The following is a 50,910-nucleotide window of genomic DNA, read 5'->3' on the forward strand; positions in this document are numbered from 1 at the left end:
CAGAGTCATAGCTCAGCCAGCATCCCTGGGGCAGGTGGCCCTGTCCACAGGGGTGGCCCAAGGCCCCAGCACGCCAAGCACGTGCTTGGGGCGGCAAGCTGTGGGGAGCACTCTGCCAGTCGCCAGGAGGGTGGCATGCCTGTGGAGGGTCCCCTGGTCCCACGCCTGTGGGAGGTCCACCGGAGCCAGGGGACTGGCAACCAGCAGAGTGCCCCCCACGGCATGCCGCCATCCTTGGGGCGGTGAAATGTCTAGAGCTGCCCTTGCCTGTCCATGGAAGTAATAGGAGATCATTGCCTGGGGAGAAGTCCATCCAAGTCCCGCCTACCTACTCTCCTTAGGCCCTGCTGCAGGCCAGGGGTTTGCCCACTCCAAGGCCAGAAAGGACCATCTCATCCAGTGGTTTTCAACCTTTTTTTCATTTGCAGATCCCCCTCCCCCCAAATTTTAAATGGAGGTGCAGACTCCTTTGGAGATCTTAGACGTAGTCTGTGCCCTCCCCACCCTCACAGGTCCACAGCCCACAAGTGGGGAACCACTGATATAATCTGGCCTCCTGTATTGTCCAGGCCAGAGAACTTTCCCCAAATAACTCCTAGAGCAGATCCTTTAGAAAAACAGGCAGTCTTGATGTAAAAATTGTCTGCTGTGGAGAATCCGCCAGGTCCACGGGTTAATTACTTTCACTGTTAAAAATATATCCCTTATTTCCTGTCTGGTTTTGTCTTGCGTCCAACTTCCAGCCATTAAGAACATATAAGAAAGGCCCTACTGGGTCAGACCAAAGGTCCCTCTAGCCCAGTATCCTGTCTACCAACTGTGGCCAGTGCCAGGTGCTTCAGAGGGAATGAACAGAACAGGGAATCATCAAGTGGTCCATCCCTGTTGCTCATTCCCAGCTTCTGGCAAACAGACTAGGGACACCATTCCTGCCCATCCTGGCTACTAACCATTAATGGATCTATCCTCCATGAATTTATCTAGTTCTTTTTTTAAGACCCGTTATGGTCTTGGGTCCCAGAGGGTCCCAATGTGACCCATACATAAAAGATTGTAAGCATTGGGGGCAAGAACTGTCTTTTAGTGTAGGTGGACAGTGTCTAGCACAATGTATCCCTGATGCCCCATAGGCCTTTCAGGTGCTACTATCATAGAAATAGTAATAAATCAAGGAGGTGACTGGAAAACTTTGGCCCTCGGTGGATAAGGGGTAAGAAACGACAGCTGGTCATGGTGTGGGATGTAGAAAAGACAACACACAGCAAAGGGAAAGACAAACCTGCCCTTGGGAGAGCATTATTGACAAGGACTTGGGATGATTTATTTTCTGTTTCATGAGGGTTTTTTAATTGGCTGTGTTTGTTTTAAAATTAATAAAGGGCCAGCGAGCCCCAGGGCAGAGATTAGTGATGGGAAGGGGGTTTGGAGCAGAGAACTGAAGTTAGGAGAGACAGGGTGGTTAGAGCATGTGGAAATGAAGGGGACAGTCTAGGCAATCCCTTCATTCCCCCCCATTTAATTCCTGTCATAGGCTACCAGATACCTTGTCTGTAATTTTTTTTAAGTAGTCATTTTTTTCTGTATTAGGGAGATGAAGGCCATATTAAAGGAAGTAGTTTTTCATCCAACACACAGTCAACCTTGAGAGGTTCATTCCCTCTGGGCCATCTGGCATTGGCCACTGTTGGAAGACCGGATACTGGGCTAGATGGACCTTTGGTCTGATCCTGTATGGCCGTTCTTATGTCTATAAAGAGAACTGGCTCCAGCGCAGTGGCTGAGAGATGCTTTTACTCAGCTTGGTTTGCTAATACAACAGTTACAGATGGAAATAAAATAAAAGAATAAAAAAGATCCATCAGCTGCGTGAAGTGAGGTGGGTGTTATGTGGGCATCCCAACCAGAGACCCCATGGAACCTGCTATGGCCTCAGCAATTGCTAAACAGGTTAATATGGGAGGTGCTCAGATATTGTGGTGTCGGGGGGCAGGATAAAACCCTAAGAGATAGAGCCTAGTGGGCCCAAGCCTCAAAGAGTACAGAGTGAATGCAGGCCAGACAGAGAAGCGCTTCTCCCATTGAAGTCAATGGGAGTTTTGCTGTTGACTGGAATGGAAGCATGGTTGGTTCATCCGGAACAGAGGGCACTGGCTTCCACAGGCTTTGGAGCAGGGCCGTAGAGAGGAGGACGCCTGCAGCCAGGGGAGGGGGCGATTCCCAGAGTGGATAGCTCAGATCAAGCTAGCACACTAAAAATAGCAGTGTGGCCATTGAAGCATGGGCAGCAGCTTGGGCTAGCCACCTGGGCTGGAGTGCAGCTTTCACTCAGGCTAGTAGCCACTCACTTTGCTGTGTAGACACAGACTAAACCACTGGAGTGCTGATAGTCCTCTAGTGCCTTCCCATGATTCCCCTGCATACCAAGAAGGACAGACAAGTTTTCCCACAATTTACTGGGAAAGAATCATAGGGTACATCGACACTGCTGGAATAAAACCTCAAACACCTGACAGCAGTGAGGCTCAGAGCCTGGGTCTGCAGACTCAGGCTTGGGGGTCTCACACGATACAGCACTAAAAATAGCCACATAAATGTTCCCGCTTGGCTTAGAGCTCAGGCTCTGAGACCCACTCTATCACCAGGCTTCAGAACCCAAGTGGGAACTTCTACCCAGTATATTTAGTGCTGTAACATGAGCCCTCTGAGTTTGCAGATCCGGGTTCTGAGGCTCACTGGCATGGGGTTGTTGGTTGGTTGGTTTGTTTGCAGTGGTGACATACCCACAGAAGGGCTCAGCCTCCTCCCGCACAAATAACCATGGGCTGTACCCCCAGAAGTCCTAGCGACATGCATGGGTGAGTGCAGCCCCAGTGCGGACACAGTAACCTGGGTAGGCTTTTGCAGTGTGGCTGCTCACACCCAGGCTAACCCAGTGCCCAGACCAGGAGCCAATCACTCAGGTCTTCTCTGCAGAGAAGACAGTCTCTCACAGTTTCCACAGAATTCCAAGTAGAAGAGGAGGAATAGAAGAGGCTTGGAGCAAAGGGAAATGGAAGAGTTGTCTTGCATGTAAGTGGTAAGTTAGGGTTGTCCTTGTGTACAAATTGAGTGCACTGAACCATCAAGGACTGACTGTGTTTTGACTAGTAGTGTAAAGACTTGTCTTATAATCTGAATTCTTCCTTTCATTCCCCCTACAATATGTTTGAATGACATTATATATATATATATAAACACACGCCTATTTATGGAGTGGGCTGAAGCTGCATTTGGTCTTGTTTTCCTTAGCTGGACTGATAACACTGCTCTACAGCCAAAATGCTTCTGAAATAAATGTAGTCCAACTTTACTAATTCTGCATCACTGAGAACGAAAATGATGCTTAAAATTGTTGATTGGCTCTAGTTTTCAAGATATGCTATTGGGTCAGTATATACGACCCGTGACTTGGGAATGGCGGAGGGTAAGTGACTTATAAAGGGACAGGATCTCAGTTTAAACTAGAAATGACTAAAATACATCTTTGACTAGATCTATGAATAAATCTATGACTGGGTTTGGACAGTACTTACTTTTTAGGCAAAACAATGAATGATGCAATCTGAAGCTGGTATTGCATCATACATGACATGAATTGCATCATGTTATTCCTAGAAGTCATGGATGATGCAATCATAAGGAAGCTTACATCACTCTGCTGAACAAATTGCCCTAGATCAGCTCTAGAAATTATACAGTGTCATGCTCTCTTATTTGTCAGTGTTGATTTTGCAAAGGGACACATTTCTGTTTAGCCAAAGTGAGCAGAGATGCCTCGTACTTGTGTGAACAGTGCAGATAACTTCTGCTATGTTTGTGGTGAAGTGACTTTTGCCTCACAAAAGCGCAGTATAACCACTATGGTTAAGAAAGCCTATCACCTTTATTTTGGCTGCAAAATTGGAGATCAGGACAAGAGGTGGGCCCCACACATATGCTGCAACACTTGTGCAACAAATCTTCACCAGTGGTTGAACAGGAAAAGGAAATCTATGCCTTTTGCAGTGCCAATGATTTGGAGAGAGCCAACAGATCATACCAGCAATTGTTACTTCTGCATGGTGCCTCCAGTTGGGAAAGGTGTGTCAAAGAAGAAAAAGTGGACTGTGCATTATCCAAACATTCTATCAGCTATACGCCCAGTACCCCACGGAGAAGGTCTGCCAGTTCCTGATGCACCAGAATCATTCTCACTTGAGTCAGATGAGGAAGAGGATGAAACTTCTGGTCCTGAACCATCAATGTCACAGGACCCACATTTTCTCCCATCCTCCTCCTCTGAACCACACCTCACAACACAAGGTGAACTGAATGACCTTGTCAGGGATTTGGAACCACCTAAGAGTAAGGCAGAGTTGTTGGGCTCCAGACTACAGCAGTGGAATCTCCTGGCAGGCTATCAGGGCAAATGGAGCCCATCAATGCTTGCAGACTATTGCTGGACAGTGATAAGAGATGCTCCATTTAATGAATACAAGAGACAAGCCAAGAAGCGCCGAGTAGACAGTGAATAGGACTAAACTATGTACATAATAGTTTTTTGCCTTTTGTTTCATAATAAATTTTATTTATATAACCCTTTTGCTGATTTTTAAAGTGTTTTACATAAACAGGACAGGTGAAATATTATCATGTAAAGCAACCATAAACACATGAAAAGACCTAAGTTTACAATTTATGATTAAAACTCTACTATCTACACAATATACATAGACATAAAATGTAAAAACTTAAATATCTTAGAAACAGTAGCCAATCAGTTGTTTTAATTGTCATATTTGAATTCAGCACATCAAAATACATAATAAATATCACATTTTATCTCTGAAGCAGACGACTTCTCAAAAATTGTAGACCAGTGTAACCCTACCTGCTGTGTCTTCCATTTGTTTGGGATACCACAGGTCGTCCTAGATGGGTTGTCATGGCAAGATGGCAATGAGCTGAGGCTCCAAGGTAGATGTTTTCTGGTGGCTCTGGGCTATAAAACTAGCCGCTGGCAATTCCAGCAGAACAGACTCCCACAAGTAACGGTGCTGGAACCAACTGTATTTCAAGTATTCACCAATGACCTCCTGAACACCATCTGCAGATGCTTCAAGAATGGCAAGGATAGGTGCCTTGCCTCAAGGGACCATGCCTTCCAAAATATTGAAGAAGGCCTGAATAGTAAGATGGCTACCATACGTGACCATTGCAAGAAATGGGGATTGCAACCAAGTACATCAAAGACTGGGTCAATGTGTTTCCACTTACACGATGCTCAGAGCCAACTGGAACGTAACATCATTTTGAATGGCCAGCAGTTGGACAAGGGCCAAAGTCAGTCAGGGTCAGCCTAGATTGCACACACGCATTCACTAAAGGAGCTCAAAACTGTTTCCTGAACAAACTGGGAGGGTTCACCTGGGGGCGTAACGTGCAAACAATGTATCGTTCGGGGTTCAGTCTCTGCTACTCAGCTGGCGAATACCATGCCCCAGGCTGGACAAACACTGCCCATACTAAACCAGTAAACAACCAGTTTAGTCGCATCATGATAATTATCACAGGTTCACGGAAGCCAACAAAACTTGTATGGTTACCAGTCCCAGCAAATATTCCTCCATCTAACATTTGGACTCAGAATGCAGCCAACAAACTGATCACCAAGATACAGCAAATGCCACCCTTGCTGCTGTTCAGGGCTATCTGGGATGCACCCTTCCACCAACTGAATAGCAACAATCCTACGTGAACAGTGCTGCCTACTCTCCATCCAGTTATCGTCAGCGCACTGTGGTGGGCAGAATGGGAGAGAGTTGCTGTCGCTACCAGGTACTCTCACATCATCACTAGGACAGCTGAATGGTTACCCGGATTTGGGCTCCCACACTGCCACTGGGGCCGGCTTAATAGGTTCAAGGGTGGCTTGGGAGCGTCTGGGGCCTCCAGGACAGTACACTGCATCTGTGGTGCTGGGATGTATGCTGCACACATGCTGGATGGTTGCTCTTTTCCTGTTGGGCTCCCTGAAAGTCTTCCCAAGCTGAACCCAGCTGACTGGTTCAGAGACAGTGCTTAATTTGTAATGAAAGAGGTGCTGGGACTCAAGCAGTTTTTTGACTTTCCTAACTGATGCAGCAAGCCCAGAGGTGTCGAGGCTATGAACTGCCAAGGCTAGAGGTGCCGGGTAGAACAATTTACACACTGCTCAAAGACCATTTAGCTGTGCATTGTTTTGTTTCGAAACCCAGCCTTGCTTATCTTGCACACATGCCAGCGCTATATAGACATGCCATAGCAAAAAAAAAAAAAAAAAAAAAAATCCCCCCAAATTTATATAAATTTCCTTCTTCCTTTTCTGGGGAAAAAACATTTTATAAAAATTGTTGCCAGCAAGTTATAAATTGGTCAATCTAGGATGGGATTTTCAAAGCCATGGAGGAGATTTGGATTCATTCATTCATCTTAATGGGAATCTGGTGTCCAAATCCCTTAGGCAGCTTTGAAATTTTTCAGCCCTAGCACACACCAAACGACACTATTACTTTGGGTCCATAGGGTAATAGGTGTGTCTGGAACTTTATACAGAGAACAAGGACACATTCCCTGCCCCAAAGAAATCATCCCAAGAAGGAGTATATGACATGATGCAAGGAGCAATGAAGAGTTTCCTTCTTCTTGAGGGTGGAGGGAAAGGACGAACATTGGAAAGTCAGCCCTGAATATGCAATAAATCTGATCTCTGAAGGGAGAGGGGAAAACAAAGGTCCTAATGCCAATCTCATCACAACGTAAATTACATCCGACCAGTCGGTAGTGAGCCAATCCAGACACAAAGCTAGTTAATAGGAAAGCTGCATGGGCTGTGCAGTAAGAGTCAATCACAGTGTAAATCTATGGAAAGCCCGTTCTATGAAACACCTACAAACACTGAGCCAAATTTATTCCTGGTGTAACCCCACAAAGGGTTAGCTGGAATGAATCTGGCCCTTTAGCAGTAAGCAAATCCAATCAATGGTGTCAGACTGATAAAAGCAGAAACACTCACAGCAAGCCAAGCTGATCCAATTAGAAGTCTATGAGAAATTGTGATTCAACAGGGTTTACAAGCTGAGTTCAGTGCAGCTGAATGCCTTGCTCTGTTGGAATGCCATATGAAGAGCCATTTCTGTATATGCTGTAATTATGCCTCTGTGGTAGATCCCTCTTGGATGGGAGGGTGAGTGGTTATGTTGACATAGAAACAAACATGCCCATGAATGTGACTGACTTGCATGGGAGGAGTGAGAGAATGCATGGGGACAGTTTGCCAAGAGAGACGGGCTCATTAATTATGAAGATCTTTTGACAGGGAACATTGAGGTTTCTAGTGGTTAGTGCAAGGGACTGAGAGGCACAATTTGTGTGCTCCATTCCTAGCTGTGCCACCTACTCAAATATACGGGCAAGTTTTTAAACTGCACTGTGCCTCAGTTTACCCACCAGCAGAATGCAAATACTTCTGCCCCAGGAGGGTATCTTCAGCCTTGTATTCATGTTCAGGAAGAAGCACCTGGAGTCCTTGGCTAAGAGGTGCTTAGCGCAATTGGCTACACATAAAACAGCCCACTTCCAGTTGCAATTGCTATCTTGTGGCAGTGGAAGGGAGTGTGTCCTTCCCCCCCACAAGTGACAGTGTTAGCTGCTGGTTGCCCTGCGTGCATTTCCCTTGAAGGGAAGTCAGGTGATACTTTGACGCTTTGTGGCCTCCCTCCAATGGGATTTAAAATAGCACAGCATTGGCCCAGGCCTCCAGGGATTCAATCAAATCCCTTTCTTCCGGGCACGCGTTCAGGTGCCCACAAGTCCAGCCATTACCTAAGAATATGCTTTTGAAATATAACAAAAATCACAAGGCATTTAAAATGGAATATGTGATGCTGGCACTGGCGAGAAGACAATTTACTAAGCCATGCGAAGGACATAAGAACATAAGAACGGCCGTACCGGGTCAGACCAAAGGTCCATCTAGCCCAGTATCTGTCTACCGACAGAGGCCAATGCCAGGTGCCCCAGAGGGAGTGAAGCTAACAGGCAATGATCAACTGATCTCTCTCCTGCCATCCATCTCCATCCTCTGATGAACAGAGGATAGGGACACCATTCTTTACCCTTCCTGGCTAATAGCCATTTATGGACTTAGCCACCATGAATTTATCCAGTTCCCTTTTAAACAATGTTATAGTCCCAGCCTTCACAACCTCCTCAGGCAAGGAGTTTCACAAGTTGACTGTGCGCTGTGTGAAGAAGAACTTCCTGTTATTTGTTTTAAACCTGCTGCCTATTAATTTCATTTGGTGACCCCTAGTTCTTGTATTATGGGAATAAGTAAATAACTTTTCCTTATCCACTTCCTCCACATCACTCATGATTTTATATACCTCTATCATATCCCCCCTTAGTCTCCTCTTTTCCAAGATGAAGAGGCCTAGCCTCTTTAATCTTTCCTCATATGGGACCCACTCCAAACCCCTAATCATTTTAGTTGCCCTTTTCTGAACCTTTTCTAGTGCTAGAATATCTTTTTTGAGGTGAGGAGACCACATCTGTACACAGTATTCGAGATGTGGGCGTACCATGGATTTATATAAGAGCAATAATATATTCTCATTCTTATTCTCTATCCCCTTTTTAATTATTCCTAACATCCTGTTTGCTTTTTTGACCGCCTCTGCGCACTGCGTGGACATCTTCAGAGAACTATCCACGATGACGCCAAGATCTTTTTCCTGACTCGTTGTAGCTAAATTAGCCCCCATCATATTGTATGTATAGTTGGGATTATTTTTTCCAATGTGCATTACTTTACATTTATCCACATTGAATTTCATTTGCCATTTTGTTGCCCAATCACTTAGTTTTGTGAGATCTTTTTGAAGTTCTTCACAATCTGCTTTGGTCTTAACTATCTTGAGTAGTTTAGTATCATCTGCAAACTTTGCACCTCACTGTTTATCCCTTTGTCCAGATCATTTATTAATAAATTGAATAGGATTGGTCTTAGGACTGACCCTTGGGGAACACCACTAGTTACCCCTCTCCATTCTGAGAATTTACCATTAATTCCTACCCTTTGTTCCCTGTCTTTTAACCAGTTCTCAATTCATGACAGGACCTTCCCTTTTATCCCATGACAGCTTAATTTACGTAACAGCCTTTGGTGAGGGACCTTGTCAAAGGCTTTCTGGAAATCTAAATACACTATGTCCACTGGATCCCCCTTGTCCACTAGTTTGTTGACCCCTTCAAAGAACTCTAATAGATTAGGAAGACACGATTTCCCTTTACAGAAACCATGTTGACTATTGCTCAACAGTTTATGTTTTTCTATGTGTCTGACAATTTTATTCTTAACTATTGTTTCGACTAATTTGCCTGGTACCAATGTTAGACTTACCGGTCTGTAATTGTCGGGATCACCTCTAGAGCCCTTTTTAAATATTGGCATTACATTAGCTAACTTCCACTCATTGGGTACCAAAGCCGATTTAAAGGACAGGTTACAAACCTTAGTTAATAGTTCCGCAACTTCACATTTGAGTTCTTTCAGAACTCTTGGGTGAATGCCATCTTGTCCCGGTGACTTGTTAAAGTTGAGTTTATCAATTAATTCCAAAACCTCCTCTAGTGACACTTCAGTCTGTGACAGTTCCTCAGATTTGTCACCTACAAAAGCCGGCTCAGGTTTGGGAATCTCCCTAACATCCTCAGCCGTGAAGACTGAAGCAAAGAATTCATTTAGTTTCTCCACAATGACTTTATCGTCTTTAAGCGCTCCTTTTGTATCTCGATCATCAAGGGGCCCCACTGGTTGTTTAGCAGGCTTCCTGCTTCTGATGTATTTAAAAAACATTTTGTTATTACCTTTGGAGTTTTTGGCAAGCCTTTCTTCAAACTCCTCTTTGGCTTTTCTTATTACACTCTTGCACTTAAGCTGGCAGTGTCTGTGCTCCTTTCTATTTGCCTCACTAGGATTTGACTTCCACTTTTTAAAGGAAGTCTTTATCTCTCACTGCTTCTTTTACATGGTTGTTAAGCCACGGTGACTCTTTTTTAGTTCTTTTACTGTGTTTCTTAATTTGGGGTATATATTGAAGTTGGGCCTCTATTGTGGTGTCTTTAAAAAGGGCCCATGCAACTTGCAGGGATTTCACTTTAGTCACTGTACCTTTTAACTTTTGTTTAACTAACCCCCTCATTTTTGTATAGTTCCCTCTTTGGAAATTAAATGCCACAGGGTCGGGCTGTTGAGGTGTTCTTACCCCCACAGGAATGTTGAATGCTATTGTATTATGGTCACTATTTCCAAGCGGTCCTGCTATAGTTACCTCTTGGACCAGCTCCTGCGCTCCACTCAGGATTAAACCTAGAGATACCTCTCCCCTTGTGTGTTCCCGTACCAGCTGCTCCATGAAGCAGTCATTTAAAGTATCGAGAAATTTTATCTCTGCATTTCGTCCTCAAGTGAAATGTTCCCAGGCAATATGGGGATAATTGAAATCCCCCACTATTATTGGATTCTTAATTTTGATAGCCTAATTTCCCTTAGCATTTCATCATCACTATTACTGTCCTGGTCAGGTGGTCAATAATAGATCCCTAATGTTATATTTTTATTAGAGCATGAAATTTCTATCCATAGGGATTCTATGGAACATGTGGATTTGCTTAAGATTTTTACTTCATTTGAATCTACATTTTCTTTCACATATAGTGCCACTCCTCCCCCTGCACGACCTGTTCTGTCCTTCCGATATATTTTGTACCCCGGAATGATTGTGTCGCATTGATTGCTCTCAGTCCACCAAGTTTCTGTGATGCCCATTATATCAATATCCTCCTTTATCACAAGGCACTCTAGTTCACCCATCTTATTATTTAGACTTCTAGCATTTGTGTACAAGCACTTCAAAAACTTGTCCCTGTTTATTTGTCTGCCCTTTTCTGATGTGCCAGATTCTTTTTTATGTGACTGTTTATCATCTGATCCGGCCCTTACATTATCCTCTTCTGTCCTCTGCTCCTGACTATAACCTGGAGATTCCCTATCATCAGACTCTCCCCTAAGAGAAGTCTGTGTCTGATCCACATGCTCCTCTGCAGCAGTCAGCTTTCCCCCATCTCCTAGTTTAAAAACTGCTCTACAACCTTTTTAATGTTTAGTGCCAGCAGTCTGGTTCCACTTTGGTTTAGGTGGAGCCCATCTCTCCTGTATAGGCTCCCCCCATCCCAAAAGTTTCCCCAGTTCCTAATGAATGTAAACCCCTCCTCTCTACACCATCGTCTCATCCACGCATTGAGACTCTGAAGCTCTGCCTGCCTACCTGGCCCTGCATATGGAGCTGGGAGCATTTCTGAGAATGCCACCACAGAGGTCCTGGATTTCAGTCTCTTCCCTAGCAGCCTAAATTTGGCTTCCAGGACATCTCTTCTACCCTTCCCTATGTCATTGGAACCTACATGTACCACGACCACTGGCTCCTCCCCAGCACTACACATAAGTCTGTCTAGATGCCTCGAGAGATCCACAACCTTCGCACCAGGCAGGCAAGTCACCATACGGTTCTCCCAGTCATCACAAACCAGCTATCTATGTTTCTAATGATCGAATCTCCCATTACTAACACCTGCCTTTTCCTAGCAACTGAAGTTCCCTCCCCCCGAGAGGTAACCTCAGTGCGAGAGGCAACCACAGCACCATCTGGAAGGAGGGTCCCAACTATGGGAAGGTTTCCCTCTGCTCCCATTGACTGCTCTGCTTCCCTGGGCCTTTCTTCCTCCTCAGCAGCACAGAGGCTGTCTGAGCAGAGGTGGGACAATTCTACAGTGTCCAGGAAAGCCTCATCAAATTACCTCTCTGCCTCCCTGAGCTCCTCCAGTTCCGCCACCCTGGCCTCCAAAGTCCGTACGTGGTCTCTGAGGGCCAGGAGCTCCTTGCACAGACTGCACACATACGCCACCCGCCCACAGGGCAGGTAATCCTACAAGCTACACTCAGTGCTATAAACTGGATAGCCCCCACTCTGCTGCTGGGCTTCTGCCTGCATTGTGTCCTAGTTAATAAAAGGGTGGTTTCAAAAAAAGGGGTTTTGGAATATGGTTTGGATTATAGGTTTTAAGGGGACTACAGGGGAACAGGTAGGATTGACAAGGGACCCCCCCTCCCTTCCCAACTCCCTTGCAAAACTCCCTTTAGCAGCCCCTGTTTGCAAGCTCCCTGGTCGCTTGTGCGCGGCTTTATAAAGCCCTGGCCTGAGTTAATGCCCCGCCTACTGATTAAGGCTCAGGCAATTACCAGAGGCTTCGAGCTTTCAAACCTTCCTTTGAAGCTCACGGCCTCCAACTGCCAGCCACAGTACACGTCCTTCAAACCACCAAACAAACAAACAGACTGACAAACACAAGCTCAGCACACAGCACACAGCAAGTAACCCCCAAACACAAACACACACACACTACAGACAGTCACTTACCACACAGATGCTGTATTTGCTCCTTCTTCACCTGGAGAACTCCCTGGCAAAACTCCCTGTTAGCAGCCCCTGGTCGCAAGCTCCCCGGTCGCTTGTGCGCGGCTTTAGGAGCGAGTTTAATGACCGTCTGCCGGCTGTATTTTAACAGCCATTGTCTCATGGGTGGAAATAAATACTCTTGTCAATCATGGTGTGATTCTTCCATACGGAGCACTAGGTAAGCAGGTATAGAACAAACATCTGTATTACCATAATGCATAATAATGCTCTCCACTTCTACAGCATCTTCCAGCAGAGGATCTCAGAGCTTTGTAGCAATGTGAATGAATTAAGCCTGACCTTGCTCTCTGGGAGGTAGGAATGAGATGTTCATTACCTGCCTATTTTGCCTCATCCTACTACCCCAGGGGAAATAATACATAGCTCCTAAATAGTTAATCCTTAAAACACCCTTGTGAAGTACATGGAAATCAGTGAGGCAAATTCATGCTGGTGTCATTTCACACGCATCACTGTTCTATAGATGGAGAAAGGGAGATGCAGAGAATGAGGCTCAGAGTAATTCAGAGCCAGGAGTTGCTGGCTCCCAATTTTGCCTTTGGCCATTAGCCCACACTGGTGTCTAAACATTTTCATAATATGTATAGGTGACAAAGCTAGAAGGGACCAAGGTGTTCATCTGGTCCAATCTCTTGTATGACACAGGCCATAGGACGTTACTAAGGCTTTGTCTACGCTACACAGCTTTTAGCGATAAGTCGTGCAGTGTAGCCTCTGTTTGTCGGTTCTCCTGCCAACAAAAAGCTTCTACCCCCAACGAGCAGGGTTAACAGTAAAACATTTGGCTTTCAGGGTGGGGGCGGTTAACACTTCTGAAAGCAGGGGCAGCTCCAGGCCCCAGCACGCCAAGTGCGTGCTTGGGGTGGCAAACAGCGGGAGGCGCTCTGCCGGTGCCAGGAGGGCGGCAGGCAGGCTGCCCTCGGTGGCTTGCCTGAGGAGGGTCCGCTGGTCCCGCGGTCCCTCCGCACACAAGCCATGGAAGACAGCTTGCCTGCCGCCCTCGTGGTGCCGGCAGAGTGCCCCCCGTAGCTTGCCACCCCGTGCTTGGGGAGGCAGAATTCCTAGAGCCGCCCATGTCTGAAAGACAAAAGTTTTGTCATTCAATTGCTAGTGTAGACATAGCCTGAATTAATCCCTGCTTGAACCAGAGGACTTCTGTTAGAAAAACCTCCAATCTTGATTTAAAAACAGCCAGTGATGGAGAATCCACCACAACCCTTGGTTAACTGTTCCCGTGGTTCAATACCTTCATGGTTAAAAAAGAGTGCCTCATTTCTCATCTAAATGTATCTCACTTCAGCTTCCAGCCATTGGTCTTGTTTGCTAGATTGAAGAGTCCTCTAATATCAATCCCTCCCACCCCAATGTAGTATTTACAGACTGATTAAGTCACCCCTTAACCTTCTCTTTGATAAGCTAAATAGATTGAACTCCTCAAGACTTTTGCTAGAAGGCAGGTTTCCAATCCTTCAATCATTCTCGTGTCTCTTCTCTGACCCCCTTTAACTTTTCAGCATCCTTCCTGCATAGATGCTGGTGTTGGGGATGCTGCCGCACCCCCTGGCTTGAAGTGGTTTCCATCATATACAGGGTGCACAGTTTGGTTCAATGGCTCTCAGCCAGGGCTGGCTCCAGGGTTTTTGCCGCCCCAAGCAGCAAAAAGAAAAAGAAAAAGAAAAAAAAAGCCGCGATTGTGCTCTGCAGCTCTACCGCCAAAGCTTCAGTCTTCGGCGGCAATTCGGCAGCTGGTCTTTTGCTCCGAGAGGGACCGAGGGACCCGCCACTGAATTGCTGCCGAAGACCCGGATGTGCCGCCCCTCACCGTTGGCCACCCCAAGCAGTTGCTTGCTGGGCTGGTGCCTGGAGCCAGCCCTGCTCTCAGCACCCCCATAATACAGACCGTTCCAGCACCTCTGCCTTCTTAAATTGTCAACACCAGAACTAGACCCAGGATTCCAGCAGCGGTCACACCAGTACAAAACACAGAGGTGAAATAACCTCTCTGCTCCTGCTTAACATTCCTGTTTATACATCCAGGGAGCACATGAGCCCTAGAGGCACAGAGATTCATCTGAATAGATTCTGTCCCTTTTCCTGAACATGCAGCATCTATGACAAGTGTTTTTGTGAGATGATACTGTACAGGGGGGGCAGTGGAAACCATCAAACTCATTGGAACAAGTACCTGTGCCTGAACAGTATTACAGACCATTGGGTTTTGCATCATGCCATAAACAAGCATGTAGTGCGGATACATCCCTCCCCTGAGAGTTAAAATGAGTTAGCACCTAGGCTATTGTTCCCTGACTGGTGCTACCTTGTGAATAACACAGTCTCAGAAGGTCTCAGTCTGATGATGGATTGCAATAATATCTCAGCACAGTGACCTGTTGCTCCACTGATATATTGCACCAACACAGCATCGGGGTGCTGTTATTTTATTGAAGGCTTTGTGGAATACGTTGGCTGAGCGAGATCTATGATGATGTATTAATGTGCAAGAGATGGTTGCTTGGCCCTAGGAGCAGAATGTAAGAATTATTGGCTAGGAGCCAGCCTGCACACTGCATGTAAGGGATGACTATACATGCTCCCATGGGCAGTGTAGTGAGGCAGTGTGGGTCCCCACCGCCTCAGAGAGAGAGGAGCCCCTCTGGACACCAGAGTTGGCGGAGCCAGGGAGCTCTGAGCCCACCTCCCCCAGAGGGTCAGGTGTGGCACAGGAAATTTAAAGGCCTGACCCCAGAGCTCACTGGGAGAGCAGCTGCTGGGGAGACCAGATGCCTCTGGCCGATCTCCCGGTTGGGAAGCCCAAGCGACCTGCAGTGGACCCAAGGGCTGGCCAGGCCTGTCCCAGGCCAGCTACCTGGAGGAGTGGCCAAGCCTGCCCCAGGCCAGCTAGATCAAGGAGTGGCCGAGCCTGCCCTGCACCAGCAATCCCGAGGAACCCATGGTGCTGGACACCACCCTGACCACGGTGACCAGATAGCAAGTGTAAAAAATTGGGACAGAGTGGGGGGTAATAGGTGCCTATATAAGATAAAGTCCCCAAAGTCAGGACTGTCCCTATAAAATTGGGACATCTGGTCACCCTAACCCTGACCCAGGTACCTCAAGAGGGGGAGTCCGGAAGTAACCCGGGGGCAGCTGACCCTCGTCTGACCAGAGCCCATGTCAGTGTGTTGTGGCCAGGATCCCCACTGACGCGGCAGCAGGTCCTCTGCCACTGCTAGGGCCCCAGGCTGGGATGCAGTGGAGTGGGAGGGCCTGCGCCTCGCCCCTCACCACTTAACTCACGGGTGGCATCTCCCCCTCTCCCTGGCCTTCTGACCCAGGGCCTGGGCTTGCTGTTATATACTGTTCTTGCTCAGTCCCTGCCTGAGGGCCTGGCGTCTGACTCACCCTTGCCCTGCCCTGACTTAGGGCCTGGGCTGATGACTAACTGTGTTGTTTCTGCCCTCACAAAGGCTGCGGAGGAAGACTCCTGCAGCAGGACGAATTCCCAACTAGAATCTTCCCGAACTTAGTGAGGCGGTGAAGGTCCCCGCCGCCCCAGAGAAAGACGAGCCCCAGCTAACCTCTCTACCGGCAGAGCTCTCACTGAAGTCAGTGGAAGTCTTGCCTAAAGTCAGGGCTGCAGGACTAGAAACCTGATACAATTTAGTGGCAGAGGGCCAGACCAGAGAAGTGCTGAACTCCGCCTGCAATCACTGGAAGCTGGTGCTTCTCAGTTTAAGCCCATGACCTAGGATTCCCCGCTTGCATCTCTGTTTTGTTTAAACTCATGGTCCTCAACATTCTTAAACCCCTGCAAAAATCACCAAGTGTTGATAAATTAGCGATGGGGCCAAACCAAAACGCCATGGCCCATGCTCTTTGTCTAGGGAGCGGAACTTCGCATCTCTGTGACGTGCAGATTCCAAAGCCTGGATGTGAATGCCCCCAAACTCCTGAAGACTGTAGAATCCGGGCTTTGTGAATGTGGCCCATCTCTTTGTAAGAGTGTGTCTACACTGCAGTCACAGGGTGTGACAGCAGCTCGCGGACACGTACCCCAAGTTAGTGTTAATCTAGCTAGTGCAGGTACCAATAGCAGCAGAGCTGTGGCAGCACGGGCTTCCATGTGGGCTGTACAAGCCAGTCCAGGACCCTGGTATTTACTTGGGTGGATAGCGCATCGCTGAGTACCCAAGTTAGTTAGATCAAGGCTAACTCAGGTCTGTCTACCCATGCTGCAGTCACAGACACCGCTGACTGCAATGTGGACGCACTCCAAACTCTTTGTACTGTGCCATTAAAAGCACAACATCACTTCCCCTCTAAATAGGACACAGACAAGTCACTGTTATCATCAGGAGCAAGGGGGACCCACAACAGCTGGACCCAGCAGGATCCTCCTCTCCTAGAACAACTTCTTGGAATTTTAGGAGAGAACCACCATGAAGCTAATCTGGCCTTTGGCCACCCTCATTCTTAATGTAATCACCTTAACGAAACCCCCAGGGTAAATCTCTGGGCCACACTGTGCTCTCATTTACTCCAGTGTTAATCTGGAGTCACACCATTGACTTCAAAGACATTATTAGGAATTTACACTAAGGTAACTGAGAACTACATCTGGCCCTGTGTCACTATCATTATTTTACCTTAGACCATTTAATGAGGTTTGGGAAATTCTAGAATATAACAGTTTATTATTTAAATTACAATTTTTTGCCCAAACTTGAGAACTGCAAAGAATAAGTTGAAAGGTCTTGGATTTTAACAAAGGGGGGGTGGAGGGAAAGATGCATTTATTTGACTGCAGGAAAAACATGCATTTTGTGATGAACTCTGCCAGGCAAACACTCATATTCTTGGCTGAAAATTGGTGGCCAGATTCTGATCTCCAACACGTTGGAGTTACTCTGGATTTACATCAATGTAAATGAGATCAGAATCTGGCCAAAGTATTTTTTAATGCTCAATGTCCATTCTATGCATGCGAAGGAGTGAGCTGTAGCCCATGAAAGCTTAAGCTGAAATAAATTAGTTTCTAAGGTGCCACAAGTACTCCTGTTCTTTTTACGGATACAGACTAATACGGCTGCTGCTCTGAAACCATTCTTACCCCCAGTGCATACCCAAGACGCAATAATGAAATGAACATTTATCATGGCAACAACTTCATTTTAACTCCCTCTCTATGAATGTTTCAAAGCTGCAGACATACTGCACGATGCAAAAGGCTCAATGAAATCAGAGACTAAATGACCAGAGGGTAAACAGAAATCACTTCAAATATACCATCAAAAAAAAGGAAATACTAAAGGAGCAGAGTTCAAAGCCCTTGGAGAGTCCAGATTTAAAGATCCTGTAAGGCTGTGAAAAAGCCCTTATGAAATATTTGTCCGGTAAATATGTTTAAAATGTCATCAGAACAATAATATTTAATAGGAACATGTGCTACTAGGTTTAATATCTGTTGATCAGTTCAAAATATATTTAGTATGTTAGTTTTGTTGGTAGGCTAAAGCTTGACATTATGAAACAAAATGTGATTTATAAAAGAAAAAGATTTTTTTGAAAACTGATCCTTTCTTGAAAATATTTTTGACAACCCAGAAAGGAAAAATGTGAGAAAAACAATTATAATACAAAGAAAGCTGCAGCCATCTGCTGGTTTTTGTACAAATAATTCCATTCCCTCCTCCTTATTCAGGAAAGCATTCCTAGCTCAGGACAGCACTTAAGGCCACAACAGGTAAGCAACAATTTAAAATAAATGTAACATACCCACTTAGGTGCAAAGAATGATCCAATGGCAGGATTGGAACCAATAGACTCATAGACTTTAAGGTCAGAAGGGACCATTATGATCATCTAGTCTGACCTCCTGCATAACGCAGACTACAGAATCTCACCCATCCACTTCAATAACAAACCCCTAACCTATGTTTAGGGGGAAACTGTATACCATTAGAGTTGGAATCAGTATTCCAAAAGATACTGCAAAGTCAGGAAAATGCACATAAAATGGGGAAAAAATGTTTTTCTTCCAAAAATGTTTGTCCCCCTTTGCCCCTTATTTAAAAATAATTGTTTAAGACATCTGCAAAAGAAATGGAAGAGGAGGGATCGTGCTCTCTTGTTTTAAGGGTCTGTGTATGAGGAGGGGAGCAGAGCTAGGTGGAAAATGGCTTTCCCATCCTTGGAAAGCTTTAGAGATTTCAAAAAATGTTCCAGTCCTGAATCGGGAGGAAAAGTTGCAATTTCAAAATTTTAGACAATCATTGGAAAAAAAATGTTGGTCAGATCAGTTGAAACATTTTGTTTCAATTCAATGTTAACAGAACTTCTTGTTGGAAAAAAAATGTTGAAATGGGACATTTCAACAATTTTAAAACTTTTTTCCACCCCCAAAAAAAGTTTGTAAACAGAAAATTTGTTTCACAGTCACTCCTTTCCCACCACAAGTTCAGTTTCAACAAATCGGCATTTTTTGGTGAGAAAATATTTTATCGAAAAAAATCCTTGACTGGTTCTAAAAGAGCGGGATTCTTGCTGGTTTTTACATTACAGTTCAGGTCTTGTCTACCACACGCCAGATTTTACAAAAAAAGAATTGTAAGTCCTGCTCCTTAGTCCCTATTTAGGCACCTAAAGTAGCCTGATTTTGGGAAAGGAGTGTCCATGTGCTCAGTGAGCTGAAAATCAGGCTTCTTGTTTAGATGCCTTAGTCTGGAGTTAGGCTCCAGTCCTGCATGTGATAGTGCAGAAGCAGATAACTGTACCCACATTACGCCCTATTAATGTCAATAGCATTACACTGGTGTAGATGAGGAGAATTAGGTCCCATGACTCCAGCCACTGCACACCACTGCTCTGTCTCTTCCCCAGTGGATCGGTCAGTCTCTCCCTCACTAACCATTGCACCTGCAAGCAGCAGTTTTCACGGAGCGAAGGTGAAGACTTTTTCACTTAGATCGTACAGTCCAGACGTCAGCAGTGATGGGACCGTATGAAAGCATAAAGGAAGGAAAAGGCCTCCCCAAAAGAGGAATGTAAAAGAAGGCAAGGCCAAGTTGGGATAATAAATCATTTAAAATCCATACAAAGCTGCTTTGGTGTTTGGGTGTCGGTTTCTTTTCCCTGCGTGAGTCTCTAGCCGCAGTCTGGATTCCCTTCCCTACGTAGGGGAAAGTGAGACCGTGCAAATGTACCTTTGCTAGCTCAAGTTCAATAAGTTAAACAAATACCAGCTGGATTGTAAATACACAACCTTGCAATGGCTGCAGTTAGGCAAATACAAACAGATCCAAAAGGTAAAAGGTAACTTCTTGTTTTTTCATACAAATACGCAATGCTGTTCCTGGCTCTGGTGCCAATAAGACGTTTTGAAGCAAATGGGAAACTCTTGAAGGCCATTCTGGGCTGGATCCTGGTCTTGGTCACTCCAGTGTAAGTGGAATTGAACTTCACTCGAGTGCAGATTTCTGGTGGATAGAGCGCTCTCTTCACTGTGGCTGACGTCGGCTGCTCTTGTCTCCATTCATTCTTTGTTGCTCTCAGCACAGGCATGAGAACCAGGCTTGGGTTTACTCTTGCGTGCCTGCCTCCCAGGCAGAAGTGCTCTGTGCGGCAATGCTGCTGCAGTTGTGAGGATTAGGACACTGAATTCTACCTCTTAAGGCAAGATTCCAAAACACCTGGAGTCCATGCTCCCGGGTCAGAGGGGCCATCCCTGAGGAACAAAGGTCAAGCGCTCCTTTTGATGGAATGAATACATCAAGTGCAAGTAACTAAACCAACTGCATGGAGGCTTGAGGTTCCCCATTGTCTGGATCTACGGGCTCCGGTGTTGGGGGGGAAGCACCACCACAGCCTAGAGGCTCCAGTAGGGGTGGGCACCAACTAAGTCTAGTGTCCTAGCTTGATGGACAGTAAATTCACACAGGCCTCCTGGCCCAAGGTGGGGAGTCTGCCATCCCAAGGGTGGGGTCACAGGGGGTAGGGGGACACGGGCCCACCTGCCTCCACCCCAGGCCCTAACAGTGGTGGAGGGGTCCGCCGCTGAGTCAGCAGGGATCCAGCTGCAACAGGCTGACCTAGAGTCAGTTAGCAAGGTAGCCGGCCAGTCGTCAGCTGCCCCTGGACCACTTCCTACCTCCCCGGCGTTTGGTACCTCTATAATCTGCAGGTCCCCTGGCTGGATACACAGTGGTAGAGAGTCCCAGCAACTCCTCTTCTGGCCCAATCTCCTCCATGGGCAGGGTGCTGCAGAGCTCAGGTTCTGCTCCCGGGTGTCACAGCGGAGTGGAGGCGTCCATCTCCTTCGCTGGATCCTGTTCAACTGAGCTGCCAACCCCTCCCCTTATACTTCCTGTCCCACCCTAGTACTTGCGGCAAAGGGAGCAAGGCGGGTTCGGCTCCACTCACCAGGGGAAGGTAGTGGTCCCTCGTTCTCCAGTCCGGAGGGAGACCACTCTGCCTCACTACACTGTCTCACAAGGGACACTTGAGAAGTATATTTCAAGAATCTTAAAGAATCCGAAGCAAATTGTCAGGATCTGGCCCTACACACACAGTGAACAGGGAGATTCAGAGGGAAGTGAATTTACCGACGGAGAGCAGTGTACACAACTCCGAAAAATAAGCATTAATGCTCAAAAACTCTTGCAGAACCAAAGCCAATAATCTTTTGATTGGACCCACTGTTAGTTTATGAACAGAACACCAAGGCAATGAAAAAGGATGCTACTTTGATCCCATTTTGATTGCTTCCATTCTGTAGAGCTATAAACCCGGAAGAAAAGTCAATTCTATTTGTGCCTCTCCAACAACTTCTTGTATTCCAGCTTTTATTTACTTGTGTATTTTGTTAAATACTTACCATTCACACACAAAACTTGACTTTTTGCCCAGAATTAAATTTAGTAATAAAAAATATCTCACGTGCCCATGGCATTCATGGATCTCCAAGTGCTTTCCGCAGATTAGCAAATAACGCTATTCTCCATTTTACAGATGGGGAAATGGAGGCAGAGAGCAGTTAATGGCGACATTTTCAAACTGGGATGCTAAAGAAGGATCAGCAAGTTGGGAAAAGGTGGTAAAAGAACCAGTTTTACACTCTCATTATACATGTAATACCAGTTCATCTATGGCATGGCGAGTTGCATTATTATTATTCCTTATTCTTTGCATTATGATAGTTCCCAGAGGCTCAACTGAGATCAGAACCTTATTGTGCTGGGTACAGTACAAAAAAATATAATGTGAGGCTGTCCCAGCCCCAAAGATCTTACAAACTAAATAGACAAAAGGGTGGGATGGGAAACCCAGGTCCTCTGACTCCTTGTGGAGTGACCTATCTGCAGGATGATGCTATCTATTAAGCTGCTGCAATTTGTCAGAGGCTTTGTTTATTTTCAGCACCCCTATTTCCTGCTGCAGCAAGGATCAAGCAGAACTACGTTTGCAAACTCATAGGTTTGCTAAGGTTTACAGATGTCCTTCCAGAGGTGGTCAATATCAAGTTACAGTAGAGCCACTGTTAGGTCTATGCACTAAGTGACCTTAAAAGAATGAAAACAACATCCAGGAGTTGTGTCTGCCGACATTTGATTCTGACTCCTGACCCCAGTTATCCTTCCCAGAAAGTGACTTGATAACCACTTTGCCCAAATGAAAACAGACTCGGGATAAATATTTAGAGATGCTGCCAGGTTGTGCTTGGAGAGAGTGAGGTAGTTGTGGAGTGCGCCAATTTCAACCCAGCAATGTTCACAGCCTGAGGGGAGTTAAAATAAGCCCAGTGAGAAAGTCGATGCTGTCAATAGCACCGCTGAGGTCTTTAGAAACAATCAGTTTTGCACCTGCATCTATTGGTGGTCTTAATATTTAGGTATTTATTTATTAGGGTTTTGGGAGAGGGAGGGGGTTGGTGGAAATTTCTTGCTTAATCCAGACATTTTGCCCAATTCTGTCTTTTTTTAATTGCGCCCAGCAGCTGCCACATTCCGGTGAAGCTGACTGAGTGGCACAGTTAGATGTGACGGAAGGATGGTCATGTGGCTGTGGGACTGAACCAGACCTGAACCCAGGGATTCGATTCCCAGTTTGCTAGAGATCGATTGCGTAACCTGGGTCAAGTCACATAGGGTAAAATGTTCACAACTGACACTGATGGGACTAGGCTCCTGAGCGCTTAGGTCACCTTTGGAAACGGCACTTCAGGCTTCTAAGTCACCGAGGTGCATCTAGACGGCAGTGTCTGGGCATAATTGCAGCTTGAGCAGACATACTCAGGCTAGTTTGAATCTAGCCAGCTCGAGGCCTAGCACAGTGGAGTTCCAGGAATCCGCGGGCACCAAAGTACATGCTGTCGCAGCTTCACTGCGCTGAGCTGGCAGCACAGACATACCCTTAGGCTCTTTGAAAGTGCCACAGACTCAAAATTTCATTCATGACCATTGAGTGCAGGTGCCTCAGATTTTGGTCACCCAACTTAAGACACCTCGGGGCTGATTTCTCCAGGAGGTTGATTGCCTGCAGCTCCCATCGGCTCCCATTGGTGCCGTGGGCCCTCAGCATCCCTGAAAAGGAGGCCAAAGGTATCTCCAGAGAGGTACTCAAAAACTGGGGCACCAGCACTCAATGGCCACTCTTGAAAACTTCAGCCTTAATGGTGCCGTGCCTCAGTTTCCTAGCTGGGGATAATGGTCCAGATCCACAAAAGGTATTTAGGCACCCAAGTCTCGGTTTTAGGTTCCACTGGGCCACACAAACCTCCTGATGGGCTGCCAGCTAATCTTGTAGACACCTAAACTCACTCTGTGCCTCAAATTTCAGGGTAAAAGTTGCCTATGTTTCCATCTCTGGCATGGGCACTGCTGCCTCCCCCTAAGCAACCCAGGCACCTATCTCCTGCCAAAGGCCTGGTGTGATGCACATACCAGGGGAAGATAGGCATTTGCCTACCTGTCCTGCCTGCCGGGCCTGATCCTGCAGGAATGCTCAGAGGCCATCTACCCGCTCAGGTCCCATTCAAAGAGGAGGGTTAGTGCATTCACCTAGGATGGGAGTGGCACCAGTTCAACTCCCATCTCTGCCTGCTGAGGAGAAGTGATTTGAATAGGAGCCTCCAGATCTCTAACCACTGAGCCATCTGAAGAGGGGGCTATTCCATTGTGGATAAATACGTAAATATCCGCTGGAGCACTGGACCCTGGGCCTTCCACCAGCCCAACCCACTGGACTAGAGAGTCATTCTCTTTCTTTCTGGCCCAATGACTCTAAATAGTTAATCCATCAAGGACCAGCTTCAGTGGGAGAGACCGAGGGACCCCACATCAGAATATCGCACAGCCCAGTGCTCAAAGCATACTCTTGGCGGGTGGGAGATCCCTGTTCACATCCTTGCTCTCTGCTGCCTGAGGAAGGAGTTGAACCTGGTTCTCTGACATCCCAGGCAGTGCTCTAATCACCAAGCGCAAAGTTTTAAGGTGGGCACCATCACTTCCCACCCCCTGCCTTACTCCTTCTCTTATGAAACGTGGATCCGGGCCAATGATACTTTCCTACCTTGGCAGGGGTATTGCACGCTCAATCGATTACTGCTCACCTAGGACGGTGATGGGGACCATACACATACTTAGACTGGAGACTTCTGTTCATACAGCATATTTGGGGAGCTGGTAGGATTTTCTAAATGCTGCATTCCTCCTCTCTGAAAATCAGATTCAATTTTGATCATCAGAAATGGGTAATCTATATAGCAAGCAAAACAAAAAACAAGACAAAACCAAACGATAATCAAAACAAGATCCTGGTAAAGACACTAGTAATAAGAACAATAATAAAAAAAACCCACTATGGAATCAAACCTGTAAAAATATCCAAAAGGTAGATTTGCAAGTTCTGAAACAATTTTCAAGGCTTTAAAGCTCAACTGTAAAAGGTCACCCCAGGGACTGCACTGTCCAACATAGACACTTTGAGCGGGGGGGAGGGGGGAAGAGAGGCAGGTAGAGGGGATGGGGGTAAATGAGATTTAAAAAACCAAAATCTATCTAGTCTTGAGTTACAATCAGGAAACAACCAAACTGAGAGGTTCATTGGTCCTGAATAGCATTTGGCTCTCATGTAACTTTAAAATTACTCTATTAATAGTAAAACACGGGCTGTTCGGGATTTTAAAAACATTAAACCAACCAGAGAGCGAAGCGCTCTAGGAACACAGGGTGCTAGCTGCCGTTCTAGCCAGTGCAATGATCCAGGTCGTCTGCTATCTTGTGGCCAATGGCGGCTGCTCCAGAGGAGGGTGAAATTCTCTGGGATCCAGCTGGGAACCAGCTTGTGCCCTGCAGCGTGAGGATGGAAGAGCCTTGTGGTTTTATCCGCAATGATCACATGGCAGATGCTGTTCTTATTCCCATTGCAGGGCTGATCCTTTCATTTTAGTCCAAGTGTTTCTCTTCTCTTGCATCTGCTGAGACAGCGAGTTGTACAGGTCAGCACTCCTGTGCATACACAAAATGCACTCTCCCAGACTACTACGGCCTTCACCTCTACTGGCCAAACTTGGGCACTGTCAGACTGCCCACACCCAGCAGGAAATACAAGGCACACATGTTCTGGCCTCCACCCCAAAGGGGAGTTCTGGAGCAGAGCTTAGGGCTCCAAGGGGGTGTGTTGCAATGACTCAATATGCTGCAGACAGAGGAGACAATTGCGATATGAACACACACGCCCCAGAATGCTGGCGCTTCAGCTCCAAAACGCACCGCATGCCACCTGAGCTAATGGAGAACCCCTCTAGACAAGAGTGTAGAAAAAACTTCTCTCCCCTCAGTAGAAAACAGTAGGCCGGCGGTTTTCAGCCTGTGGTCCATGGACCTCTGGGGGTCCATAGACTATGTCTAAGATTTCCAAAGGAGGCCGTGCCTCCATTTGAAATTTGTTAGGGGTCTGCAAATGAAAAAAGGTCGAAAATCACTGCAGCAGGCAATGTCGCTCCCCCACCCCGCACCAAGCCCATTGCAGCAATAGCACCTATGCACGCAGCTTATTGTACTGGGTGTTATCGTCACTCCAAAATTCTATTGCTTTAACTATCCCAGTATATTTAGTGTAATAGACCCTCGAGGGTGGATGCAGCTGTACAAGGGGAGCTTATTCCCACACACAAAGGGGCATAAATTATACCAGAATAAGGAACATTTAGACCAGGGTCAAAGTTAGAATCAGGCCTCACAATTTGTCAGACCACTCTGTTTATTAGCGCAGCGCTCCGCCAATAACATTCAGAATATGGGAGTGGCCATGCAAGGCCCAAACAGTCTTATTTATACAGATAAAAGAGCGGGAATTAGACAAAGGGACAAAGAAAGCGAAACAGTAAAATTCACCTGGGGCACAGCATGCATATCCTATTCCCTTACTAACTGTTATCGATCTAAGGCTAATATTTCACCAATTGCCCTTAAACGGTGCAACTGTTCTATGTTAATGTCTGTATTCCTGACACCTGGATTGCAACATTCCAACAATTTTGCTTAAAGATACAGACAACATTTCTTTAATCCTTTCTATTCTTACAATATAATTCATTCTACTTTCACAATCTCTCCTTTTGGTCAGGCGTATGCCATGACTAACGATTACTGGGTTCCACAAATTAACCGTTCCTTATCTCTTTGTTCATCAGCGATATTCAAAATCATCATATTAGCACTCTGTTTTGGGGCAGTCATCTGAGTGACACAATTCTGGATACAACAGGAAATTAACAAAGCATACAAAAATCACTAAGACTCCAAACAGGATAGTTAGGGCTCCCTGAAACAACCAGTTTCCTATGCCAGAGAAATTGAACAGGTTACTTAGCCACTTCCATAAAGAACTCGGCTCTTCATGAGGAAGATATGTGATTTGTTCTAAGTGGCTAGTGCGATCTATTACCTCATTGGTATTGTCAGGTATAAACAGACAACATTCTTTCCCAATGAGAGCACAAGTCCCTCCTTTGGCCATCAGCACTATGTCTAATGCTTGACGGTTTTGGAGGGCCACCTGTCGGATCACCCCTGTTTCTTTGGCCAGGGTTTTTAAACTTTCTCCGACTTCATTTGCCATTATTTCAACCACTGCTTGTAACCTTAGGAGTCTTTTTGCGTGGTGTATTACTCCCCCAAGTGGGATAAAGGAAGTGCCAATGGCCTCTTCCCAAGTTAAGGGGCTTATGTTATGTATATACCATTGGGCATCTAGTAAGTCCCTTCTTTTTTGCCTGAAATTACGGAGGCGTTCTCATGGGAGGGACTCTAGTACTCAGAATTGTGGGAAAAGTTGGGCGGGATAACAGATACCTGACCAGTTAGCTGGTAATACAGTATAAGCTTTGGTTCCACAAACCCAATGATGGCTTATTAAGGCCGGGCAGGGTCGAGTGCGTCCATTTGTTACATAGGTATCTGCAAATGAGGAGTAATATCCTCCAAAGGGCACAGGGTAATCCTCCTTACGAGGAGTGGTAGTGTTTGTATAGCATTGGAAGATTGTATTATTTTTACTAAGATTACTGTAGGGGGAACATGAGATTGATTTTTCTGTTTGATCCCAGGTTGAGAAAAAATTCATACCCCCATACCCAGCCCGCCACTCCTTAGTTTTGTTTGAATAATCCCATACACCATTTGCCACAATATGCTGAAGGCAACGGCTTTTTCCCAGATCCAGCCCTGTCCCATTACACACCCAACACCAATGACCTTTTCCCCCCACCACACTTATCCATTTAGATACATTTATTCTCACTGCTTCCCAAGTGTCATTGCTGTTCCATGTTTTGTTAAATGGACGAGGTCCTCCAGTGAGGTCTGGGGAATTCAGTGGGATAGCCAGGACAGGAACACCAGCTTGAGAGTGGGCTGGGATGTGGCTGCAGACTCAGCTTTTAGAAATATTAAGGGTCTGAGCTATCCACACTTGCTGCTGGATAAAAGAATTGCCATTGTGGGCTCCCCAGATCTTAAGATACCAGCAGCTGAGGAACAGGCGCCACCAGAGGTGCATGTTGGAGGCATGGCCCTTCTGGTTCTGACAACCTCAACTGAGGGAACTGCAGTCGCGGTTTTATGTCCACCAGGCAGCAGGCGCTAGGCTCACTACTGCTGCTTCTTGGGCCTTGCTTTAGGACGTCGTCTGCTTCTGGCAACCCTTACGAGAGCGTAGATTGTAAGGTATTGCAGGCTGTTCCTCTACGTCTTCTTCTGGAGTCAAAACTGACTCTGCGCAGTCCTGAGGTGTTGAATGATTTGCCGGGGAGGGCGTCTTCTTACACTGTGAAACATGTATCCACGCTGCGATGCCAGATAGCTTAACAGCTGTCTGGGTAGTAAGCAGTACCTGATGAGGACCCTTCCACCGAGGTTCCAAGGCGTGTTTTCGATGGTGATGCCGTACGTAGACCCAGTCACCTGGCTCAAGGTTGTGGCAGGCGTCAGAGGTGGGTTCCGTTGGCCAGGCGGCTCGAACCTGTGAATGGAAGTGACTTACAGCTTGCATTAATCCCTTGCAATATTGAAGGAGCGTACTGTCAGTCAAGTTCAAGTCTGGGACTGGAGTAATGGTAGCCACAGTTCACATAGGACGTCCCATAACATTTCAAAAGGACTCAGTTTATGCCTTTGGGATGGAGTGGATCGCATTTCCATAAGGGCTAGTGGTAAAGCTGCTGGCCAGCTTAACCCTGTGGAGTCACAAATCTTAGCAATTTTATTCTTAAGTACACCATTTCGCCTTTCCACAGCACCTGCACTTTGTGGGTGGTAGGGACAGTGCAGCAGGTGTGTGACATGTAATATATGATCCAGGTGTTGGACAATTTGTCCGGTAAAGTGTGTACCCCGGTCACTGGACAGAGTGGCAGAAATTCCCTTGGCAGGCATAATATGGTTTAACAAACATTTAGCAATGGACAGTGAGTCAGCCTTGCGACAAGGAAAGGCTTCAATCCAACCAGAAAATAAACATACCATAACCAAAATAAATTCAAATCGTTGACACCTAGGCATTTGTACAAAATCAAGTTGCCAATGCAAGAAGGGTGCTTGGGGCAAGCCCCGGAATCCCTGAGCCACTTTTACAGGTTTACCAATATTGTGGCTTTGGCAAGTGGTGCATGTGGCACAGTGGCGGGCTGCAAAAGAGCTGAAATGGGGAGCCCACCATCCCGCCTTAGTTAGAGCAGAGACCATCCCCTCCTTTCTGATATGCGAAACACCGTGTAGCAGGGCGGCCAGCGATGGGTAGAATGAAAAGGGGGCTACAAAGGCACCAGTGGGAGAACACCAAAGGGAATCAGGATGTAGAGAGCTACCCTGGGCAACCCAGGAGTCTTTTTCGGTTTCTGAGGCAGAGTCCTGGAGCAGGGTGAGGTCAGTGAGGGACGGCAGTGGTATAGAAACAGAGAGAGAACCTAGAAATGCAGGTTCTATGGCAGCAGCATGTTTAGCAGAGGCATCAGCAAATGTGTTACCCTTAGCAACATCAGTGTCTGTCATCGAGTGGCCAGGGCACTTAACAATAGCCAGGGCAGAGGGAAGTAAAACTGCATACAGGAGAGCAGCGATACAGGGGCCGTTCTTAATAGGGGTACCGGCAGATGTAAGGAAACCCCGAGCTTGCCAGAGGGTACCAAAGTCATGTACAACCCCAAAAGCATAGTGGGAGTCAGTGTAAATGGTGGCGGAGCGTCCCTCCGCCAAAAAGCAGGCACGGGCGAGGGCAACTAATTCAGCAACTTGTGCTGAGGTTACAGAAGGTAAAGGCGCAGCTTCTAGGGTTTCAGAGAGTGACACTACAGCGTATCCTGCAAGGAGATGACCTTGGTTGTCTCGAAAACAGGAACCATCAGTAAACAAAACAAGGTCAGAGTTAGGGAAAGGGACATCAGAAAGGTCAGAGCACGGGACGGTGATAGCAGAGACAGTGGCAAGGCAGTCGTGAGGATCACCGTCATTAGCCAAAGGAAGGAGAGTGGCAGGATTTAACTGAGAACAGCGCTTTATAGTGATATATGAGGTCGACAGCAGTAGAAGTTCATACCTGGTAAGGTGAGCGGAGGAGATGTGGCTTGTATTGTGTTATAACATCAGAGTTTCTACAGAGTGAGGGACCATGAGAGTAAGGGGGGAGCGAAGGACAAGGGATTCAGACATTTCGACTAAGCATGCTGCGGCAGCCACAGCATGCAGGCAGGGGGGGCAGGCCTTGGGCTACAGGGTCCAAAGTGGCAGAGAAATAAGCTGCTGGGCGGTTCTTGCCTCCGTGCACCTGAGTGAGAACTCCAAGTGCACATCCAGATTGTTCATGGCAGAAAAGGGTAAAAGGCTTAGAATAGTCTGGCAGCCCTAAAGCGGGGGCAGAAGCCAAACCTTGTTTGAGGGAAACAAAGGCAGAGTCTGCTTCAGGTGGCCATGGCACGGGATTAGGCACAGAGAGTCGAGTGAGTTCCTGTAGAGGTTTTGCAAGGGAGGCATATTGGGGAATCCATTGCCTGCAAAATCCAGCCATGCCCCAAAATTTTCGGATCTGGCGTGGAGTGCAAGGTCGGGGAAAGCTAAGGATAGCCTGGACGCGGGTGGGAGAAAGCGTACAGGAACCCAGGGAGAGGAGAAAACCAAGGTATGTGACAGAGGTTTGACAGAGCTGTAGTTTAGAGCGAGAAGCCTTGTGACCTTTGTTTGCTAGGGCAGAAAGGAGCACTAAAGAATCAGTTTCTGAGGCAGATAACGAGGGGGAACAGAGGAGCAGATCATCTACATATTGGACTAGAGTGGACCCAGATGGGAAAACAAGGGTCAGCTAGATCTCGGGCTAATGCCTGGGAGAAATAAGATGGACTTTCCGTATACCCCTGAGGGAGCGTGGTCCATGTATATTGCTGTCCCCTGTAGGAAAAGGCAAAGAGGTACTGGGAGTCAGGGTGAACCGGAACAGAAAAGAAAGTAGAACACAAATCAACAACAGTAAAATGAGTTGCAGCTGGTGGGATAGAAGCCAGGATGGTTGCTGGGTTTGGGACAACAGGAAAAGCGGGTATGACAATACGATTAATGGCTCGAAGGTCCTGAACAAATCACCATGATTTGCCATCAGCTTTTCGAATGGGGAGGATAGGAGTGTTACAGGGACTGGAACAGGGAACAATAATACTTTGCTCCTGCAGGGCAGTTATGTCCGGAGCAATGCCAGCCTCTGCCTCAGGGTGTAAAGGGTACTGGGATAGGCGAGGCAGGGGTTTGGAAGAATCAACAGTAATGTAGACAGGATCAGTATTTAAGCGGCCCACCTCAGAGGGATGGGTTGGCCACAGAGAGGATGGGACCTGCGAAATTAGGTGCTCAAGGGACGGAACCAGTGGGCAACAAGGGACCGGAGTAGAAAGGGATGTTTCAGACAGCAGGAAGGCTACAGAATCACTCAGGGAAGACTGGGGAATTCGTAAATAGACCCCATCCGGGGAACAGTATATGGTGCAGCCAAGCTTACATAACAGATCCCAACCCAAAAGGTTTACCGGAGTGGAATCAGAGAGAAGGAAGGCATGATCCGCAGAAAGGGGAACAACCTGGACCGGTAGAGTTTTTGAAAGGGGATAAGGAGTTGGGACTCCTGTAATGCCCACAGCAGACATGGTTTTTCCGGAGCGGGGAACCTCAGGCAGGTCGGTAGTACGAACTGCAGAGAGCGAAGCTCCCGTATCAACAAGGAACGGGCGAGAAAGATCATTGATAGTTAACACACACTCACCCATGGGAGTGAGAGGTAGTAAATGGGCTAAAATTTCCTGAGGTTTCCTGGTGTTCCGTCGTTGTGGGGCAAAGTAAGGCTGGGGGCTGACTGGCTGTGCTGGCAGGGGGTTTAACTGGTTGTTCACAGAGTTACCAGGCCGGCTTGGACACTCATTCTTCTAATGTCCCTGCTGTTTACAGTAATTACAAACATCCCCATAACCTGAAAATCCAGTTCCCTGTCCCCTCCCTCGACCACGTCCCCGTCCCTGGAATTTTCCTCGTCCCTGGTACTGTTTGCCCTGCCCTGAATAATGCTGTATTTGCAAGGCCATTAACTGCTGAGCTGATTGTTCTTCCTTTCCTTTTAAAGTACGTTGGCAGTGCTCTGCCACTGTTTGCAATTTGTCCACGGTTTCGGTCTCCCATCCAACACTTATTCATTTTAGCAGATTGCCAATAGCAGGCAGGAGGCCATTAACAAATGCACTAGCCAGGGTGCCCTGTCCATTTGTATCTGGTTGCTGTGTACCAGAATGTTGCAGAAAAATGTCAGTTAGCCGGCTGCGATAGTCGCCCGGGTTTTCTCCTTGTCGTTGCTTACAGCCATTCATGGCCATCCAGTTGGTTTTAGGAGTCCATACCCGAGGGATGGCTTCAAATAGATTTTTAGCTCGTTCCTTACACTTTTTTCGGTATTCAGCATTAGGATATTAGGACCAGTGTCTGGCAAAGTAGAGTGGCGGTCAGCAGTGAGCCAATCTGCTGCTGTGAGCCATTTTTCATGCTCACTAGGGGCTGTTACAAGTAGCTTGCACAGCTGCAGGAGGTCTGCCTCAGAGGGTTCATAGGTATCACACACTAACATAAATTCCTCTGCAAATTTGGTAGGATGTTCTCGGGGATTTGGAAAGCCTTTTACAATTGAAAGGAGCTCAGTGCGAGTCCAGGGTTTATAGCTCCAAGTGGGACCCCTGTCCTGGCCCCTAGTATGCAGGATTCGGAGGGGAGCCTGGATATTTTTAAGGCCCAAGCGTGAGCTTTTACGAGGCAGAGTGAGTCCAGAGGAATGGGCCTCGGCAGTACCAGATGATCCGGATGGGTCTGAACTGGAGATCTCTGGGAATCGTTCCTGATCTGGGAGATCTGGTAACAGTTGTTCCTGAGCTGGGGGTGTGGGTGGCCGTCTATTGATTTGATGCAAGGCTGCCAGGCCAATTAATGCGTCTTCTTCATCCTCGTCCCCGGAATCTAGCAAAGGGTTTTCTTCGTCTTTTCCCACCCGGAGACAGGAGTATGAAGGGGGGTCTGCTTGGAGAACAGGGTAAAGGGGAGCGCTCGGTCTAGTGGTGGGAGAGGAGGTTTCCAATAAAGCTTTTAACTTATCATTTGAATCTTTGAGAGAGGCAAGTTTCGATTCTGTCCATCTACAATTTGCCTCTTTCCACCACTGCATGAAACAATCGACCTCTCCTTTTGCCAATTTAGTTTTAGATTGGCCGAGTTTGTCTTTTAAGACATTTACTCGATCCTTGTCCCAAGATCCTAACAGTGGCCAGTGAGTTTTGGGATCTCCCTGAGTTAGCCTAGACCATTTTTCCAGAAACTTACAGGAGTCCAGACCCTTCCTAAAATATATAAAATGAGCGGGAGTTCCTTTAGGGAACTGCCCCGGCTTAGACGTCTGGTTACCCATACAGGAGGACTTCACACACCAATCACACAAGAAGGAAATTAGGGTTCGTCAGAGCGATGCCCAGTGCAACACACAAAAGGAGCCCACAGGCTACTGCCTCAATCGCCCTTGCTTTCACACTAAGGGTTTTACCCAAGGTGCAGTGCGGCTGCGATTGTGCAGATTTCACTCACTCAGACCGCAGGGAGAGGAACCCCTTGGTCGGCCGATCCCCGGACGGAGACAGCACCCAGACTCAAACGCTCCACAGGGAGGACGGATAGACACAGAGACAGGACAGACCTCAGTCCGGACAAAACACAGAAATAATTACCTGACTAGATTCCTGATGTCAGATCCAGGGATCCCTACCAGAACACAGTGGGAACCAACAGGTTTGATGGCGTAGACTTCACTGTGGTCGTGTGCCTTTCCGTTCTAGTGGAGGACCGCTTGGGCCAAGTGCCCAGGTGCCGGCTGCCACGGTTGTCCTACAAAAATGGTCAGGAATCACACAGACCCAGTGAAGACGGTTGCAATCTCGGTGGACCCTCCGAATTGTCAAAGTTAGAATCAGGACTCACAATTTGTCAGACCACTCTGTTTATTAGCGCAGCGCTCGCCAATAACATTCAGAATATGTGAGTGGCCATGCAAGGCCCAAACAGTCTTATTTATACAGATAAAAGAGCGGGAATTAGACAAAGGGACAAAGAAAGCAAAACAGTAAAATTCGCCTGGGGCACAGCATGCATATCCTATTTCCTTACTAACTGTTATCGATCTAAGGCTAATACTTCACCAATTGCCCTTAAACGGTGCAATTGTTCTATGTTAATGTCTGTATTCCTGACACCTGAATTGCAACATTCCAACAATTTTGCTTAAAGGTACAGAAAACATTTCTTTAATCCTTTTTATTCTTACAATATAATTCATTCTACTTTCATACCAGTATAGCTGTGTCCATACTAGGGGTTGTAGCGGTACAACTCCATTGGTAAAAATCACCTCTCACAGAGGTTGTTATACTGATACAAAATTCATATGTAGACCAAGCCAAAACGGGAGTAATATACACACCCAGGCAGAATACACCATGTGATTAAGCATATTTCATACTACAGATCCATAGCAGGAAATGCATCACATTGCAACCATACACTAACAGAGAGTGTGAAACAAAACCTAGGGCGGTGGTTCTCAACCTTTTGTACTAGTGACCCCTTTCAAATAGTAAGTCATTGAGTGTGACCCCACCCCCACCCCTTATAAATTAAAATAAATTAAAAACATTTTTAAAGATATATTTAACGCTATTATAAATGCTGGATGCAAAGCGGGATTTGGGGTAGAGGCTGACAGCTTGTGACCCCCCATGTAATAACCTCCTGAGGGGTCCCGACCTCCAGTTTGAGAACCCCTGACCTAGGGTAAGATGTAATCCCACCCACTGGGACAGCAGTCTCATAACAAGTGAATTATATATGTGTAGATTAAAAACTTGATAACCCTTTCCCAGCCCTGGCAAGCAAAGACATTTCAGATGTCTGAAGAATGCATGCATACAATTCCCTTTGACTCCGGGAGCCATTAGTTATGCCTGCCTTAAGGTTTAAAACAGACCCTCCTTGCCTGATGTAGAAACGTTAATGGATGCTGTTTTAGCACTGATCTTCCATATTGTATCATAGTTACTGTGACCAGAATACAGGGGTGAAAGTGAGATGGTACGGGCTGGTATGGCTGTACTGGTAAGAAGTGGCCACCGGTACCGGCCTGTGCACAGCCATTGTTAAAGTGACCAGACTGGCAGGGCCGCCGATGGTAGGGGTAAAAGGGGCAGCTGACCCAGGGCCCAGCAATTTAAAATGGCCCAGGGCTCCTGGCTGCTGCCACCATTACCACAGCAGCAGCTGGAGGCCCGGGCCATTTTAAATGGCCACTGGAGCCTTGGGTGGTGTGGGCCAGGCAGCGCAGATGGGCTGGCTGGGCAGGCTGATCCCCCAGTTCCTGCCCTTCCACCTGAGTCCCCGCCCTTCCAGGGACCTAAAGCCGGGCCCCATACCAATAAGTCATCTGTGCTATTTTCACCCCTGCCAGAATTCCAGGGCAGCCAGTTGAGGTTACTCAATTAGGGAAAACTGCAAAGAATGGGGCAGACAATCCGCAAAGCTGGTGGATATTCCAATACTTAGATTTACCAAGCCAGTACAAAATAGCTTCTTTATTACCTCACTGGTTACTCAGAAGTCAACAGCACAGTTCCCTTAAAGTAACCAGCCTCAGGCCTCCACCTAGGCACCCAAGTGAGATATGATGAGGATTAATGAAAATCTTATTCATCATACAAATAAGGTTCTACCAATCCAAAGGATCAGACACATTACCTGCCAAGTTAATGAATATTCCAGATCTTACCCAAATACATGCTTACAACCAATTCTTATTAACTAACCTAACATTTATTTAAAAAGAAAAGAGAGAGTATAGGTTAAAAGATCAATATACATACAGATTTAAGCACAATCTTGAGCTTCAGATTCATAGCAGAGATGGAGAGCTTTGTAGTTGCAAAGAGTTCTTTTAGAATTTAGTCCATAGATTATAGTCCAACATCCAATATCATATTCATGTGTTCCAGTTTAGGACTGGGATCTCAAATCTTGCAATCCAAACTCCCCTGATGAAGCTTAAGCAGATCTAAGATAAAAAGGATTGGGACCCAAACATCTTTATACAATTTCAGGCCTTCTTTGACAGGTTGGAGTCCCTTGGCAAACGATGGACACTCATTTCCTAAGCATCACCCACTAATTATTCACACAGATTAACATAAAACAACTGCCTGTTTTTCCATCATTCGCAGATGATTTGCTATATACTTCAAAGAGAGATGAACACAGTGATAGCCTATGTTTATAGTTCATTTAAATGTTAAGATGTTCTTTTGATCTCCGAAGTAACAGAATACCACACAGACAGGGGCTATTTGATTACATTGTTGATTTCTACCAATATACATGTAAATACACAAAACCACAAATATTATCTCCTCATATGTTTTGAAGGGTTGAATTTGAGCCATTTATCCTGTAGGATTCTTAACCCTTTCTGGTCATTCATTATAGTTACTGTAACCGACATAACACCAGGGCCAGCTTTAGGCCAATTCCCCCGATTCTCCAGAATCGGGCCCCTCACCTAAGAGGGCTCCATGCCTTAGGCGCCTTTTTAATTTTTTTTACATACCCGGCGGCGGTCTGGGTCTTCAGCAGCACTTCGGCGGCAGGGGGTCTGGAGCGAGTGAAGGACCCCCTGCTGCCGAAGTGCCACCAAAGACCCTGACCGCTGCCGGGTATTTGAATCAGGCCCTGCAGGTCCTAAAGCCGGCCCTGCATAACACAATGCATTAAGGACAGCTGTTGAACCTTATCACTGAACTTGTGTGCTTTGGGAGATTATTTTTGCTTTTTGTTTGAACACTTTTCTTTTTGTGGCTTGATAAGCTGACATCTCAAAGGGCATTGTTGGAACTTGCAAGGAAAGAGAATACCAGCTTCCTCTCTCTCGTCAATTGCTGCAATTCTACTTTGTGGTTATTTTCATTTCTGCATTGGCCAGGCACTTGTGTAAAGAAGAATGCTGTATTGTCAGAATGCCTCTCTTCAGCTAGAGCCAGACAAGTTCAAGGCAACATGAACATACACGGGAGACGAGATGGGGGAGGGATGCAAAGATCAAAACATTAATGATTTCAAAATAAAATGCTGACAGCCAATTGAAAATGCAACAACACATCCTTGCTGTGACTGTCGCTCATGCAACTTAAAAACTGGCATTGCAGTAAAGAGTTGCACAGACTTCCTACAAAGGGTATGGAGGGCATCCTTGGAAACTGCTCCCTGCATAATGCATTTGCTGTTTCCAGAAAAATAAAGTTTGCTGCAGCCCACCTGTCTCCAAAAGCAACTATTTATGGATGTAAAACACTCCTTGTTTAGGGTAGCTTCAGGAGAACAAATGTTGCTGTTAGAATCTGCACTAACAGCAAAGCAATTGGCAAGCTTTCTGGGATCTGAGGTTTGTGTATTTGCTTGAACTTCTTTAATTGCTGTAAAAAGCCTTGGAAAAAAAGTACTGTATCTATAACTTTCAGCTATAAAAGCCCATTTAAGAGCCAGGGAGAGAACTAGTATAAGATATTCTCTACACAAACCTCAGTCTTACATCAGGAGTTTCCAGTTAGATGCAGAACCATATAAAAATTTAACTTTCTTTTTTTTTTTTTTTTTTGGTAGCTGGCTATTAAAACCCACTTTTGAATCCCCTGTTTTAGGAGAGTCTTGGTTTTGGCAGGGAGCTGCAGTGCATGTGTGAGTGTATATAAGGGTGCTCTGGGACAGAGTTCTAGAGAGGGATTTTTCTATTTTTCCTCCTAAGCTAATTATGGTTTTGACCCACTTGCGGTAAGAAATATCCTAATTAAATCCCAGAGTGCAACATCTTCAGTATTCACCATGAAATCATTCAGCAAACAGAACTGCCTAGGATGACCCTGATGGGACCAAGGAGATGTCTCCTTGAGATCACAGAAAGTCCGAGACGATGTCTTGATTTTCAAGCCCAGCTTCTGTTTTTACAGGAGGACTTGTCACATCAGGCAGTTTTCCTCCCACCTTTAACTGGGCATGCAAATATTAGTGATTCAACATCTAAGAACTTGTCTACACAGTGAAATTGATTGGAACAACTACAGTATTGCAGAATAGCGACCCTGTGGACACTCTATTCTGGAATAAAAGTCACTTTGTTTCAGAATAATTAGTGTATTTCTAAAGCAGAGTAATTATTCTGGAATTAAAAAAAAATTGCTATTCTGGAATACAGTGGCCAAATGGGGAGCTATTCCAAAGTAACTCTGTTGGACAATTTTCCTGTGTAAACAAGTTTGTTAGGGCCAGGTCATGGGAAACTATACCTAGTGGTCAGAGCCAGAGTCCACAGTCAGGAGTCAGCTGGGTCAAGATACCAGAAGATCAGAAGCAGGAGACAAACCAGAGATCAGAACCACAAGTCAGAGGTTTGGATCAGGTCAGGCTAGGGGATCAGCAGCTGTTATTCAGAAAGCTTCCTGTTCCTGTTGCTTAAGTAGGGGGCAGCAGGCCAATCAGCTGCTCTGAGGCTCTGCCAATGGGATGTAGGGGTGGAGCCTCAAACTGGGGCTGGGCTTCCTGGGTCCTGGGCTAGCTATTGTCGGCAGGCTACCAGGTGGAGAGTTGCAGTGTGGCTGCTCCTGTAATCCCTGTGGCCCTGGGTTTGAGACCTGTAGTCAACACAAGTCCTCACTCTCTGGTCTGTAGGCACAGTCAAGGTAGCTAGACGTTCAACCATTACTAATTGCTGTTCATAGGTGTCTAACCCCCCTAGGCAGGTTTGAAAAATCCCAACTCTAAATGGTAGCATTTGTGCCCACAATTAAAATCTGATCCTGAAGGGTGCTAAGCACTCTCAAACACCCTATGACTTTGCTGGGAACTGAGGATACTCAGCCAACTGTAGGACTTGGCTATAACTGCGGGACAAAACAGTGCCCCCCAAAAACAGAGGCCACATATGAAATCAGCCCTGATGGTAACATCTGGCACATCAGAATAGCCCTATCTATTAAGGATGTGATTTCCAAGCCTCCAAGGGGATTCAGATGCACACATCCCATTAATTGCAATGGGGGCTGGGCATGTCAATCCCAAGTGTGGCTTTGTAAATCCCAGCCTAATTGTTTGTTCATTTTCACTCAAGCAACATAAAAGATTTACTCTCCACTTTACCCTGAAAAGCCTTTTTTCAACTCAGTAGAGCCTCACTTTTCTGAATCTCAATTACCCAGAAGTTCCTGTTTGAAACAGGGTCATGTACCCTAATGTCTCATCACATTGCCCAAACGTATCCAGCATCCCCCTGGCATGCAAGTAATAAAAGCTGTAATGTGCTCTTCTGCTACGAAGCAATGAGTCAAAGTCATTCCTGATATAGGGTCATTGAAAACGAATGGAGTGACAGAATCAGATATGAATTAAGACCACTGTGCTGTCCTACATACTGGTATGTGGTCTACAGAACTCACTAAGGCTGTGTACCACTAAGACTTTGGGACCAGGTATTATTTTGCTTGATTTAATTGCCAAAAGATGTTACTTTTTCACATGTGCTCTTATGGTAGAACCTTTGAACAAAAAGGTCTGTAACTGATGTGGCTATACCACGTCCTACTTTAAAGAAGGTATCAAACTGTGCTATTAAACAACAAAAACATTTCTCACTAGCTTTAAATGGTACATACATGACTCATTGCAACTAAGCAGCTCCACCTAGGAAAATGTTGACGCTAAAGCAGATCAAACACACACTGTTCTTAAACTGAAGTCATATTGTTTATAGCATCCTTCAGAGGCTGATTTATAATAAAGCATTAGCAGGGTTGGCAACTCTTGAAATTTGATCGTGGGTTTTGTGATACTTGCTGTTTTAAACCAAACTCAAAGCCCCCGCTTTCGGCATCATGTGACTATAACACACTCTCAGCTTTCATTAAAAAAGAAAGAGAAAAAGTTTCTAGCACTCGGGGTTAAATGCTTAAAAATGTGACTCCCCCCTAAATTCTCAGAAACCAGGAAGAAGATAAAAGGAACCCGAAACTGATTTTTTTTTTAATCTCATGATTTTTAAGGCAATCTGGTGCACTGGTGGGGGACTGACTCCTGATTTTGGAACACTTGGGGTTGGGGACGCTGCATTAACTAAACATTCAGGGGCAGATTCTCTGATGTGCCCAGGGTCTGCTGGGTCTGGAGCAGAAGAGGGTTCAGAGCTATTCCACACCAAGCCTGGGTTGTTTCTGCACTGACGAAGCTCCACCTGAGTAGCAATATTTATAGTGTTAGAGTATCCTGGTGACATAGTGGTTTAAACACCAGAAACTCCTTATCTAATTAGGTTCTTACATGGTTCTCTTCACCCTGGTATCTGAATACTACACTGTCTACATTACGGCGATCACTGTTGCTACCACTGGTGGCAGCACAATGGGAAATGTTAAGGAGAGAAAAGTCTAGCATAGACAATAGCCCAACATTTTCAAGACTGTCTAGTAATTTTAGATGCCTAGTTTAGATGCCTTCATGGGGGCTAATTTACACCCAAACACTGAGGCACCCACAAGCACTGGTCACTTCTGGTAATTCGGTTCTAATGTTTCTCCCTTTACTTTTTAGAGAACAGCTGTGACCCAGAGTAGCATATGTATTGTAACACGTCTTCTAGAGCTGGATGAAAATTGGAATTTCCATTCTATGAGAAACTCCAAGATTGTCACACTGGTTTCTGTCCCAAAACAGGCTAAAGAATCAAAATACAATATTTTTGGTGGGGGGGGGTTGGTTTTTTTGTTGTTTTTTTTAGAAGAAAAGTTCAAAAAAGTTTTAATTTGGAAAAGTCAACATGTTTCATTGCAAGTTAGTTCTGTGTTAAACTGCTTTTGCCTACGGTGCATCATGAGACATATAGCCCAGCCCATAGGAGAAATTGCGGGCAAAAAATATTTGATCTGCAACTCCCATGAGTCACCATAGGGACATGCAGTTTAATGCGGAACTGACTTGAAACAAAAATGTTTCGGTTCTGTTCAACAAACCAAAAATGTTCCAATTTGGGGTTGAACTGTCCCAAGCCAAATATTTCGTTCCAATTTTCCCCAGTAGAAGACATGAACATTTCAGCAAAATAAAGTATTAAGTATTCCCACAGAGCATTTCTGAGATGCGTCAAATTAATGGTCCTTAGTGTAGCGTCTTTGAGCAATAGAACCTCAGCAATTCACACCAATGATGGATAGAACCATTTCATGAGAGTATGGGGGGCAAACAATAACAAAGGCAAACTGAGACATCACAAGACAGACTCTGTCCATATAGTTTGACATGTGTGGTTTTGTTTAATTATCAGCAACCTTACTTTATAATATGAAAGCAAATGTATCACAACGTATTGTGAGAAAAATAAGGAATATGAGCCTTCACCTCAAATCGTTGCTTAGAAGAGGGAAGAGGCTGCCAGTTCTTGTGAGGATTAGTGGATTAGCAACGTTGCACTCTACAATAAATATTTGTACCATTCACTTTTTGTTGTAAACTTCAATAATGTATTATTTGTAATATGCTAGCAACAACGGGATTCAACTGAGAAAGAGGCTTCATTGTCCTGGGTGCTGCACAGGCCTCTCCCCCAAAAAGCTTCCATTGCAAGTAGACGAGACAGACAAAAGATGGGAGAAAGGAAGTATCACTGTTAGAGTTGGGTTGAAAACTGGTTTCGTGTGGCATGAAAATTTCTTATATTTTGAAAAAAATTTCCTGCCTGAATCAGGACAAAACGTCAAAATCTTGACCTTTTTTTCAATCTGAAAATCTGGCAGGAGGAGGGGAAATTGGATCAGGTCAGTCAAATCATAGTTTCAATCATTTTGAATCATTTCAATTTTGACCTTTTTAAATAAATTAATGTTTTTTACTATAAATTAACAAATTTCTAAACAAAAAGGCATTTTGAACTGAAAAAGTTAACTTTTTGTTTTGAAAACGTCGAAACAGGACATTCTGACCATTTCAAAACTTTATTCAAAGTGGGAAACTCATAAACAGTTTTGAATTGGTAGTTTCTGATGGGCTTGGAATTATACAACATGGGGTCCATTCTGCAAATGATATGCAAACCGAATTCCCATCTGAGATCAAAAGGATTGTACAGTTTGGGTTTATCTACATGGCCCTGGAATTCGGACTATAGGATGTGAATTGCAGTGCAAAGTAGCAGGCTGTGTTCCAACTGCCCCGTGCAGACACTGCTGGTGCAAACTAAAGCAGTTTGCACCAGCAGGGCCGCTTGCTCAGGGAAAACCTCTGGCAGTCCAGGCTGGTTTGTTTACCTGCCGTGTCTGCAGGTTTGGCCAATCGCGAATCCCACTGGCTGTGGTTCGCTGCTCCAGGCCAATGGGGGCTGCGGGAAGCAGAAGCCAGCACATCCCTCGGCCTGTGCCATTTCCAGCAGCTCCCATTGTGCTGGAGCAGCGAACCGCGGCCAGTGGAAGCCGCAATCGGCCGAACCAGTGGACGCAGCAGGTAAACTGACCGGCCCGGACCACCAGGGGCTTTTCCTGAACAAGTGGCGGACCGGCTTTGAGAAGCACTAAACTAAAGGGAACTTAGTTCATGTCAACATAGTCCTGTCTGAATGAGGACTAAGTTAATGCTAACTCTGTACCTTTTCATTCACACCAACAGCGTCTTCCCAGGGCAGTTAGAGTGCAACAATTTGATGCGCTCTGCAGTTCATGGCCCTGTAGTCCACACTGTGGCACAGCATGGACACAGCCTCAGGCCATGTCTACGCTACAAAATTAAATGGAGTTACGTCAGCATACAGCCATCACAGTAATTATATCACTTGTGTGTGTCTACACTTTGCTCCTTGAGTCAGCGGTGCACATCCTCACCAGAAGCACTTGTATGGATTGTACTGTCAGTGTGGGGCATTGTGGGATGGCTCCTGAAAGCCAGTAACTGTTGACGTAAGCAACGCAGTGTCTATACTGACACTGCATCGAGCTAACTACATCAACCGTGACTCCACGCCACTTGTGGAGGTGGAGTTATTAAGTCAGCGTAGAGATGTAGTTACGTCGTCAGGAGTGAAATTTAAGAGCAGACATTCCATAGTTATAGTGATGTAAGCTGCCTGGCATCAGCCTAAGTCTGTAGTATAGACCAGGCCTTAGTCTTGATAAGTGTGGTAGGAAGCAGGACTCTAAGAGCAGTTAATGGGGAAGGACAACACCTCAGCCTGCCCTAAGATAGTGTTATTAAACGTGGCACTGGTTGCTAGTCAAAGACTCATTGAGATGGCTTCAGAATTTTTAACAAAGCTTACCTTTCTCCAAATTATTCATTAGATATAGGAGTTAAATAGCTGCAAGATAAAGTTTTACACAGCAATTAAAAATTCCTTCCCCTTCTATTTGCTTTTGTGATGTCATTAGGGTGACCAGACAGCAAGTGTGAAAAATCGGGATGGGGGTAGGGGGTAATAGGAGCCTATGTAAGACAAAGCCCTGAATATCAGGATTGTTCCTATAAAACTGGGACATCTGGTTACCCTAGATGTCATCATATCACTACTTCTACACCATAGAGTCTTCCAAGCCTACACAGGACCTGCATTTCTAACACAGAAAAACAACAAAATTTAAAAAAATAAACCACCCCACAACCCAAAACTTTTCAGGTCTTGCTTATAACATGATAAAAAAGCACACACACACAAACAAAAATAAGCACACAAATCCATTTCCCCCCAACTTTGCAGTTCACCTCTAAAACATTGTGCTACATTCTTTGATGTTTTAGTCTAGAGAAGTCTTTCTCCTCAGAAGTATGTTAGCAACTGTAACATATCTAAAGATTGGCAGTCAAGAGTCAATGGTAAAACATTCACCTTTCCAAAAGTGTGTAACTTACAAAATGTTCAGTCAACAGAAGCATCCAAAAGTCTGCTGAAAGCCAGGTTTACCCTCTTTGTCTGGTCTCTGTGGTGCCACTTCCAGACAGTGTGTGGATATTGGTTTGATGCTCAAACGGGCTTATATTTGAGAAGATCCTGCTGCCTGCTGTAGCGTGAAAGGCCCTGTCTACATGACAGCCTGGGGATGTGGCCAAGCCCGGCTTTCAAGAGCACACTTTGACATGAGTTTGAGGTGATAAATTTTGGACAGTGAGCTTGAGCTGGGTGTGAAAGTGGCAAAACCTGTAGTACAATGCTGTTAACTTGAAACAGCTTTCCAAATCAATTCCTGAGAAACGTTTCTGGACACTGCCCAAGAAGGAGTGTACATGGGCCCAAAAGACACCCGGTAATTAAACAGGTGAGAGAAGATCGCTTACCCAGCTGTCTGGAATTTCTGAGAACCAGCAGCACCCAATCCATATCTTGCTGTCTGATGCAAGCATATATTTGGAGGGGCCCAGGAGCCTGAGTGCGTGGGTTACCTGGCTATGCAATCATTGACACTTGAACAATTACACTAAAAAAGCCTTTCGAGTTACCTCTTCCTCTGCGCATCCCATCTTCTCTGTGCTGTGTATTAGGCGGTAAGTGAGTTAGGGGCCAGCCTTCACTGAGAGCCCTGTACATTACAGGACCTTAACAAATAATATTAATTATTATTTACTATTTGTATTGTGGTAGAGCCCAGGAGTCCTAGTCATGGGCTGAGACCCGATGGTGCTAGGTTCTGTACAGAGACTGAACAGAAATTGGTCTATGCCTTAAAGAACTTGTATAAGGTCTGTCTGATAACTCCTGCCAAGTTTACCTCAGTGGCCTTTAGAAGTGAAACACACACAAACACACACACACACTCCATCCGGATCACAAAGGGAAGGGTTATAATAGTGGAGACTCCCAACCCAACCCAACCCAACCCCCACTGAAGTGATTCTTTCCATAAACTTCATACAACCTGGCATTGGCCACTGTTGGAAGACAGGATACTGGACTAGATGGACCATTGATCTGACCCCGTATGGCTGTTCTTATAGAAAGAATCTTGAGAGACCATCTAGTCCAGCCCCCTGTGCTGAGGCAGGACCAAGAAAACCTAGACCACCCCTGACTGGTGTTAGTCTGACCTGCTCTAGAAAACTTCCAGTGATGGGGATTCCACAGCCTCCCTTGAAAGCCTATTCCAGAGCTTAACTAGTCGTTTAATTTGAAAGTTTTTCCTCATGTCTAACCTAAATCTCTCTTCCTGCAGATTAAACCCAGTACTCCTTGTCTTGTCTTCAGTGGACATGGAAAACAATTGATCTCTGTTCACTAGATGACAGCTGTTAACATATTTGAAGACTGTTGAGGGGGGACTTGACTCAAGACTAAACATGCTCATTTTTATTAACCTTTCCTCATACATGGCCAGCTTTAGGCCTATGCCACCAATTTCCCCGAATTGGGCCCCACGCCTAAGAGGGCCCTGCGCCCAGTGAGAATCCCTTCCCTGGCTAGAGGCGCCTTTTTAATTTTTACTCACCCGGCGGCGCTCCGGGTCTTCAGCGGCACTTCAACGGAGGGTACTTCGCTCGCTCCAGGTCTTCGGCGGCAGGTCCTTCAGTGCCACCGAAGACCTGGAGTGAGTGAAGGACCCGCTGCCAAAGTGCCACTGAAGACTCGGAGCACCGCCCAGTGAGTACAAGCCCCAAGTGGTTTGTTTGTTTTTTTAAAGTCACCCCTGCCGGGGCCCCGTCGAAACTGTTTGAATTGGGCCCCACACTTCCGAAAGCCGGCCCTGTTCTCACAGGTCACATTTTCTAAACCTTGGATCATTTTTGTTGCTCTCCTCTGGATTCTCTCCAATGTATATGCATCTCTCCTGAAGTATGACAGAGTACTCCGGTTGAGGCCTCACCAGTGCTGATGGGCTCTACGACCCTGCGAGGTGGGAGGGTCCCAGAAACCTATACATCAGTGAAACACAGCCTGAGCCCCAGTAGCTGGAGTTGGCTAGCACAGGCCAGACGTGGGTTTTTCGTTGCTGTGTAGATATAGCTGATAAGGGTAGCTAAGCTCTGGAACAGGTGTCCAAGGGAGGTTGTGGAATCCCCATCACTGGAGATTTTTAAGAACAGGTTGGACAAACACCTGCCAGCGATGGTCTAGGTTTGCCTGGTCCTGCCTCCTCGCAGGCGGCTGGACTAGATGACCTCTTGAGGTCCCTTCCAGCCCGACATTTCTATGATGTCACTCATTGGACTATCCTTGTTCAATGCAGGTTTTAGTAGAGGTGTTAGGATCCACTTCTTAAAATTCACTTTGAACCCAGCTGAGCAATGAGCTGAGGCACATGTCCCAACTCACCTGTTCTCTCAGCATGGCCCAGACCGCCAAGCGTCCGCAGGTCCCAGCGCTCTAATAGCAATGCAGATCAGAGCGCAGGGATTCCCTCTTGTGCACAGGGTGCCTTCCAACTCTGAATTAGCAAACTGAGTAGCCAAAGGGGGAAAAGGGCACCCAGTGGAGAGGAACACATCAAGATGTCTGAGTGCATGTGCTGCTATGCCAGGCTGTATTTGCTCCAGCCTACGGCAACTGAAGCTGGTATTTCACCTCTTTAAAAATTCCTGGGGAGGAGGGGGGGTTTGCATGGGTTGCAATGCAATGAGCAGGCGTGCAGGAAGCTGGTGAGATGCATTCCGACAGGGCCCGCAACGTCGTGGGACCGAAGGACAAATTATAACAGGGGAAAACCAAGAGGCTCGATTTCACTGATGGCCTGACAGCTCCTCAGAAGCCCTGTCTGTGTCGGTAGTGTGTCCAGACCCTGCACCCACGCCCGCCATTGGAGCCCTCACCTGCCACCCTTCCTGAGGCTCGAAAATTCACTCGCTCACTCCTGCTATGGCATCTGCCCAGAGCCCAGAGCCTCCCTGCTCCCACTGCCATACCTCTCTGACCCACTGCCATACCCCCCCACCATCCTCCCGTCCCTACTCCCCTGTACCATCCACTCCCATGCCGTCCACTGTCAGATCCTGCTGCAGGCCTCCCTGTCCCGACCACCGCACCCTCCTGCCACCCACCCCTGTGCCATCCACTCCCAGTGCCCTCCTTGCATCCTGTGCCACCCACCCCTGTGCCACCCACTTCCAGTGCCCTCCTTGCGCCCAGTGCCACCCACCCCGTGCCACCCACTCCCAGTGCCCTCCTTGTGCCCAGTGCCACCCACCCCTGTGCCACCCACCCGTGCCCTCCCTGCTCCCCACACCACCCACCACTGTGCCCTCCTGCAGCTAGAAATGTATTCCCACCAGCTGCATCCCTTTGCCTTTCCCCTAGAGACCTTCCCTCCCCTCAGGGCTCTCTTCAGCCACTGGCACCCATCCTGAGCAGGCTGAGGCCAGTTACTGGGCTATTACTGTCATCCTTTTATCTGTATTGCTGGAGTGCTGGGAACCGATGACTAGCATTAGGCCCTGTCATTCTCTAGGCTGAGCAGATTTTTCCCAGGGAAGTCGCGGGGCAGCAGTCAGATCATTTGAAGGGGAGGAGGCACAATTTCCCAGCACTGTTCACCATGACCATCCTATTTCCCAGGGGCACATCAGAGCAATCACTGCGAGCCACTCCCACTTCTTCCCAGGTCCTTCCTACCTGAGTTTCTCCAAGGAGCGGCCCAGTGTGAAACAGAAAGTATGGCACAGATCAGGAGTAAGCAGCAGCGGGAATCAGCACTGCACAGCAATCGCCTGCACTGCACTGGCATTATCAGTGCCGCAGCTGCTTGCCAGGAGCCTTAGGACCACACCTACATGGCACAGGATTTTAGTCAGCAATAGACACAGAGCTGGTTTTACTGAGTCAGCCACGTGAGTGTACACACACACACATACCCCCGCCTTGAGCACTTGCAGGGAAAGCAACAACAACGGGAAGACTGGCACCGCATCTCAAAAACTACCATCCTGGTGCCTGGCTTTGTCTCGGAGGGGCCTGCACTCATTGTGGGAAGCAGGGGAGAGCACATTATTAGACCACTGGAGCAGTCTGATTAAGGTGCGTTCAATCACAGATAGAAGCCACTTCAGCCGGGCAGCCTGCAAACAATCACTGAAAGGAGACGTCACACAGGCGTTTCAGGGATCTCACACAGGAAGATATTTGGCTGCATGGGGATTTTGTGGCCAGAAAGTTGGCTAACAGGTTGAGTGGTGTTGTAGCACTGGAAGATAGATAAGAAACACTATTGCCTCAAGGGTGTGTACTCCCTGTGGGATTGCTTCTCAAGTGCTTAAACAGGGCAGGCTGGGAGGGTGGAGCAGCTCTCCAGCGTGTCTGAAACAACCCAGAGAGCTGGGAAAGTGCCATGGGCCTTCATTTTCCACCACAGGGCCTGGGGAGATGGGAGGAAGCAGCAGTGAAGAGGAATGAGCAGCGAGCTGCTTGTTATAACCATTTCTCCTCAAACTGTGGCTCAGAAGAAGGACCAGGTGTTCTTTGCAGTGTTGGCGGAGCTATGTGGGGCCCAGGATGAGAGCACACCAAGCTCTGAACCTACAGCGAGCTCTTCTTTAGCTCGAAAGTTTGTCTCCCTCTGCCCCTCTGCCCCCCAATAGGATTGGCTCCCTAAAGGAATGGGCAGGTAGATGGGAACTTTGAAGGCCAGATCTGCCATGCCCAACTAGGGTCTTGTCTATACTGGAAATGCTCCAGTGAGTGGCACAGCTCCAGAGGTGCTGCTGTGTACACACTCACTATACTGCTGGGAGGTGTGTTCCCATCACAGTAGTTCATCCACCTCCGAGAGGTGGGAGCGATTCTTCCACGGACGTAGTGCTGTCCGCACCGGGGCTTAGGTCAGCTTAACTGTGTCACCCAAGGGGGTGGATTTTTCACACTCTTGAGCACCATAGCTGGGTCAACCTAACTTTTTACTGTAGGTCTGGCCAAGGTCGCAGTTGCTGAGAGCAAGGAAAAGGCTAATGGATGGGTACCACACAGGTGCAGGACTCTGCGTGGAAGTGCATTGCCCAGGAGTACCTGGCAAGATCGGTAGGAGGCTGAGAGGGGAACTATCAAGGAACAAAGCTGCAAAGTTAAACTGATTCCCAAATATCCCAAAATGAGCTGAAATCATGATGCAAAACACTACATCCAGCTGTTCTAGGAATCCACACAGTCATCCCTACACGCTCCACAGCCGTGCAACTCAGATCCCTGTATGCTCCATGAACCCAGAGCGAGCAGGAAAGGGGTGCTAGCAGAACACCAGTGGGCTGGTGTTCATTGACCCCACAAATCTAGCTACCAGCTGGCTCTACAATTCTTTTACGTCATGCCCCCTGCCTTTATTATTAATTTGTATTACGGTAGCACCTAGTGGATGCCAGTGTGCCACGCACTGTGCAAACAGAACAAAAAGGCAGTCCCCAGAATTAGGAAGGTGTCTTTGGACCCCTGGCCCTATTGGGTGCTGTCATGCATTGTTACTGGCTCCATTTCTTTTATACCTACTTTAGCATTCAGTGGAGTGGATGCCTGTAGGCTCACATTAGGGGAAGAAGATACAGGATCCATTCACAGACCATGTTCTGTTAATCAACAGGAGCCAGGAGCTTCTGTGCTTTGTAATGTAATTGGGGTCTGGCACATGGAGCTAGCCAGACAATAGTGCTTGTTAGATTTCACTTTCCAGCAGGGAAATGAAACACTTTGATCCAGAGGGCAGCTTTTAAAACAGACTTGTCTGCTGATGTGCAATACAGAGTATGTGGATTCAAATGGAGTGTCTAGCACACAAGCTGGTAAGCTCACTACCTTTTTATTATTGTTATTTGTAACACAGTAGCTGATGGGGTGGGAGGAGGCTTTAGCAAGGCACTGCTCAGACATATAGTAATTGCTTCTGCCCCACATAGTTAAAAACTAAGCATACAAGACAGAGCAAGGGTGTGAGGGGAAAGAGACATGAACAGCTGAAGTGACTAGCCCAAGGGCACATAGGACAGGACTAGAACCTTGATCTTTGGACTGCCCCAATCCAGACAACATCTTGGCCCTGGACCCCACTGTTTTTCTAAAGACTGGAGACAGCAATGAGGATATTTCAGCGCAGTTTAGCACCCTGAGTGAGAAATGGTTTTGTTCAGCCAGGGGTGGGGGCTGAGAAAGAGAAATCCTTTTCCCCAATAATGCAGCTGCTTCTGGCCGAGGGTGAGCTGTTGGTCACAGCTATCACAAACAGTTTAGGATGGGCAGTGAAGAGGAATACTACCTCCAATGGAAACTGCAAGGAGATGTTCTACCAGGAGAGCAGGAGCAATGCCCAGCTAGCAGTGGCCTGCTCTCAAGCTGTACGTTAGAGATAGAGCACAAGGTCACGTTTTAAAACAACTCTTCCTCTGGGGGAATAGAGGAAAATTGGTTCTGCACATTATTCAATTCCACATCTGTTTATGGGCAAAACAGAATAGAGAAGCTGCATTCTCACAGCTCTGCAAAATCCTTGAACTTTCTCTTTGAATCCTAAGTGGAGTCTCTGGAACATTCAGATGGGAAACCAGATAAAGGTTAACTACAAGCTGGATTATTTGCAGTCCTTGACTCCTTATGGGTGCACGGCTAACAAAGAAGAAGAAGAGGGAAAAAAAGCACATGGAATGAGACAAGAAAGAAAAACAGGAAGAGAAAGTATAAGCAAGAACTTTAGTGGCCATAGGTTGCCTTCTGAGACCAAAAAAAGTCTGCACTTCCTTGTTTGTTTCTAACCCTTGAGACGGTATCAAGAATGCAGGAAATTACATATTTTAATGAGATGGGAAAAAAATGAAACTGCAATGGAATTAAAGAGAGAGATAAGAGTTTGTCTTCAAATCTAGACTTACCTGCCTCACCCTTCAAGGGCTGTTGGCACCTGTACACTACCAAACTGATCCTATTTAAGTGCAGATATTAATACACAGTTGATCCCAGTCCACGTTCAGGCTGACTGGGTTCCTATAAGAATCAGATAAGCTCATGGAAGATAGGTGTACCAACGGCTATGAACCAACCCATGTTCTGGGTATCTCTAAATCTCCAACTGACAGAAGCTGGGACTGGACGACAAGAGATGGATCACTCCAGTGCCCCAGTTCTGGTCATTCCAGAAGTACCTGCCATTGGCCACTGGCAGAAGACAGGATAGTGGGCTGGATGGCCCATGGCTCTGACCCAGTATGGCCACTTTTACATTATGTTCTTAAGGATATTTTTTTTA

General features: G+C 46.5%; 1 long non-coding RNA gene across 1 annotated transcript; it reads right to left on the minus strand.

The window, feature by feature from the left end:
• Positions 1-17,216: 17,216 nt before the first annotated feature.
• LOC127058088 (uncharacterized) lies at positions 17,217-47,396 on the minus strand. Its single transcript, XR_007776284.1, has 3 exons — positions 47,307-47,396; positions 24,792-25,068; positions 17,217-24,347 (listed from the first exon to the last, which is right to left on the minus strand). It is a non-coding gene; the product is annotated as an uncharacterized LOC127058088 (long non-coding RNA).
• Between the last annotated feature and the right edge of the window lie 3,514 nt (positions 47,397-50,910).

The sequence above is a fragment of the Gopherus flavomarginatus genome, chromosome 9 (assembly GCF_025201925.1).
Source record: "Gopherus flavomarginatus isolate rGopFla2 chromosome 9, rGopFla2.mat.asm, whole genome shotgun sequence".
NCBI classification, from domain to species: domain Eukaryota; kingdom Metazoa; phylum Chordata; order Testudines; family Testudinidae; genus Gopherus; species Gopherus flavomarginatus.